At 35.2% G+C, this 69,430-nt stretch overlaps 3 protein-coding genes across 3 annotated transcripts; 2 read left to right on the top strand and 1 right to left on the bottom strand.

The window, feature by feature from the left end:
* The first annotated feature begins 26,407 nt into the window (after nt 1-26,407).
* Nucleotides 26,408-29,638, top strand: LOC148873607 (putative small nuclear ribonucleoprotein G). The gene is made up of 4 exons (XM_088978354.1): nt 26,408-26,552; nt 26,644-26,666; nt 29,142-29,263; nt 29,368-29,638. The coding sequence occupies exons 1-4, from the start codon at nt 26,518-26,520 to the stop codon at nt 29,428-29,430; spliced, it is 243 nt and encodes an 80-aa protein (XP_088834480.1). The 5' UTR covers nt 26,408-26,517; the 3' UTR covers nt 29,431-29,638.
* A 2,388-nt stretch (nt 29,639-32,026) lies between these two features.
* Nucleotides 32,027-35,578, top strand: LOC148873608 (Tetratricopeptide repeat (TPR)-like superfamily protein). Its single transcript, XM_088942323.1, has one exon. It carries the CDS (start codon nt 32,115-32,117, stop codon nt 34,719-34,721), a length of 2,607 nt encoding a protein of 868 aa, XP_088798449.1. The 5' UTR covers nt 32,027-32,114; the 3' UTR covers nt 34,722-35,578.
* Nucleotides 35,579-47,231: 11,653 nt separating this feature from the next.
* LOC148873609 (structural molecule) lies at nt 47,232-49,327 on the bottom strand. Its single transcript, XM_088970072.1, is given in 3 exon segments — nt 47,232-47,750; nt 48,858-48,945; nt 49,043-49,327. A coding segment is annotated over 1 exon segment (315 nt). The 5' UTR covers nt 47,749-47,750; nt 48,858-48,945; nt 49,043-49,327; the 3' UTR covers nt 47,232-47,433.
* Nucleotides 49,328-69,430: the final 20,103 nt, after the last annotated feature.

A 69,430-nucleotide genomic window follows, 5' to 3' on the forward strand; every position in this document is an offset into this window, starting at 1 on the left:
GGAGAGCAACTATGCTTTCAAGCAGGAGGATTTCAGAAGCTTAAGATATTAGTGTTGGACCAGTTAGAAAGATTAAGGGTCTGTTTGGTTTGTTGGAATAGGGGTTTGGAACCGGGCGGAATCCGAATCTCATTCTCATTCCTGCTGGGATGACATTCTCCCATTTGAGGGAATGGTCATTCCCTGCCCTTTGGAAATAAAATCACATTCTTACTGATTTTAATTCTCATCTCTATTTCTATCTGAACCAAATAAACTATAGGAATGGACCATTCCGATTCCAATTCAAAAAAAATATCAATTGCAACTCCCACTACAAACCAAATAAACCTTAAATTTGGTTAGAGTGGAGGACGAAGGAGCAATAGCTCTCCTCGAGTATTGCTTGTACATTCAACACTGTGATTTTGAAGAAAGTGCATTTCGGCATCGAACATCTAACCAACCTCAAGCGAATCCAGTTCTTTGAGATGCCCAATGAACTTGAAACAACTCTGTTACTAGACAACGGTGACGATCATTGAAAGGTCAATCATGTTCCAGATATTCAATTCATCCGTTGGACGGAAGATGGAGTACAGACTTCAAGCATGTTCCAGATCATTGGAAGTGACAGATTTGTTCCATCGTCAGGAAGTGAATCTTTGGCCTGCCAACCATGGTTGATCGGTGAGTGACATTTTTTTTTTCTCATAACGTCTCCTTTTTTCTTTTTACTTTTTTGTTTTTTGCCTTCATGCATAATGATTAACTAGGTAGAACCGGGAATAATAGATGTCTATTGTTCGGTAAGTATATTGAACTGAGCCATATTAAAAACTAAGGGCCCGTTTAGCAAATCTTTGTATATGGTCTTTGGTTGTTTATAAGTCGAGAAGACCGAAAATTGATTTATTTCTGTTTGGTATGTGGAAGATCTAATTACCAAAAGACAGGATACCAAAAAAACGCAGGAAGTCCATTTTGGGCTGATTTTAGGAAGCTCCAAATGAAGTTTCCCGTGTCTTTCACATTTTAATCTTGTGCGAAAAGACCCAAAATGACACACATCTGCCAAACGGTCTTCGGAATGCCCAAATCTTATGCCAAAAGCTCAATACACCTTTTGACTGTCAGAACTAAAAGAAGATCTTCTCAGAAAAAAATTGTCAAACGAGCCCTAAATGTCAAATAGGTAACTGATCGATGAACCTGATTGTTAAAGCAAGAAAGTTATTGAGCTGCAATGATATAACATTCACTCAATTTTTTAATTAATGAGTCATATGAGCTTCTTCAATTGACTTTAGACGGATAATGGTATATGTTGGGAGGAAAAAATACAACCTTAGGTTCGTTTGATGGCTTATACAATAGGGCAGAAACGGTCCTCCACTAAGGTTTCTGACAATAATAAAATCCTTCCTTGATGTTTCATTTTTACAAAAACATCCCCTATAATATTGAAAAAACTTGCAGTTACCTCCCTTTTCTTATTCTCATGATGGAAAATGTCGGCCCAATCATTAGTTTTTTCATAAGTACTCATTTTACTCTTATATCTATTAATGTAGATGAAATTTTATTAAAATACCCCCAAAAAATCACTTTTAATTAAAAAGTCTTTCGTTAAATTGAAAAGAATAAAGTAATTTGTTTGTCTATAAAAAAGTTATGTCTAGTGAATTATATTGAAAGATGCCCTAATAAATTGTAAGGGTAGTTTCAGAGACTTGAGGTCTTCTTTAATTGAGAGATTTCTATGATTGTCAGAAACATCAGTGAAGGTAAACCCGATGTTTTATTGTTTATAGTCAGTGTTGTTCATTGAGAAGGTAACCCAATGTTTTATTGTTTATAGTTGTGTAGTCAGGATCTTTGCAACTATTGGTTTATAAACCGATGTTTGTTTTAAGGACTTTTTCTTTGAAGTCAAAGCAAAATTAGTATTGTTTAACAGATCTAACATTTGTTCTGGTAGAATAGAGCCTCGAGGCTATTAGATGTTGGTGCTTTCAAGCCAGTTTGAACAAATACCACCATCTTGATTTCCTCCTTACCCAAAACATTTCATGGAGTATTATTCTCTTCCTTTGTAATTTCATAGTATGAGAGCAAGTAATCTAAGCATGGAAAAACAGGCATGGAACACGTAATTGGAAGTGGCTTGTTGGTGTTTATTGAATCCCTTTTGGCTTTGTAATCTATCTCCCCTATTAATTTTTATCCAATCAATTCTGGTAAAACGTATGCAATTTATCACTGAAAAGTGGAAGTAGCTAGTTTTCCTTTCTCCTTTCTCCCAGATTCTTTGGCTCTTTTGGACCCAATAGAGTTGCTCCATCTCTGCCCACTGTTCGTGCTCCTCTATTAGCTTGTGCTCCCTGTTGCTAATATTGTTTATTGCCGGCACCTCCTATACAAGCATGATTATCTGTTGTAGCTCCACTTTTTCTTTTTTGAATCTTTTTATTGTATATTACCAATTCCCCTCTGCCCCATTTCGGTTGTTCTAACTTTGCTTCTCATTTTACCATGAACTCTCAATTGGTTTAGTTGCTCCAAACCTGACCCATTTTCTCCTTGAAGCCTTTTATTCTGGTCCAAGTCGTTTCATATTTTGTACTTAGCTTGTATACAAGTTCTACACATCCTTTTTTTTCTGTTAGAAAATGGGATGTTATATACAAGTTTGAATGTCGTACATTTGTTTTCCATTTCTATACATGTTACTCACCTTGGTGCCTTCACTGTGCAATCTCAGAAGTTGAGGCATTTTTTAGCTCAAGATCCTCAATAATGTTGATACATTTCCTTAATGATGACTTGGTCTACTCATTCCTTTCAATCTCATATAAGGAAACAAGATCACTCTTAAGCCCTGTATATTTTCACTGTACAGGTGCAGTGGCTTTATAAAGTTGGGTTATTTCAAGTAGGCAATCTGATGCACTGATATAAACCTGAATTTCATTTATAACATCCAAGGAATTAAAATAAATATAGGAAATGTATACAAAATGAGACCAATGAATCCTAATCAACTAAAGTCATAACCTTCTCAAGAAAGTTGATATAAAGGATAACTCATGTATACATAAATCTTGAGCAAAAACCTCTATTAGAAATATGCCTAGTTTCCAATTTTGTTTTTGATAAGTTGTATGGCAAGAAGGCTGTATATGAGGGAATAAACAAAAGTAAACGCATATTTATTTTCCCTTTTACAAATAATATCCCTTGCATTTTCTTAATAGTTGATTTCTTGAACTCTTTATTTAAATAAGCAAAGGGAAAAAGAAGTTTTATTTGGTTAGGCTAAAATTTGCTTTACTGGAATGGGTTAATATGGTGTACCAAGTGGAGCCTTTATAGGTTGCCATCTCAGACACACATGGAGAAAGGATACTTTACCTGTTTTGCTAAACATACCTTCAAATAATAAGATAGAAAGAATGTTCATGAGATTGCAAGATTTAAGAAGTTGATTGTTTTTTGTTTTAACTGTTTTCGAGTGGAATATTCAATGGGGAGGAAGGAAGAATACCTGAGCAATCTTTACTGCCTTCATGCATTCAGTTAGTTTAAGTGGGCACAAAGTAAAACATCTGAAGAAAGTACAACTGAAAAAGTGAGATGGACAAGAATACACGATAACCATAAACAGAAAATCAAGATTTGTCATTACCTCATGAATCAAAGAAGTTGCATTAGCATATAGAGGGGCATCCAGAGAGTTGACAATGTTCTGGAGCTTTGAAAACAATTCTTTCATTGATGAAAAAGTTGCCATTTTGACTGGCCTCAGGAGACCCATGGTAGCAATAGTTACCAAAATGAAGACAGTTAAGAGAAGTAGAAAAGGCAAACAATTACCCAAGAGATTATGTTCAATTTACAATGGATAAAAAGGACACCTATCCTGACAAGTGACGTGAACGCCCCTTTTACCTGGACAAGGACTACAAATGGGATGGCCAACACTTTACCTTAGCAAGGGGTCTATAGCCAACAACAGTTTTGGGCTTTATTATAATTATGTTCTTGGGCTTTGTTTTTTCAGGATTCTGTAATTTTGGGTGACTGGATATCCATTCTCCTATAAGTTGTTTTTCACATATTAATATAATTAACCTTTTTCCTGCTGATCAAAAAAAAAAGAAAAAGAAAAACTTACGACATTGTATCTAAATAGAAACCTGACCTATACAGATTCAACTTGAGTTGTGCTTGGGTTGAGGAAATAGCACTTTGGGTGGGCTACATGTTAAAGATGAGGTTAGATTGGCCTTGGGCTGGTCCTCAAATGGACCCAACCTTTTACACCCATTGGTGACCCCTTATACATGGTTTGTTGTGCTTAGTGTTTTCCTAAACTACTTAGAGCCTTAGAGGAGGAAATAAATATCAGAACTAAGACAAATTTTATGGCAAATATAGAAGTTAAATTGTGGTATTCTGAAGGATCTTGTTTGTGACTCAAATGTTCCTGTTCGGTGTGGAAAGATAACAAGAACAGATCTGAATGTAAGTTGCAACTAATTAATGTTTTGACAACCAGTTTGAATCTGTTAAACCGTGGATAATAAATCATATGCCAAAAAGCTTTATATTTATTCCTGCAATGTTTTTTTTTTTTTGGATAAAAAGGAAATTTCATTAATCAAACCAAACCACCACCATCCCCATATGGAAACATGAACAAATCCAAGCCAGAAAAATGATCAGCATAGAACAATGGATACACACTTTCCTACAACCAATATTCTTTATGAACTTGATACCCATGAAAATGTCATATGCTTCAAAGAAAACAGGTAACCCTGCTACATATGCTTGCCCATCTAAAAGGGTACCCTTGGAGTTTGTCACCACCACAGCATGCCCAAATTGATTTTCCCGCACAAAAGTTGTATGAACATGGATTATGTCAAAACATTCGTATATGATTCGCCTAAAAAGAGTGGACTCCTTGATATTGATCTTCAAGACTTTGGTGGAGGCTGTGCAAAGCTATTGCCTCCTCTTGCCATGCCCTGTTAACATGGTAAATTACATCATGTGGGGGTGAGAGACTGCCCATAAAAATTGTACTATTTTTATTTTTTGTTACAACACAAGTCCCTTGACATAGTTGAACAAGGAACTTCAGCTTTCTCTTTCAAACCTCTTCTTTGAATAGATTTGCTTATAGAGTAGTCTATTAACTTTATGACTTTTGCTCTACTTTCAACTCCATAGATCAACAAACTGTTTAGAACCAGCCAAGGTAAAGTCATTTGTTATTTTAGTCATCACTTTTTTCTTTTTGTTTTTTTGAAAAGCATATGAATTAAAGTTTTTTTTTTTTTTTGCTTATGGAACACTCTTTTAGCTTTATAACTTTTGTTCTTCTATTCTCAGGTTCACAAATCAACAAAGTGTCTAGAAGCATCCAAGTTAAGAGGTGAGTGAGTCATTTTCTATTTCAATCCTCGCTTTGTTTTTGTTGTTGTTTTGGAAAAGCACATGAACTATTGTAAGAATTCCTGGGTTTTTTGCTTTGATATCTGAAACAAAGCTTATTAATGTATATTTTTCCTTTGTTGAATTTTACTTAAGTAACCATAGAGAAAAGTTTCCTAGTTTGTTCTAATACTAATAGGAGGGAATGGTAAGAGGAAAGTGGAGTTGAGGTTTTTATTTGGTTAGTCTTCTTCCAAATAGTCCAAGTGGATAGGATAGATGAGAAATGTCTATAAATAAGTTAAAAAATTATATTGAACCTAGTAAATTGCATTCTATACTAAATTTTATCACAAAATAACCCACAACAATAATGCCAAAAATCATGTGAGTAATGAAGAAATTTAAAAAAGAACATTTATATGTATTTTAGCTTGGCACTCAAAGGATAAGTATGAAATCTAAATATTTTGTAGGGGAACGGCCAAATGTGAGTAAGATCAAAGACTATAATGATTGAAAAATAATATGTATTTAAATAGGACAGAAAAATTTTAAGAGAACATGAAGTTAAATTTGCCAACTCTTTCTAAAACGTATTTTCTTCTTCCTGTTCACCGTCATTCATCTTTAATGATACCAATTAACTAGAAGGATATTTATAAAAACCTGTAAGGATTTATATTGCCGACCTTGCTCTTGTTATATAGACAACCTCTCCACCAAAGAAAACCTAGAACCAAGAAGATAAAGCCTACTATGGAGACCACAACTCCAACCACAACCCCTGTAGACATTTTCTTTCTATCATCTAGAGGAGGTAGCAGATCAAGGGGTGAATAGGGAAGACCATTTGGAGTTTGGTACCAGTAGCTATCCTTGGATTTTGGTATGAAAGAAACTACAAAATTTTTAAGAACAAAGTCAGATCAGAAGAAGGCATCCTTAGGGTGGTTAGCTGCAAGGCATTTTCCAACTGGTTGATTGATGCTAAGGCATAGGCTGGGTAAAACTCCAATCCGTCCCGATTCTTTGCTAGGGTTGATTTGCCATTTGCCAATGGATAGCACGCCTTGACCACTCAAATTCTTCCCACTCACTAGTTTGACCATCGTAGTGGAATAGCAGGATGGTGAAGTTCTCTGAAAAATGCAGTAGCACACAATAAGTGACCAAGACAAACACACACATCACATGAGTCAAAACATGCTCACACAGAGACTCCTCACTGACCTTTTTAACTACTACATCAATATTATTCTTTTGTTCGTAACCAATAGTAAAGGTTACAAGATAATTTTGTCTGATGGTTAGGTCCTGTAAGTGTAAAAAATTATCAAAACCAATTGAAAAGAAACATGCTTCAAGGCATACAGATCACATAGAACAAAGAGCTTTTCTATCAACAAAAAAATCTTCAAAATATCATTTTCCTTTATTCTTCAATTAATTTACATGCAATGGATCTTTTATTTTCCCAATTGTATAGACCTAACATTTTGCCTCATCTTCATCATTAAATATGTTTTAAAGGTGAATGAGGCATAATAGTTATGGTTGATTATCTGAGTCTTTAATTCTATTGTTCCTAAGGCTCACAGAGAAGTCTTATTTTGTAGGGTGCACCAACCAGGTTTGTTGCTATATGTTTTTTATGGTATCTTTGTAGAAACTCTTTCTACACTACACTAGATAAGCTGATCTCATTCTTGAATTTTCCTTGTAAACCTGGATTTCTTGCAAGAAAAAATTCAGTACATCCAGTTGCACATCAGGAATATCTCCTGTACATGTATGTTAAATTCATAGGGAGATGTTCCCATGTGTGGTTGAATGGCCCAGCTGACTGCGTTCAGAGTTTTTGCTTTCTGGAGATCCATCCAAATCATTTATGTCATTCTTGAAATCCATCATAAATTTTCACAGTTTTAGAACAACCCCCTACATTTGGCAAAAAATTAAAGGAAAGGCAAAACCATGAATAAAAGAGTCAAGATTCACCAAAAGGAGAAAGAATGAAGTATTTTCATACTCTTTTTGGTATTTAATTATGAGCTCTTGTTGTAACTCATGTACAAATATTTTCAAACATTCATACAAGTTTGACCATTGTTTCAAAAATTGAACCTGTCATCAACCCAGAAAGCTAGCCAGGCAGCAGGCTTGGCCACTTGTGCAGTATTGTTGATGATGTAGACCTAATACACCCAAAGAAGGGCTGCTTGATTACTTGGGAGATAGTGAGTAGGAAAGTAGTGTCCATTTCTGGAATTTTGATGGGTATTTTATGATTAGACAACATTACCAGGAAGAAGTAGTTTTCCCATCTTGTTTAATTTTTAATTCCTTTGTCAAGATTCAACTTTCACCATTTTGTAAGTTTAAAATAAGCCTCGATGGCTTATTTATAAGTGATATTTAGTTTCTCTTTTCTCAGGTTCAGTTGGAGTTGGTGACTCCCTTAGGGCTGAGATCCTAGTAGCCTTGGAAGGTGTTCAAATTAACAAGGAGATGAACATTAAGTATAAAGTGACATAGGACTCAGTGCTAAGATTTTAGATTGTCCAAGAACACTGAAGGCAGAACAAAGGAATAAAATACAACACTTGTTGGAAGCTAGCACACTTGTTGGCTGAAGCCAGAGATGTCTTGGACTCAATGAATGTAAAGCTTGTTTGGATTCCTAAGGAGTTGAACACTGCTGCTGATAGCCTAGCAAAGTTGGGGGGCTTTTAGAGAAAATTTGTTTAGTGATAGTTATTTGGTCTGCTTCTACCTTTTCAGGCTATTGTACATCATCTCATGTACCATTTTTTTCTCCTTTTAATGAAAATTAACTTTGCTAAAAAAATCATACTACAACCTCGTAATGGTGGAAGCTGTGAATCTTGTTCATTGGCAGTGAATCTAGGAAGTCCATATCTCTTTGAAAATTATATTTTTCTTGTGGTCTGCAATATTAGATAGAATCTTGACATGGACCAACTTAACCAAAGGGGTTTGGCTCTAGTCAATATGTGTACCCTCTGTGCTGAAACAGAGGAAATGGGTCCACATCTGTTGATTTGTTACAGGTACTTCTTCCATTTGTGGACCCATTTTGTGAGGCTTTTTGAATTGCATTGGATGAGCCCACCTGAGATTCAGGGATTAATCTCAGAATTGGATAGTGGATGGTGCTGCAAGAATATAATGATTTTGGTTCATATAATATTGTCATAATTATTAGGTTAGCTCGTCATAATGTTATATTTTTTGTATTTAGCAGTGGAAACTATATTAATTTTATGTTGTGCTAAATGTGTTATAAGAAATTGTTAATACTGTTAGTTATTTTCATGATGTGAGAATATTTTATGATTAACAACAACCAAAGCATTCTTTTAATATACAGAAGGGAAACAACTTCTATGGGGCCTCTGGTACTGAGTTGGCCTTTTATATCAGCAATGCAATGCCGGCGCCATACATTCCCTATAGTAAAACAACAAAATGTTAACTAGCACCTAAAGTTATAAATGGCGCTTCAGCCTTGAGGCTGAACACATAGGCATGGAGCCCTCTCTAACAGATTTTGTCTCCCTACCACATCCTTGGTCAAAAAATCAGCCAAGGCATTAGTTGATTGTGGAACCTAGATGAACAGCTATTTTGAGCAATGCCTTAAACTTCTCTACATAGAAATCTGAGAGCCCATTGCCCTTCTTGTTCTTCTTTATGAAAAAAGGTAAAGTAAATTGTGTTTACTGAAAAAAATATATACAATATGGTCCCTTGTACAAAGAGTTTTTGTACATTAACCTAACCTTTAAGGAGCCTCCAAAAATTCTATATTCAAAAAAGGGTGTGATAAATCAGTTCCACTAGAACAAGTATGAGTAGATAACAAAAATTTTATCATGCCCACAACACAGGTAATAAACCTCCTCCTCTGGGCTGCACTTCTGTTCAAAAACTCTACTATTCCTTTCATTCTAGATTGCCTATGAAACTCCAAGGGCACCACTGCCCCGCTTGCTTTGCATTTATTTTGATCAATAAGAATAGATTTTATTAAAATCAACTTGAAGAGATATTAAGTTTGCATTTAATATTTACTGGCATTGTGTAGATTCCTATCATGGTGGTCATGAAGGCTATGGGAATGGAAAGCGATCAAGAGGTGGTGCAGATGGTTGGAAGAGATCCAAAATATGGTGCCCTCCTGCCTTCCATTCAGGTATCCATGATCTATAGGAAATATATTCTAGTTTGCTAATCTGTCCTGGCATTAATCAATTTCTCTTTTGAAGTTAATAAAGGTGGAATGTCCAATTGCAATTTCATTTGCAAAGACTAAAATTCCATGGCAAACCCAAAATGCCAATAGTGTTCTAATAAGGGCTAAATGCTGAACCTTGGTGAAGACCCATCATAACTGTAAAATTTGAAGCCTCTCCCAATAGTGTTCTAGCATTGGTTGTTTCCCCCTCATACATATCTTTAATTACGTCTATATACCTATTTTGAACCCCTTTCTTTTCCAAGACCCACCATATTATCTCTTTAGGAACTCTATTATAAGTCTTTTCTGGATCAATAAACACCATATAAAGTATTGAAAAAAATTTAGCTTGAAAAGTAAGAGATAATATGGTATCAACATATTGGGCAGTGGTTAAACACTTAAACTGAAAGATCTTCATTGCCACTGGAAGAGTGCATTCCAGTTTCCCATGGCAACATCTGGCCCCATGGCTGAATTTGTTTGACTGTTCAATATCTGCCCCATTTCAGTGGTCAAACTGTTTACGACTGTTCAGGCAGAAACACGCCCTAACCCTACACTGTTCAATTACAGGTTCAAGTAGTCGATCAAGACTACAATCAGTCTTGAATTCGAAAGTCGAGGAAAAGATTTCAGAAGAAGAAAAGAGGAAGAAAAGAAGAAGAATAGAGGGAGAAAAGCAGGAGCACACAAAGGGTTTTAGAAGAGAGAGAGAGTCAATCTTAATGATCTGCCGACCCACTCTTAATATTTATATATGTTGACTAATTGTAAAAGGGCAGAATTGCCCTTATTGCTTACATGGCAAATAAACTAGTAATAAAGCTGAAATCGCAAGTTGTAACAATAAACTGAAATAACTACCAATTAACACTGACATAACTAACAAAAAATATATGCTATGCTATCATACAAACACAGTGGGGACCACAACAGTGTTCTCTACACTCCCGCTCAAGTTGGGAGTAGATATTTTTCATTCCCAACTTGCATAGGTCTGCCTCTAATTTCTTCCTTGGAACAGCCTTGGTGAGAAGATATGCAAGTTACATGCTGGAGGTGATATACGGGAGACACTTCTTGAGACGAAACCCTTTCTTTGACAAAATGTCGGTCGACTTCGATGTGCTTAGTTCTGTCATGTTGTACCAGATTATGAGCTATATTAATAGCAGCATGATTATCACAATACAACATTAAGGGCTTCTCATAATCAATACCCAACTCTTCAAATAATGACTTCAACCATAGGATTTCAGCCACACCATTAGTCATAGATCTATATTCAACTTCAGCACTAGAACAAGAAACAATACTTTGTTTCTTACTCCTCCAGGAAACAAGGTTACCTCCTACAAAGGCACAATATCCAGAGGTAGACCTTCTGTCATCAGCACTCCCAGCCCAATCAATATCTGTATAGACATCTATCTTTATGTGATCATTATTCTTGAATGATATACCTCTACCTAGACATCTCTTCAAGTATGCTAATATTCTCTTAACTGTAAGGAGGTGAGTAGTTCTAGGAGAGTGCATATATTGATTGACAATGCTGACTGCATAACTGGTGTCCGGTTGCGTAAGACAAAGATAGAGGAGTTTTTCAACCAACTGTTGGAACATAGATTTGTCTTCAAGAGGCTCTCCACCCTCTGCACTGATTTTGTGATTCTGTTCAATAGGTGTATCTGCAGGCTTAACAGCCAACTTTTCAGTTTCTACTAATAGGTCTAGAACATACTTCCTTTGAGAAATAAAGATCCCAGGTTTAGATCTAGCAACCTCAATACCCAAGAAGTATCATAGCTCTCCCAAATCTTTCACCACAAACTCTTGATGAAAGAGTTGTTTAAGAGACTCAATCTCACTGTTATCATTCCCTATCACCACAATATCATTCGCATATACAGCAAGCAAGGTCAAGGAAGAGTCCACTCTTTTAATGAACAATGTATGGTCTGACTGGGCCTGTACATAGCCAAATTTTTCAATGGCTTGTTTGAATCTATCAAACCAAGCTCTTGGGGACTGCTTTAGTCCATACAAGGCTTTATTCAGCCGGAAAACTTTCTTACCTGTCTCTACATCATAAAGTCCAGGAGGTAACTGGATGTAGACTTCTTCCTGTAAGTCTCCATTGAGGAAGGCATTTTAACATCCATCTGAAACAAGGGCCAAGAATAACTGACTGCAAGGGATAGCAGAACTCGAATAGTGGTCATCTTTGCCATTGGAGCAAAAGTCTCCAAATAGTATATACCATAAGTCTGAGTAAATCCCTTTGTAACTAACCGGGCCTTATACCTTTCAATGGAACCATCAGCATTATGTTTCACAGTAAATACCCATCTACATCCAACTGGTTTCTTTCCTTTAGGAATATCAGCAATGGATGTGAGAAAGGACCTGTAAGAGAGAGACAGGCAATCATAGGACAGAAAACTAAGAAATGTAGTGAGTTGTGGATGTGGTTCAACACCGTTTTCCTTTACGGACTGCAATAGGAAGGTCAAGGTCATTAATAGCAACAGTGGAAGGTATCTCAGGGGAACCTGGATTTGATAAAGGGACTGTGGTACCTGGATCTGGATCCGTACAAGGAACTGGGGCTGGCCTGGACTGCTGATGACCGAAATCAACCTGCCTCCACCGCTTGTGATAAACTCTCAAATCCTGACACCTCTGACAACCCTCCCCATTACATCCCTCATCACTCAATGGAATAGGTAAAGGAACTTCTGATGAGTTAACCCCACTCTCACTACTCTACCCCTGAGGAGAAACCCTAGGGTAATAGGGTACCTCCTCAAAGAAAGTAACATCCATCGAGACGAATGTCCTCTTGGAAGTAGGTTCATAGCAGCAATAACCCTTTTGAGTTTGTGCATAACCGAGAAAAATGCATTTGGAGGCCTTAGGATCAAATTTGGAACGATGAGGTCCAAGAATCTGAACAAAGCAAATGCAACCAAAGGTTTTAAGGGGAACAATAAATAATTCTTTATCGGAGTATAGAAGGGTAAAGGGAGGCTTCATGTCAAGAACCCGTAAAGGAACTCGATTAATGAGATACACTACTGTAAGAATAGCATTGCCCCAGAAACGGATAGGCACATTGGAGTTAAACATAATGCTTCTAGCCACCTCCAATATGTGCCTATTCTTCCTCTCGGCAACCCCATTCTACTGTGGTGTATAAGGACAAGTACTCTGGTGAATAATCCCATGATCAAGTAGATAAGAGGACAGTGGCTTGGTAAAGTATTCTTTCGCATTATTGGATCTGAAGATTTTGATTTTGACCCCAAACTGGGTTAAAATCATCTGATGAAAGATCTGGGTCAGAGCAGCAACCTCATCTCGAGAACGCATAAGGTAAACCCAAGAAAAATGGGTATAGTCATCAACAAACAACAAGAAATATCTATACCCCCCCATAGAAGGGATGTGATACGGGCCCCAAACATCGGTGTGAACAACATCAAAAGAATTACTACTTCTTTTATTACTCAAGGAATAACATGTTCTACAATGCTTTGCAATCTCACAACTCTCACATCTCAAATTTGACATCTGAACAGACTCAAACAAATTAGGAAATAAACTCTTCAAAGACCGAAAGGATAAATGACCTAACCGATTATGCCAAAGCATAACCGAACTAACAAACTGAGAAACAAAAGACTTCCTATCTTCATGATCTTTCCAATGAGAACTCTCTCCAAGCAGATAGATCTCATTCGTCTCACGGCCAGTCCCAATCACCTTTCTTGTCTTCAAGTCCTGAAAAATACATCGGTCAGGGAAGAAGGTTACTGAACAGTTCTGATGTTTTGTAATACTACTGACTGAAAGCAAGTTAGTATCAAGCTTAGGAATAGTCATATAGTCAAATGCACCTGAGTCTATTATCCAACAATGTTCAGTATTACCTGGAGCTGAAGCATGGTAAGCTGAGGCCCGATTACCTGAATGAGCAAAGGCTGATGTGGAAGGAGCTGATGATAACTGAGATGATTGAGCTGAATTCCCAACTTCTTTTTCCAACTATGTTAGGGCAACCCGAACAGCAGCTAAGGTGTCTAGAGGCATGCTTTTGTGCCCGATGAGGAGTAGAATCGGTATTAACAGTCATATGGGCATTACCCCTTTTGTTGGGACTAGATGAGGGTGCAGCTTCCAACATGTATCTTTAGTATGCTTAGGTTTCTTGCAATGTTCACACACTAGATCCCACTTATCTTCCTTCTTTATATCCCTTTTCTGTATCACCCCTGAACTTAGTTTTAACTGCTGCCAAGGCTGGTGGGAAGGGTTGATGATGCATCATCACCTTTCTCCTAGTCTCTTCACTATGCACCAATGCGTAGGCTTGAGATAAGGTCACACTATCCCTTGTTAGTGGTTGTTGTCTCACAATATCATAGTTAGGATTTAGACCAGCTAGGAATTCAAAAACCCTATTAGTTTCAACTTGCTTTCTATGAGTCTGCACATCCTTCTGACTTTCCCACTCAAGTGTTTCTAGGTTGTCAATTTCATGCCACAAAGATTTCAAAGTAGAGAAGTAAACGGAGACTGGTTTCTCTCCTTGCTTAAGGTTATTAACCTCACACTTCAATTCATAGGCCCTAGCAACATTAAGGAGTTGGGAGTAGGTCTCTTTCATGACATCCCAGATTTCCTTGGTTGTTTTTGCCCACAAATAGTTTCGGCTGATATGTGGCTGCATGGAGTTGCATAGCCATGTCATAACCAAATAGTTCTCCGAAACCCATTTGGTATACATTTGGTCCTCCTTAGATGGTTCTTTCACATCTCCCAACAGGTAGCTAAGTTTTCCTCTACCCCCAATAGCCATCATGGCCAATTGGGCCCATTCTAAGTAGTCGGATCCATCAAACTTCACAGTTGTAATCTGAAATGCATTCTCAGACATATCACCAGAATTGCTAATCCCCAAAAGCACCTTCCCCCTGATTCTTGAACTCCATTCTTGGTTAAGAATTAGCAATAAAAATTTTTGAAGCTAATGTAATAGAAAACAACACCTAAACAACTGATAACAGCCAGCCTAGGTCTTCCACAAACAAGGGAAAAACAGAATTTTGTATGAACCCAGTTCATATGTAATCTGAAGCCAACGACAGTTCTGAAATTTAGGGTTTTCTCTCAAAACCCTGGAGAGAAAAAATGGTTCTCTAGCTGCACCTCTCAGAATAGACCAAGATGGTTCTTTCAAAGTTATTCTCAAGCAAAAACCTACTTTATGAAAGAAAATCTTTGGCCGCCACCTTCTGTCTGATGCAGAACCCTAATCTTGGCGATCCGAAGCCTTTTCTAATTCTTACTGACTACTGGAACTCTCCCAGCCTTCTACAATCTTCTTAGTAGTAGTCGCACACTACCAGTAGCCTCCAAGAATCAACCGATCCTCCTTAGTCTTCCAGCCCTAGGCAACTCTCATATGGTTGGCTAGATCAGACTCACCTGAGAAACCCTAATCCTTGCTCTGATACCAAGTAGTTGATCAAGACTACAATCAGTCTTGAATTCGAAAGTCAAGGAAAGGATTTCAGAAGAAGAAAAGATGAAGAAAACCAGAAGCACACGAAGGATTTTAGAAAAGAGAGAGAGGGTCACTCTTAATGATCTGCCGACCCACTCTTAATATTTATATATGTTGACTAATTGTAAAAGGGCTGAATTGCCCTTATTGCTTACATGGCAAATAAACTAATAATAAAGCTGAAATAGCAAGCTGTAACAATAAACTGAAATAACTATCAACTAACACCGACATAACTAACAAAAAATATATGCTATGTTGTCATACGAACACAGTGGGGACCACAGCAGTGGGGTCCACATCAGTGTTCTCTACAGTCACACCCAAATATGAAAATCCTTGATTTCTAAGAGTTATCTCAAGACAGTATCACCATTATAGACCCTAATAGATCCATGCATGTCAGCTGTCTTGACCACCTTTGCCATAACTATCCCATGCAGTAATGTGCATTTCTTCTGAACCACAAAATAAATGCTACCTCATCTGCTCAATTTTCAAAAATAGCAGAACAATGGCAATAGTTCATTGGTTTCCAGATTGAACAGCTTGCCCAAATGGGCCCCTAGATCTTCAAACTCTTTGGTTAATGGATCAGCAAACTCTTTGTTTTATCTGTAGTAGAACAAACTTGTATTTGGAAGAAGAAAACCCAGGCTAGCTGTATATACTTTTGAAATTCTGTTTTTGTTTTGCGATGCATAGTTGGTAGTTGGGTTAAACTAATCCCAAATAGTTAATATTAAAGCTGAGTTGAGTTACAGTTGTTGGTTGTCAACATATTCACTTCATTCATCTTATGTTTGGATATAGGGAACCGACTTATTTTATCTTTCATTTCATTTAGTAACAATTATCTATTGATCTGGTTGCTGATGAAACTAAATAATGATGCCACATTGACTTCTTCAATTAGGGGCTGTTAGTTGGTACAATGGTTAAAAATTGGGTTGGCAAGCATGAGAGAATATGGGTTAGAGTCTGAGAGCAGCCAGACGTGAAGGGATGCTCCCAACTCGCATTTCCTAATAATTAACAGTATAGATATTATATTGTTTACTTATAATAAATTAATATTTACAACCATACATTTACCTCATGTGGGGTTACAACAACATTTATAGCTATTGGCAGAGTAAAGTATCATTATCACATATAGTCAATCCAATTGGTATATGTATAATTATTTAGGTATTGTAAGAAACAATACTTATTTATCTACCTAGCACAAAGTTCATTGATTCAGAAAAATTTGTAGCCATATTCTTCATTTTGCCCTCTAAGTCATTGATTTTATCTTTTAATTGTTGATTTTCAATCTCCAATTAAATATTTGAGACATATCTCCTTAGTTCAGGTCCCCATAAATCTGTTGGAGTTGGACCTAATCCCATCAAGCACACTCGATCATGCCTTTCTGGTTTACCGATGACTTGAGAAAAAATATCACATTGGACAATAATACTTCTCTCTAAGGATCCTTCATTATTTTGTTGAGATGATGCAAGTTCATCGATCTTTGACTACAATATATTAATTAAACAATTTAATTTATAAAATTATATGCAGAGTTAGAAAACACCACAAATAAAAAATCCAAGTATATACCATAATCTTTGCAAATGCATCATCCACATTTGGAGCAAATTTACCCACTGTTCTTTAACAACACGATCCGTTGGAGGAGTAAGTTCTTCTGCTATTGGAACTTCAGGCTTATAAAAATCTCAATATAGAATACATTTCTATTGCTTCCATTTTGCATTTAGGTCCTTTAAACACCATTCTTTACGATCATTTGAAACACCAAACTTATCCTGCATTGCATATGTAAGAATGAGATTTTACATATCATAATTCATCACACATATTTGATTATTTGAAAAATATTCAAATCCAAAGTACAAATAGTGAATAAATTGAAAGAATGCCTTGATAAACTGAGACATCGACAGGTACAATATTTCCATTACGTGCTATTATGCCAATAAACTGAGACAATTTTTCACCTTCTGGTTGACCATACTTGTTAAAAGATACAGAAATACGCTCATTATCATTCATTGTATACACATCTTTACAAAAAAGTGGGGCCTCTTGTTTTCTTGTGCTGTGAGGACTCTATTTGTGGAGGTAATTGGTCTTCAGTTTCCTCCCGAGAATGATGAGAGAGCAAAGGGTCTAATTGGGGTTGAGAAGCTTGAGGGTGTTGTGTTTCAGTCTCTTGTTCTTCAACTTCCCTATTTAATTGAGAATTGGGACTTGCTACACTCGATTTATTTGAGATCGTTTTCTTTTTGATGCCCTAGAAAAAAAAAAAAAAAAAAAAAAATCTAAGGGAATCAAAATCAGATGGTAACAAAGAAAGCCCATCTATGGTGTGGCCCTCAATATTCGGTCTTTCTTGAGGTAAGTATAATTGTTCACTACACTAAATAAACTGATATGATTCTGTTTATAAGTATAATTCTTCACTCAAATATGAATCATTAAATGAAATGTAATTAAACTATGATAAGATGAATCAAATTCAGAATTGAAGCAAATCTTTTTGTACACATTCATGACACAGAAAGCAGTTCCCCATTCTATTTTCATTCTTTATTTCACTGTGAAACGTATTTATTTGGACTTTATTGGTTTACTTGGTGATACTATCTTAACTTACAGTCCATGTGAAAAGCAAGGTGATATCTACAGCAGTATCTACTGAATTGAATAACTAGAAAGATAAAAGAAAGTGTAAAGCAAACAGGTATGCAGGACTAGTTGAGGTGTTGGCTCTGCTGTGGCTAATTAATTATGTATAGGGGTGTCAATGGACCAGTTTTGGGCTGGGCTCCGTCCAAATCAAAATCCATTTGGACGAATTGGATGGACCGATAAGATATATTGAATTTGGACAGACTGAACAGATATTGGATTGGACTTGGTTTGTCCATAATGAATTTATATTGGATGGAGCCAATATCTGGTCCATTGGTAGAAGATAAGAACATAGATGTCAATGAATCAGGTTTGAGTTGAAACTAATATAAATTAACAGGAATTTGAACAGATTGGACAGTCTCTGGACCAGTCTAAAATGGTCCAGAATATTCATTGGACTGGATTGGACCAGGTCCATTTGTAATGGACTCACATTGGATTGGACCAGATTGTACCAAATCCAGTCGAATTGACACCCTTGATTATGTAAACCAAACCAATTCAGGTAAGGTATTTGACCTGAGTTCCCTTAAGAATATGTATCTGCCCCCAAAATATCTATTATGAAATGGGTTTCGTTTGTTTCCCAAACCATCTTCAAGTGGAATATTCTTGGGTCCCTCAGATTTTTCTGATTGACCCAACTAGCAGGCCCCTTTCCTATAATGCAGAAATTATGAACCTCAAATGGAGTCAGGAGATCTGTTAGAAACAAAATGTATAACATGGGATAGAAGACCACATCAGACTTGAATCACTGACATGTTTTGGTGTACCAGCTCGTGTTATATATATATCTTGTTTCTAAGAAAAGCTAACTGGACTCCCTGAAACCAGTGGTCTGGACTTACTTATCCTATTAAAGTGATAATTTGATGGGAAACTTATCAGAGAGTAACCCTTCAATTACATGTTTCTTTTCTCTATCAATGACTGAACTTTTTTTCTTCCCGATTTTTGGAATTGTGAACGCCGGAAAAACCGGCAGTTCACTTCCTGGCTGATTGTTTAGAGTTGCTACCCATCAGAAATTCATAATGGAGAGTTATGGGTCTCCCGGAATTAAAATTGGTAAAAATGTTTCGGAATTGGTAGTGAACCCATACTTCTCGTCCGAGACAAGGCTATTCTGGATAAATTGAGAAAGAAAGGGAAGACTATGAAATAAAATTTTATCTTGAAAAGATGCGAAATGAAGCTCAACTTATTGAAGTTAAACGAACAAATTAAAGATTTCAACACACACTAACAACAGATGCTTTACCAATAAAACATATTGGGAAGGAAGCCATCCTTTCACACAACTGACCTACTGTTTTACTTATTCAACATAAGGCAATATCAGTCACCAAAGGAGTTTTCAAGCGACCAAACTTCAGCAACTTAGAAGGGTCCAAGGAGGCTACTTCCTATCCAGGTCTGAATTGATATGACTAAGAGTACCCAACTCCCTTTTCCCTTCATTTTGCCCAAACCAAAAGCCAACATCTAAGAGTAAGGATCCACACTTTATTTCAGACCCAAAGAGCATTTATTTCAAACAGGGGGAATTCAGACTTTTACCTTTACAATAAATTAAACAAACCCGGACTGAAATTAAATATAGAGACCTAGCTAAGGCAATCCAGCTCCGAACCTAAATCTCTTTAGCCGTTAACTGCGCAGGTATTTTATCAATTAAACCTACGGCTGTACCTGAAGTCAAAGTTTCGGTCCCAAAGTCAAAGTTTCGGTCCTGTGACTTTACAGAGACTGCACAATAATGTCCAGAAATTGAGGTAGCCTGGTATCAGGCTTCCTGCATGACTTCCAAATCCATAAACGCCCATCTAGTTTAATCTTCCCTAAGGCTAGACCCAGGCAGCTGACGTCTGAGGAATTGGACAAGTTATAAAACAATGATGAATCTACCCTTGGGATTATATTCACATCAGAAATCAACTTATAGACAAGACTGAAACCGCTGGACTTAAGAATGCCAAATACTTCTTTTCATCATGCCCCAAGTCTGAGTTCCTAATAGATATGCCTGGTCTGTGAGCCAATTCTGAAATCCAGCAATACTGATTCCCTCAAAGCCGTTGCTAAAGATGCCATACAAGAAGCGGTTATATTATGTGACGACCATTTTACAACATCAGTTTTTTACCCTAATCATTGTTGTAAGAATTTTATAGCAACCATTAGTGTAAAAAATTATGGCAATACAAATGTATCGTTTATACTTTTAGCAACGGTTTTACTTAAAATCGTTGTTATTTCTACTTATTCATCAATAGCTCATATTCTATAGCCACGGATAAAACTGTTATAGTAATTTATAGCAACGATACAAAATAAATTCGTCGCAATAATTTTTTTTATTAGCAACAGTTAAAACTGTTGTCATACGTATATTTGTAGCCACGGTGTATAATATCCATGGCTATAGGTTTTAGTCACGCCAATATCCGCCACCGACAAAAAACCATGGCTAAACCGTTGCTATATCCTTTAGCAACACTTTTTGAATAGGAATTTGTCCGTTGCTAAAGCCGATTTTTATTATATTGAAAGTATAGGATAGGAATTTGTAATTTACCCAAAAGTCCCATTAATGGAAGCCAAAGCAAGTATTTCTCTAGATTCTACACCTTAAAAGCCACATTGAACGTGCAATTAACTCTCTCTCTCTCTCTCTTCTAACCTCTCGAGATGCTGGAATAAAAATACATGCACATGAAAAAAAAAGGAAAACTTGGGGAGGGTAGGGATGTTATTTGGCCTTTGTAATTGGGATAAGCCCAATAAAATCACAGAAAGGCCCAAACTATATTATAAACCTCTCCAAACTACAATAAAGCGGTTTGGTTTGTCTTGGTTTCCATGCCAAAATGGTTTGCTTTGGTCTAGAAATTTCTCAAACTATAATTTATTGGTTTGATCTAATATCATTTTCAAATGACACCAAACTGGACCATGAACACCCTTAATTTTATCCAAAAATATCCCATTAATGGGAGACAGCTAATTATCTCTTTAGATAATTAGGTGCAATTTACACCTTAAAAGTCACGCTTAGGGCGAAGTAAGGAAATTTATGTTTCTTTTTTAGGGGCGCCGGTGTAAGTTATATAGATTTTTTTTTTTGGCTTATGGTAATGAAAAATTATAATAAGGATGATTATTTTTTGGTTAAAACCAAAAAATTGAAGCAAAACTTTTAGTTTGGGTTTTTTTAATAAAAAAAAAAAAACAATTCAATTGATTCAGTTTTTGTGTATTTTGTTTTTTTTTTCAAATTTGAAAATTCAGTTAATACAAAAAATGAATTAACAAAACTTTGTTATATATACAATATAATATAATAATAATTTCATATTAATATATGTGTGTGCGTGTGTGCATAAATATATGAGGGGTGAAAGACTCAAAGGACTGCCATTAATAATAATAGCATATTATTAGTATAATATATATAATGTTATAATGACATTCGACTTTAACTGAAATAATTGAAATCGAACCCAAAATTTTGGTTTAGCCAATGTTTTAACTCATTGTTGATTCGGCCGATCAAATTGTTTGAACCATCACCCAGTCAGGATTCCAAGTCCGGTTCAATCAAGACCCGTCAAACGGTAAAAATCATTGACTTGGTCAAGAACCCGTCTGGTTCGATCATTGACACGTTCGACCTTGTCATCGGATCACAGGTTGTACACTCAATGTATGCAAACTTTTGGAGGCCATAACTTTACACTCAGATGTCCAATTGGGGTATTTTTTTTTGGTAACTTTTTGAGATCTATGTGTTCCAAGCAGCCATAGGCACCTTGCTTTGCTATTTTCACAAAAAAAAAAACCATTTTTTGGCCTCAAATTGCAATTTGTAATACTTTTATAAATAAAAGAAATTTAAAAATAAATTATAAAAACATAATTAAATATAAAAATACATAGAATATATCTAACACATATTTATACATTATTTATTGATAAAATATATATTTATACACATATATGTACACACACATATATATGATGGCATGACACGGTCAGAACCGTTCGACCCAACTGGTCAAACCGATGACCTGTGACTTAGAGACAAAAATGGTTTGACCTCTGAGTTGATTTTTAAAACATTGGGTTTAGCTTCTTAGTTTGACTCCGGATCTCCTCCCATGAGAATTTTACCCATGTCTACCCACAACACACTACCCCCATTGAATTGGGAACATCCCCCCTGAATAATACTATGCAGGAGGATGAGATGTTCTCCATGTGTGACTGATGTTATGTGGGTAGACATGGGCAGAGTTTGTATAGATAGGAGATCCAGACTCCTTAGTTTTAGCTATTTCAGTTTATTCAGTTTGGTTTTTTAGTCAAATAAAGCGATGACCTCTAATATTAAGTCAATTACAACATAAACAACACAAATATTGTTATAGAAAGTTAGAAATGCATAAGATATGAGGGGTAAGAAGATTGCCATATCTTTGGACTTTCGGTTATAAAGAAGGTAGAGTTTGGAGGGAAATTATAAGGAGGGAGAGTTCGGGTCAATTATGATTGTTTTTGTTTTATAGAAAAAATAAACTTTTTTTTTTTTTTTTTTGGGGAGTTAAGTGGAGGGGTGTGTTAGACTTTCATGTTTTACGGGGGCCAAGGACCAACTTTGTTACATGTCAACCCTTGCTTCCATTCACTAACTATGGTTTTAGCAAAGTTTGGAGAGCCAAGGACCCCAGCTTTATGCTTGGCTCCGCCCCTTGTGTCGCTTGAATGGGTTGGTCGCTCTCCACTATCAATAGAAAAAAAAAAAAAAAAAAAAACCTTTACTTAAAACTTAAAAGCTTAGTTACCTTGGTTGTGTTGAGCAATTATCACCTTAGTTACAACTTCACTTAAAAAAACTTAAAAGCTTTCCTTCAAAAGAAAAAGAAAAAAGAAAAACCTTAAATGATACAAGGGATGACTATTCAACCAGGCTAGGCCTAGGATGATTTTAGCACCTATAATAAGAGAGATAGCCCTGGCCCAAGCCTGGACCCTAGGCCTGAAATATAAGCTTGGGGTCAGGCCAGTTATTGGGTCTATGTCAACATGTATAATGTTTTATATTATAATACACACATATATATATATAATATGTATATAATGTATGGCATAATGTGTATAAATACAAAATTTTATATATAATATAGACAAAATCTAACTGCATCACAAAGCAAAAGTGAGTTAATATTAAAATCTTGATGATAAGTATGCTTTGTGAAACATGAGAGCACATTCTGTAAAACTAGAGTGAATGAAAATTAAGTAGAGTATGTGATGTCTTTAACATAATTGGTTGAAGTTTTATTTAATTTGCAAATATGGGAAGAGCCAAGATTTTTTTTCTTAGAGGGGGCCAAAAGCTAATATGATTATTTGAACATGGAACCTAATTTTCATAGTAAAAATGCTAACCATTAAAATAAAATCTAACACATTATTCTAAATACAAAAAGTGCTAATATTTTTATTTAATTTTTCGCTTGATGTTTTATATATTTTTCTTCTATAAAACAATGGTTTGCTTGGTTCTTCCTTGTTAATTACAAGGAGGGAGGGAAGTTAGACCAAGGCCAGCGGGCTAGGCAAGGGGGTGGGCTGGGTAGAGTGTAGGGGTGATCATAGGTGAAGCTGGGCTTTGCACTTAAGATAAGAGCTCTAGCCTAGACCGAGACCCAGGCCAGCTTGAGTTCTAGGTTTGATTTTAGGCTTATATCCATTATATATATAATATTTTATAATAAATGAATGTGCATAAAAATTTATTTTATACATTATATAATTTAAAATATTACATATAATATATATTGTAAATATCAAATTATAATATGTATACATAAAATATATAATATATCATAAAATAACATATCATATATACATATTATACATTATATATAAAATACATACACTTAAATATATGTGAGTGGAAATCGGCTTGAAGTACTAGGCCTATGCCTCGTCCCTAAAATTTGCGGTATGCAAACTTTGACTACGACTGGGCCTGAACACAAAACGTAGGACCAAGCCTGAAAGTTTTGGGTTGGGTTGAAATGATCATCCCTAGTAGAGTGCCAAGGCAGGTGAGTACTAGGTAGCAAGAAAGGGGCAGGTGCACATTCTGCCAAGTGGGTGGATTAGGCAATGGATAGGGGTTCGTCGTTCATGTGCTAGTGTCTGTGCACGCTAGGCAAGGCATGGAGCCCATTCACTGAAACCCCTACCTTTTTCGAAAATGCCTTCCCCTCCATTCCCATTCATTCACCTTTAGGCTATCATGAAAAGGAGAAATAATGAAGAAAAAAAGGCAACCATAAATGAAAAAGGATGAAAAAAATAAAAAATCCAAAAATTTTAAAGTTGTAGACTTGAAACTAAAATGTAAAACATTTTTCCTTTTGGTGTTCTAACTTCAAATATATTGGAGCACTTAATAGGTCCAATGTTTGATCATTGACAATATATATAGGGGACCAAAACCCATACTAATCTCCCCCCCCCCCCCCTCTCAAATTTTCCTACCACAAAGGGTATATTAATGACATTTTCAAATCATAAAGGGAGCCATGGTCCCCAATTCCCCTGTCCCCCTAGCTCTGCCTCTAGCTCTCTCCCCCCAGGTTTCTGGGTGAAGCTAAGAGTGATCATCTTTAGACCAAGGCCTTAATGGTAAACCTATTCACAAGCCAAATCAAAGCTGAGCCCAACCCTTATATAAAGCCTCAAGCCCAATTTGAGTAGGAATAAGCAAATTTTATTGTATATTATTAATATTTTTTATTTTATATAAAGATTTTTTGCTCAGACAACCTTTGAACTTTGCCAAAAAATCACTTTAGATCCTATATAATTAAAAGGGCCATTTTTTCCCTCAAACTATGATGGAAAAGACCACTTCAAGGCAAAAACAAATGATGTTAAAGACATCGTTGACAAATTTGTTAGGTAATGAATAAAATAATAAAAGCATGTTGATGTGGCACCACTCAAGTTTAAAAGGACCACTTTAATAAAGTTAATTAAGAAAATTATTTCAGGGTCTATAATGGTATAAGGTTATTAAACAAATTACACTAATTAAGATAATTAAGTAAATTAAGCCAACCATGTAAAGTAAGCAATTGAATAAGTAAATTAAATTAATTAAGGAAACTAAATTAATTAAGTAAATTAGATAAATAAAGCTAATCAATCTAAATAAGTAAATTGAACCAATTAAACAAGGTTTTAAAACCTACCCAAAAAAGGAACCTCTTTGGTCATTAGTTTTTGGGTCAATTGTTCGATCATCTAGTCAAAACAAATTAGCCTGTCATTTAAAAATTAAAAAAATCCTCTGGACCATTCATCAGGAATTTAGCGGTTCAATTGTCTAGGTCATTGGTTTACTAGCCAAGTCAACATATTTTTTTTTTTGGGAAATTTTCAAGCTAAATATAAAATGGAGTCAAATAGTTAACCAATTCCTGGGTCAAATAATAACCGCTTTGGTAAATGATGATTTTAAAACCATGTAATTAAGTTAACTAATTGAGTAAGTAAATTGAGTAAATTAAGCTAAGTTCGTAGAGTAATTAAATAATAAAATCTAATTAAGGTAAATAATTAAGTTAAGTTACTATTAATTAAGTAAGTTACATAAATAAAGTAATTAAAGAAATTAAGTAAATTAATGTAATTAAGCAAATTGAGTTACTAAGTTAATGAAGTTAACTAAGTTAATTAAGTAAATTTAAGTGATTGTTAGTTTAATTACTATTAGTTAAGCTAATTAAGTTAGTGTTTAATAATAATTTACACTTAATTATTGTTAATCATATACTATTAAATTAATTATTGGTAATTTAATTATTCTAATTTGATAAAATCTTTAAAGTAATTTATTCAAAGCTAATAAAATTTATTTTTTTAACTAATAAATTTTTTAAATTCTAAAATGGCCATTTCAAACTTTATGGTGTAAAGTGGCCTTTTCAAAATTGAGCAATGTCACATAAACATTCTTTTATTATTTTATTCATTGTCTACTGGATCTATCTACAATGTCTTTAGCATTATATATATTTGTCTTAAAATGGCCTTTCAATCATAATTTGAGGGAAAAATGTCCCTTTTATAATTTTTCATAGTGTAAAGTGAATTTTTTTGGGCAAAATTAAGAGTTGTGGGAGCCGGAAAAAAAATTCCTTATGTAAAATATTATTGGGTCGGTACAAAAACCCGAATCCGCGGCCAAGCCTTTTGGGCTTCTCCGCCCATGAACAGGACTAATTTGTGGGGCCTGTCGGCTTGGCCCAGTCAGTCCTAAAGGGCTTCGAGCCATCTCAGAACCCGGTCGACTCTCCGGTGCAATTGCTTTGTTTCGAGTCTTTTGACTACTGAGCCCTTTCTCCGTAAGTGAGTGGGAACTTTTTTGCTAGGGTTTTGAGCGCTGCTTGCGAGTTAGGCCTTCGAGGGTTTTAGAGATCGCGGAGACTGGTAAAGACTCTATCTCTCTCCTGGATTCACGATGAGCAGATCAGGCCAGCCTCCGGATTTGAAGAAGTATGTAATGGATATTCTCTCCTCCTCTTCTTTTCTCTTATATTTTTCCAACGATTAATTTGTTTTTTTCTCTTTTTCTGTAATGGAACAGGTACATGGACAAGAAGCTTCAGAGTAAGTTTTTGATTTCAGTGTAGTCTTTATTTGTAGTTTCACCTGCCTTTGAACAATCTGTTGTTCTTTGTCTTTTCAAATTTGTAAGGTTAAGGATTTTTTTCCACCAAAAAAATAAAATAAAAATAAAATTGTAAGGTTAGGGATTTTCGTTATGTTGTTGATACTTGGATGAATTGCTTTGAACTGAAAGCTGAAAATTTGCATTTTTTTCTCTTTTTTTGTTGTAGTATGAACAAGAGGTGAGATGTCTGGGTTGTTTTCTCACTTAACACGGAACACCCATTTGCATCTGTTGAAGCTTTTCAAGTGGCATTTTAGCCATGATTAACATTGTGTAATGTGGTTCTGATGAAGATCCGTGGAATTATATGTGTTCTTTATGTGTTAGTCGTGACTCCCTGACTTACTGATTAACATGAGTGTTTTCTCCGATGAAATCCAAACTGCTTAGTCAATTCTCCCAGTTACTATTGCCCTTTTTTGTGTTTTCCGGGGGGCGGGGGGACTGGGGAAGGGAGGGTTGCTAAATGCTGCACTTCTCCCAACCCCTCTCTGAAAATTCTTTATTTAGGAATCTTCGCATGTACATGCATATGATTTCAAAGGTAGATTGGAAGTATGAACTTGTCCAGATTAGCAACTACTTTGATATTAAACCTGCTAAATGAAGTTGAATTAAATAAATGCTGTTTGATGTTATTTATCAAAAAAATAATGTTTTTTGATGTTTCTAGGACGACTTTTTAAGGCATAAAGGGGGCTGGCCTGGGTTTTGTCCTCTTAGTGTTGTCTATGGCCCGGATATCCATATTTTTGTTTTCTAAACAAAAGCATAATGATTTTCACCAAGGTTCCATTTATTTCAATGTAGAGTAGGTAGGAATAGTATTCAACTTGTAAAAATGTCATTTTTATCGTTGCCTGTTTTATTCAAAACTTTGCTTCCAATCCCACCTTTACATGGAAACAAATGCAGCCTAAATAACAAAATCGGAGTGGAAGAGATACAAAACATTCCATTACAAGTCGGTAATCACTATGCTGAAGAGCCAATAACTAATATCAAATAGAATTGTTTTCTACTTTTCTATGCATACAGTGAATCACACTGAAGGTAAGACGAGTGATTTATGTCTCTGAATTATGTGTTGTCATTGGGAAGTAAGCCATGCTGATTGTCCATAACAGCACCCTGTTATCCAAAATATGGCAAGGGGGAGATGCTGCAGTAGGCTTTCCTATGCTTACTGAGTCCTTTCAACTGCCAGCATTCACATAGTACTGGGAAAGCACCAATGAACCCCATAAATTTTCAAAGTATGAGGCCAAGGAAACTGAAGTTATATCATTGTCATGGGTAAATGGTTTGTTGTTGTAGTGAGTAATGACTTGCAAGACACAATATGCGAAACATCCATTTCCCTTCCAACAAGGCTATTCATGATGAGGTATTTCCCAACAAAACAGTACAGACAACAAAAGCAACTGCCACTGCAGGATGTCCATATATGTCTGATAGGAAAAGGGATCTAAAAGGTTCACTGAGCCAAACTGTCAAATCATCAATCGAACAGCTCTGAACTTTTGAAAAAAAACAACTATAGAATCTGGTTTACAATGTTTAAGGGTTAAATCGACCCAGGGGGGCAGTTTGAAAATCATCTTTAAAGCAGTTTGATCCAAGGTGGATCAACTTCTGGTTAAGACTTAGTAATTTGAAGTGCAATTTCAAAGTTATGGATGACTAGGCTAAGTTACACCCACTGTTAGGTAGGGCATCCAGATGAGCGCTGTATCATGTCAGGCCTTAAAAGAATTAAGTAACATCATATTACACCTTATGAGTAAGCGATATAATCTAAAGTTAGAGTTGTTGTTCTTACTTGTGTTGGATGCTTGTTTTGACTTATCTAAGCTAATTCTGTAGACAGTGTTAAGTATTCTTAAGCACTGCTGCTTTTTATCAAGGCACCAAGGATAGTATATTGAAGTGCAATGTCAAGACTGTTTTGACTGTTACATGTTTATCTATGTATGTAGTCAAACGAACATTGCATTATGATGAAGGTCAAAAGAGTCATGCAATGTCATGTTAGAACTTGTGATTTTGTTCTCCTGTTAGATCATTTAATCTAACATTGGAGTTGTGCCTTTTTTGTGTTTGATGCTTGCAGTGGTTTACCATGTGTTTATTGTTTGTCACTATTGTTTCCTCAACTGGACAAATGGACAAGTCTATACAGGGTTAAATGGCCATTTGATATGAATAGATTTTTTGCTGCCCACAAACCTGTCTTGTTTGTCTGAAACTCTGAATTGCACAATTTTGAGACTAGATTCATTTTCAGAGGGCTTGTGATGGCATATTATCATCTTTATTCATGCATTTTTGTGGCAGTAGACAGTTATTGATTTTGATGATAGTTCTAGGACTGTAGATACCAGACCTGCACTAATTCTTCTTTCTTGCAGTCAAGCTGAATGCAAATAGAGTTGTGGTTGGGACTCTCCGTGGATTTGATCAGTTTATGAATCTGGTGGTTGACAACACAGTAGAAGCAAATGGAAATGAGAAAAACGATATAGGGATGGTGGTGGGTTCTGGATGTTTCATCTTTTTGTAGGATTTTTCCCCACTACGACTACTTAACATTGTTTAACTTAGCCCAGCTAATTGGCATGATTTTTTTCTCTGCAGGTCATCAGGGGAAATAGTGTGGTGATGATTGAAGCTCTTGAGCCTGTTAACAAAACGCAGTAGTGTAATTCACCATGGCTACTGCTACAGTAGCATATCAATTGAGAACATTTTCTATTGCATGGAGCTGGTGGCATCTGGTTTAACATATTTTGTAATGAAGGATTAAATGGAAGCTTTATGACTTTAATGTGATGGAGATAATTTCTTTGTGGGTACAGTATGTATATCCTTCAACGTAGATATTATAGATGAATGTTGTACTGGAAAATAGAAATCTGGAATTACCCATATGCAGACGTGAGAGAGCAAGAAGCAGTTATAGTGGCTAAGCAATATCAACCAAGGAACCGAACTAGACCCAATAGGATCTGTCAATGGGTCGGGTCCGACCCGATAGACCCAAACGGTTTGAGCTGGTTGTTCCAGGAACTGGTATTGATGGGTTGGTTCTGGTTTCTGATATTGTCTCAATTATTATTGGTTGGAAACTGGTTTTATCAAGCTTAAATTTATAATATTTTTCCAATCAGATGAATAATTGGGACGATGGTTTCCAACTTCTTACTAGCAATATTTATTAGATATGAATTTTCTAGCATTTGACTCCTTGCATTTAGTCGTACACTTGAAAGATAACCCAAAAAATCGAGGGAATGATTGGATAATTGGTTTATATCGATCCTGCCAGGTTGAGACCACGAATGACATTGCCAGAAATTTACAAGGTGATATTTCCATTTATTCATCAAAAGAGGACTCCCTTTTGAAGCCAGTATGGATTTTGTTTATTTTAATTGGGTCCATTGAGTCAGATCCAAATGTCCCAATAACCAATTGGCAAGGTTCAAAATGTATATTAGCCTATATTAGGCTCATTTCTTTTTTTCTTAGTTTCTTTTTTTAAACCTGGTTTAGAAGGGTTGGTTTAAGGCCTGTTTACCCCCTGAACCAGGTTAAACCCCAAAATACCCCTGTAGGGGCGTATCAGGAAGCCCTCAATACATGTCGAAAATTTAAACCTTGCCAATGGGTTTTATTTTGTGTCTAAAATTACAGATCCTATTGGGTTTAGTTTGGTTTTGGTTCCTTAATTTTTCTTGTTGAGCCACTACTGATTCCAGCCAGGCACAACCCATTGACAGCCCTAGAGAACATCTCCATACCTGTATGTTTTCATTCATGTGGGCCGCAGGTGCCCCACATGCATGTATCAGTGTGCATTGGGGGACATCTCCCATGCTTGTCATTGGTCCGGGAGTTGTTCCTAATACACAATTGGGATGTATTGTGGGGCACATGTGGGGGCGCATATGTGAATTTTTTGGGGGAAAATTGCCAATACTTGGGTGGGACAAAATTAATGACATGACTAAAACGGTCATCATCTTATTTAATTCAGAAATAAAAAAAAAATACAGGTAAATGCATTGCATAGTTACCGGATAAATAACTTACCAAAAAAACGAATGGGGACTAAGTGTAAAATCTTGAGAGAAATATTAAAAATTCCTCTGGGATTTTGAATATAATATAAAAAATGCCTTGCTTACCTGGTTTTTTAACATAACATAGAAGATTTCTTCAGAGCAAGCACTGACTTTCTCTAATTTTATTAAGTAACCAGAAATTCATGTGACTATCTGTTTTAATTATTTTAGTTATCATATTTTACATCATCTATGGGTTTTCCCAAATCATAAAAGGCTATATCTATAATCTACAAGAAAACAGAGTCTGTGCTAATTTAAGTCTCAAATTGTATTAATTGTAAGTCCATAAATATCATAAAATTAAATCTTTCTTTCTCTTCAATGAGCCATATTGCATGGTTTAGTTCATGGTTTGACAGAAGAAAAAAAGAAAGAGTATCTGACCTGTCATGGAAGAATGTTAATACAATTATTTTATTTTATTTTATTATCTATACTATATTTTAAAAAGCAGTTGTCTACATCAGATTTCCTGTATTGCTTCTCAGTTCCCAACCCTTTTAGAAATTTTTTTTTTTATTTTGAATTAAAAAATTAAATATGAAACTATTTAAGTTCACTGAGAACCAATTCAGTTAAGAACATATTTTTAACACTAGCCTATGCATCGCACGGGTCTCTTCTTGTTAATCTAATTTCTAAGTTGCTTAATATGATCTTAAAAATTAAAACTCTTTTATAAACATGGGAAGCGGATTAGTAAACAAAATAAATTGACACCCACTGTTAGAAAAACACTACCTTTGACTTGTCTGACAAAAAACACTTTCCTTTTGATTGAAAAATAAAAAATGCTGTTCAAAATCACATACACTTCAAACAGCATGTAGGGTCTCAACCCTCATGCGGGGTCTTAAATTTTATCCATCCGGCTTACATTAGGGAAGATTGAGACCTGCACAAGTTAACCAAAAAAATTGGTTCAGGATGAATCCTCGGCCCAACACAGACAAATCAGGTCAAATTCTCATCTATGAGCATCGAGGCACAGCCTAAATCTCAAGCCCATGGACGAATTTTACCCAAAAAAAAGTCTATGGACATATCCTAGCCCAATTACCCATAGCTCATAACCATAAGACTGGGCCCTGGACCCTGGGCCCCTACTTTTCTTGCCCTCACAAGTTGGCATTTCAGAGATAAGAAGGAAATTGTGAGGACAAGAAGTGAAAAAATGGGAAGAAACCAGATACACGATTGCACGTAGAGATATGGGAAGAAGAAACTCAAGGAGGCCAACCAGAACCATCAGCCATGGCCTCAACCGTGCCTCTCCCCATCCCAAGCTCTCCTCCGAGTCCGAGCTCTAGCAAATTCCATCACAACCAGAGCCAATTATCTTCAAGCTCAACAATCTCAGCACTTCCCACCAAAACCCAACCACAAGAGCAACAAGTGCTGCCTTCCAATCTCAATGGAAACTCTCAGCTTCTTCTACAGCACCAAAGCTCTTTAAACCCAAAACAGAAAACCCCCACACTTCGGTTCCGTCTCAGCCAATTATGCCAGGAAGGCCGACTGGAGCTCGCTCGCCGCCTCTTCGACACAGTTCCCCGACCCACCACCGTTCTTTGGAACACAATCATAATTGGGTTCATCTGCAATGGCATGCCGGAGGAAGCCCTCCGGTTCTATGTCCGGATGAAGAACACACGCGCCACAAGGTCTGATTCTTATACGTATTCTTCCGCTCTTAAAGCGTGTGCCGAAACCAAGCAATTGAAGTTCGGTAGAGCTGTACATTGTCAGATTCTTCGCTCTCATTCTAATCCCAGTGTAATTGTTAATAATTCGCTTTTGAATATGTACGCTAATTGTTTGAGCCCACCTATTGATAACTCGGCGGAACATATGGGTCAGGGGATCGTGGAATTTTACAAGCTCGACTTAGTACAGAAGTTGTTTGATAGAATGCGTAAGAGAAACGTAGTGGCGTGGAATACAATCATTGCATGGTATGTTAAAACGGGACGGTATGTTGAAGCTATAAGGCAATTTAAGCTGATGTTGAAAATGGGAATAAAACCAACTGTTGTTAGTTTCATTAATGTCTTCCCTGCAGTAGCAGGGATTGGAGATAAAAAGAACTCTGATGTTCTCTATGGTTCACTTGTTAAAATGGGTAATGGGTATGTTGATGATCTGTTTGCTGTTAGTTCAGCAATTTTCATGTATTCAGAGCTTGCTGACATGAATTCTGCAAGGCGGGTTTTTGGTTTGTCTATAGAGAAAAACACAGAAGTTTGGAACACTATGATTGACGGGTATGTTCAGAATGATCATCCCCTTGAAGGCCTCAATCTTTTCCTTCAGGTTTTAGAGATGGATCAGATTGTGCCTGATAGTGTAACTTTTCTCTCTGCTCTTACAGCAGCATCGCAATTGCAACGGCTTGATTTTGGGCAACAGATTCATGCTTTTGTGATTAAGAATTCAATGGCACATTCTATTATTACTTCAAATGCATTAATCGTTATGTATTCAAGGTGTGATTCCATTGAATCTGCCTTCAAAGTCTTTGAGAAGATGTCAGAGAAGAGAGATCTTGTTTCGTGGAATACCATGGTTTCTTCTTTTGTACAGAATGGGTTTGATGATGAAGGATTGATACTGGTATATGAGATGCAGAAGCAAGGGTTCCTGATTGATTATATAACTGCAACAGCTTTGCTTTCAGCAGCATCAAATGTCAAGAATGGGGAAATTGGAAAGCAGACTCATGCTTACCTCTTCAGACATGGGATTCAATTGGAAGGAATGGACAGCTACCTGATAGATATGTATGCCAAGTCGGGTCTGATCAACAATGCAAAACGTCTTTTTGAGTATAATGATGACACTAGAAATAGGGATCAAGTCACATGGAATGCCATGATCTCAGGTTATGTACAGAATGGGTACATTGAGCTTGGTATTACTGTGCTCCGGCAGATGCTCAAGCAAAATGAGATACCTAATGCTGTTACAATTGCATCAATCCTTCCTGCTTGTAATTTAATAGGAGGAATCAGTCTGGGAAGGCAGCTCCATGGATTTGCCTTCCGCCACTTAGTGGACCAAAATGTATTTGTTGGCACTGCTCTTATAGACATGTATTCAAAATGTGGCGCCATTGATTATGCTGAAAAAGTGTTTGCTAGCCTACATGAGAAAAATTCAGTCACATACACTACCATGATATTAGGCTATGGCCAACATGGACTGGGTTCAAAAGCTCTTTCTCTGTTTCAGTCAATGTGTCACTCTGGCATGAAACCTGATGCAATCACTTTTGTTGCAATTTTGTCAGCATGCAGTTATGCAGGCTTTGTTGATGAAGGTCTCCAGATATTTGAATCAATGGAGAGGGAGCATATGATTCAGCCTACAACTGAACACTATTGTTGTTTTGTTGACATGTTAGGGAGGGCAGGAAGAGTGGAGGAAGCTTACGAGTTTGTCAAGGAACTAGGAAATGAGGGTAACGTGGTCGGAATCTGGGGGTCACTTCTAGGAGCTTGTAGGATTCATGGAAATTTTGAATTGGGCAAAGTAATTGCTACAAAGCTGCTTGAAATGGAGAAAGAGAATGGCATGGCTGGCTATCATGTTTTGTTGTCAAATATATATGCTGAGGAGGGGAAGTGGGAGGATGTTGATGAAGTGCGGAAGAGTATGAAAGAGAAGGGTTTGAGGAAGGAGGCTGGTTGCAGTTGGATTGAGGTTGGTGGTGTTGTGAACAGGTTCATGTCTGGGGATCAAAATCACTCTCAGTCTGGTGCTATATATGCAAAGTTGGAAGAATTGTCCGAGGAGATGAAGATTGCTGGTTATAGACCTCTCATTTGTAATATGGGCAGTATTTCTGAATCTGATGACTGAACCAAGGGCGTATTGGTAAATTTTGATGGCAATTGCAATAACAGATGGGAATAATTAAATTCTTGGTTTAATGAGCTGCAGGATGATGACCTCTACCGGATGGATTGGTAATGGATAGTATGAGTTTTGAGCATCGGGTTTGAGCTGGTATCGTATGTTGGCTGTCATACATGCAGGATGGTTGATCCAACTCAGGTTTCTGCAGGCTAATGGCTATATCAATGGCTATCGTTTTTTATAAGGGGAAGTTAGACAAATCCGTTTCCACAATTCACTTAGTGACCGAACATTGCAGGTTGTTGTACATGATAGATGGTTGATCAAACATGGAAGGGGAGGAAATGGACTTATTGTTGAAGCCAGTCCATGTGGATGGTCTACTCTGCAATAAGTTATCTAACATTGGACAGCAATATCTGAATGCTTCTTAGCAGTGAGGTGGGGTCTGCAACTATTGACACTTAACTGGCAATGCTATGACATAAAGCACTATTTTGTTTAGCTATGTTGTCATCACACAGTCCAGTTTTTGTATTGTGATAATGTGCAAGTACCAATTTGAGGGTAACCATTGCCCAATGCTACAAATGTGATTAATTATTTACAACGGTTGGGTTGCTTCATTGTGACCTGGGTGATCAGGGTACAAATCATGGAAACAGCCTCTGTGTATCTATAGGGGTAAGGCTGCTTACATCTGTCCCTCCCCAGACTCCGCCTGCATTGACGAGAGCATTGTACACACTGGGTTGCCCTTGTATGCTAGATAACTTCATCAAATTGTAAAGCTGTAATTTTGCTAAAGTGCTTCTCCCTTTTGGTCGAAAGTCATTTTATTTATGGATACCATATAGAAAGGAGCTTTTAGGCTTTTTTAGTTTTTAATGATCACGCCTAAAAATTGGGTCGATTCCTAATTTCCAGATTTTTCATAGTTCAGTGTAGGCACTTGGGGAAATGTCCCCTCACGACCAGGGATCAACTCCTCCCTCAACCAAGAAAATTTAACCAACTTTTCTTGGCCAACACCAATCTAAATTGAACCAAAGACTTTCTTATCCCATTCCAAAGATTACCAATGGTTAGTCAGCCTATTCTAAGGTTCAATATGATTAGATTTGTGCCCATAGCTAATGCACATGATCTATTTACATTTCATGAAAATAAAAAAACTATAGTAGACATTCGAATGACTTTCTTGTGCATATGCCTTGTTCTTTTTCAGAAATACTAAACAAATCATGAATGTTTTTGAGTAGCTTTAATCATGTTCTCTTGCAAACCAACTGAATGATACATACTAACATGAAAATGCTTAAGCTCGAGCTTTGACTATAAGAACTTAAACACATAATTAGCTTTAATATTCCAGGTGTGTTTGTAATCAATAAAACACATTTGACATTGACCCATAGTCGACATGGTTGGGTTTAAAAGAATTTATGTATGTATTTTTATATATTCATCTCTTATTGGGTTTTATAGTTCAAATTAAGAGTATAATTTATTGAAAATATGTACAACTTTCATTTACAACTCTAAAAGTACATATTTTATACATGCACACATGTATATATAATTAGAAAAAAGAATATATTTTATATAAATATAAATATATATACATAAGGTCTCAACCCAAGTTTAAGTCAGGCATGATTTTCTTTTTTTTTTTTTTTTTGACCCAGGCCCAACCTGCAACCCTAAAATTCAAGCCCAACTTGGGGTAAAACTTAGGTTGGGTTGGGTCATACTTGGGTTAGGTCTGCCCAAGTTCCACCCCTGCTTGATCATGGAAGGTCAACTAATTAAAGCATTTGCAAATTATAGGGATGTTTTAATTTGCAAACTAAAGGGTAGTCTTAGTACATAAGTAAAATCCTTAGGGACATTTAGGTAAATGACCCTAATTTTATTTTGAGATAATCTGGATTTTGGTGAATTTTCATTGGTTAGTGACTTAGTGTAGCATAAGGCAAGAGCGCAAGTGATCTACATGGAAGAAACAAGGGAAACTGCATATATGGACAACTTTTAGGTGTTAGTATCAATTGCAGATATGGGGAAATGGGAATAATATGAGGTGGGCAAATTTTACAAGAAAATAGAAAAAAAAAAAGGCGGGCACTAGGGCCCATTCCCCACATATTGTATTAAATGGAGATCGTATAACGCCTTGCAATACCAAAAATTGCCCCTATCTCATGTGCTTTTAATTCTAATATACAGTACACCATCTCCCTCTCTCTCTCTCTCTCTCCCTGTCTATAGAGAGTGGTTCTCAATCCCTAAATACAGAGGACGTTCTAAGAATAAGGGAACCTGGAACTGCTCTTCATTCCAACAAATTTCAGCACACAATAATTTGATGATTCTTTTGAGGTTTATTTCATCTGGTTGGTATGATATTTTCCTTATCTTGTTATATCTGATTTCTATTTTCCATTAAATTCTTTATATTATTTCTTTGTTTTCTTTTCTAGGTTAGCATATATTTTCAGTACTTTGGCTCACAAAGTTGAAGGGAAGCAGGGGAAAAAATGAAGTATTTATTTTCCTTCTCTTGTGTGCTTGCATGTGATTTTGCTCTTGATTCTCATCCACTTCTTCTATTTCTTGGATAATGAGTAATGCAGAAAGTATGGAGTGATATGTTTCCCATTTTCCAATCTTCGTAGACATTTCATTCATTTCTCTCTTTTAATCTTTGATTACAGCAACTATAGCTGCTTCATTCTAGTTGTCCTCATCTCAAGCCCCAACCAAAGATAACTCTTTTCTTTATTGAAAAGGTAATTATAGAACACATTCTTTGCATTAACTAGTTGTATGTTCCCATAATGAGACAACAATTTGGTAAAAGGTTTTGTAGATGTAACCATTCCCTGACATTTAAGTTATGTTCCTGATATTAGAAAATTAAATGTATATATCACAATGCAATAGCTTGCTTTTTTTATTGCTCAGCTTTCCTATGACGAATATGAATAAAATATAATCTAGGTTTCCTCTTTCCTCTAATTGTAATTTAATTTTTATTTATTTATTCAAGCTTTTCATTTTTAAATTAGAACCACCATGAATATACAAAGCCAATGAAGCTACATGCAAATGGATCTTCTATATGTTTGTTTTAGTCCTATAGGTTGGGGAGCTCCTACAAAGCTGAACTTCATTTCATAATACAAGAACTTAAAGTGGCTAGAAATGTCATATTTGAGAGGATGTAAATAGAAGGGGATTCACATGCATAATTCTAAAATGAATATTACCAAAATACCACTATACCATCATAAGTCTTATCATAGCCAAAATTCTTTATTGGCTACCATAATTTTATGAAGCTATTTGATTGGTCAAATCCCCATACTAGTTAATTGAATTAACTAGTTGCAACTAATAAAAAAATACTAAAGATAACATAAAGGTTGCAAGCTAACAATATTTTGAGAAGAAGAAAGTGGGATATCAAAGATTGAAATGGCTGCACATTCTGTAATTTACAATAGAAAGGATGTTTTAACAAAGGGTCATAAGGCTAAAACTTGCTAAAATTTACATCAATAAATGTACTCCAACATTCAAGATCACTAGGGTAAAAATCCTACTATTAGTTTACCTATAAAAAAAATTTGTTATAAGTTATAATAGAATACAAATACATCTTAGAAAAGCCTTTAAGACAAACCTTTGTTATGGCATATGGTAGAAAACATAAACAACTAAAATAAATAATGGATACTTATAAAAAAAAAAAAAAACAGAATAAATATTGGAGTTGATGATATTCAAGTAAGATTTTTAGTAAGAATCTAAGGTCATCTAATGACAAAGCAAAGTGACAACAGGGGGTAAGTTATGGGGTTGAAATGTGTTGGAAACTTACCAATCAATATTGAAATGGACTCAAAGAGAAGTGCTCAATGTGTTAATTTCCAATTTATCTCTAAATTCAAAAAATTGGACTAATATAATGGAAGAGACAATAAACTGCCAAAACATACATTAGTCCAAATTCTTGAAGGTAGGAATTATTTGATCCAACACTTCAGCTTTGTAAAGATTTGAGAGGAAAAATCTAAAAACTAAAACTATCAATAAAAAAAAGAAGAAAATCTACCATATAAACTCAATGATTTGGCCTAAGTATTAATCCCAGTCTAATAGGAAACTTATGTTGCAAATCATATGTGGTAGATTATTCACCTCTAGAACCCAGACTCGAAAATCATCCTTGGAAAACACCAGGTGAGGTTGAAATTCTTATAGAAATATGAGTAAAGCTCTCTCATTACTTTGTAGTGCAAGAATAGGTCGGTTGTCGTTTCCCTATCACACCTACATAATACATAGTTTTTATATTGTAAGGGTACACCTCTTTTAAGCAAGTATCTTTGGTCAAACATTTGCCTAGAATAGTAGTCCATAATAGAAATGCAGCTTACCTGAGGTAATCACATTGCTAATTAAGGGAGACTTGAGTTCTGAACATTACAAATCTTGTAAAAAGATGTAACAAATCCACTTTACAAATCAGTCCCTCTATACCACTCTTTATTCTTGAATCAATTGGTTCATTAGTAATTAATACTCTATCTAATATTTGTCTTTTGTGGACAAAAGTCCCTTGGGAAGATGAGAAAATCGTTCCAATTGGACAACAAATTTGCAAGTATTTTGCAAAAGCTTCCAACTAAGAATAGCACCACCTCTTTCAATTTTCTCCATTCATATATTTGACTTTTTTTTTTTTTTCTTTTTCTTTTTTGCTTCATGGGACTACACAATAAGGGGTAGCCCATCCCTATCCCCGATTTTCTTTAAATACATGTGTAATAAAGTAATACTAGTAGAAAGGCCCATGCTAAGCACAGGCAAAGAAGATAAAGAGAAAACTAAACAAGAATTATGGGCAGTACCTTCTTCATATAAGTGAAAGTTCGGTGCTTAGCACAAGACAACAAAGAGTATTGAAATAAACTAAGAAAACAAATTTATAAGAGTATTACATTTCAACCACATAGAAAAAATATAATAAAAAGGATTGTTATGTCTTTTTCATTAAGAGTATAGAAAGTTAAAGAAAGTGTAGGTAGGGTAAGGCTTACGGAGGAGTGGTTTCTTTGAAAAACAAAGAAAGGCTATAAATTAGGGCGAGAGTGGATTTCAAACTAGGGTGTTGGGTTTGAGGGGTAGAGTTGGGAGTCTAAGGCTAAGGGTGCTCGAGTGCTGAATGAATTTCAATACGAAGAAGATCTCTACTTATGGAGGAGATCTTGAGATCCTAAAAGGTAGGAGATGAAGATGCTCATCTCTTATTAGGAAAGGGGATATTGTGTTTACTATCAATCATTAAGTGCACCACTGGGGTTTTGCCACGTGTCTTGTGGGGATCTTTCTGAGGGAAGTCTTTTCTTTCACTTAGGAGCCCTTATTACTCACGTGTGCTATCACATCTTGTCTGCCTTATTTGATCGATGTGGCGCTAGTGACGTCACCACCCAGTGGGCAATGTCTTGTTAGTCCTATGTGGCGTTTTGCCGCGTTCCATAACGAGTCATGGGTTTATCGCAGGTCTGAGCATGTCCAAGCCTCACTGCGGGTTCGGCCCAGGTTTCCCTTGGCTCAGGCTACGAATGGGCTCGTCGAGGGCGTGCGATAAACTACGGGTTTATCGTGGTTCTACAATGCATGCTATGAGTTCATCGCAGTCTTGTGGTGCATCGCAGGTTCATCACAGCAAGAAGGCTGGTTGTAGGCTGTTCGTATGCAACCACGTGGTATCAATTCAGTCTTTAATGTTCTCTGAGGGTCTGAGTGGGCACTATATACCTATAGAGAGTATCATTGTTCCTGAAAAACGAAAGAGTATCATTGGACTTGAAAGAAATAGTGGTCATTGTAGTGGAAATCATCATTAATTCCACTTTTGAGAGTGACTACCCTCTCCAAAAATTGTTTTTCTTTTTCCACCCGAAATATAAGAAATAATTAATGAGAAATTGCATTTATGTTGCAATGATAACGTTTTCTGAAAGGGTGATTGAATGTTGAATGACTTTTCACCTGGGTACCAAGCGAGAAAACTACAGGGTGCACTAGCGCACATAGGCAAACAAGCAACGGACTGAGCGCTAATGCGCGAAAGCCGTTGCGCTAACATTAAGAAAACGGATGCGCATTAGTGTAACTCCATGAGCGTTGACGCGCGAAAGCCGTTGCGCTAACACACATCCAGCAAGCAATGGCGCTGCTCGATCTAGCGCGCTAGCGCGCGCATCTGTTTTTCAGCTAGGTGGGACTACCTTATGATTTTTGTGTGTTTGTTTCAATTATAGGAATTGGCTCCCTAATGGTAAGCGTAGTTGAAATAAAAAATATTAATAAATATTTGATTTGTAAAAAATAGCAAGAAGCAAAGTAAAATGAGGAGAGAATAGGAAGAATAAAGAAATGATACTTGGCTCTCTAATGTAGATAGGCATTCCAAGTGTAGAATTTGATGAAGCAATAAGACTTTTAAGCACAAAAAATAGGAAATAAGTATAAACATGCACTTAAATATATTTAAATGTACTACCTTGTTGGTGTGCTTACTTAGAGGAGTTTGAATCTTGTTAATTTCTTGAAAAAGTTGTAAACTTTCTTCGGCCCAATCAACATTAATTATAAAACTAATAACAAAAGAGCTTTGTCTTGGTGGTTAAACAATGAAAGTGTAGGGTTTCCAAAGGCATTCATGAGTCAATTGATTTAAGGCTTCAACTGGGTTTTCTTGTGAAAAATATATTAATAAAATAAATTACTTATCATAAGGAATTAGCTTTAAGAAAAAACACAAAAAAAGCAAGTGTAATTTTCTTAACTTGAGAAAGTAATTCTTTAACATGTGAAATGGGTTTCCCAAATATAAACTCAACTTGCTTGTCGAAGATAATGAACGGTTTCTTGCCACTATAGTCTTGTAGATGAATGCATACCTTATACCTACAAATTGATTGTACTTTTATGTTACATTATATCAAAAAATTGAATAGGATAATGTGATTATAATTACCTTGGCAAAGTACTTGCAGGGGATAAGTTACAATGATGGCAATTATAAACTTCATTAATGGGATAACTTTTCGCTTGCAAGTAAGGCACGATGCATATCAGAAGCCTTGTTCTATGTCAATGTAGGCAATATATACGGGTATCCGATATCTAATGCCATAATTCTAAATAATAAAGTGTTTAGTTATAGATATAATCATATATAAAATTGTAATGTGCATAAATATGTTATTAGTGTTTTTATCATACTTCAAGAGGATTGGTACCTGTGTCACTTAATTGTGAGAGAGTTGAATTGAGACAAATTTATTGGTTGTGCAAAGGCAACTTAATGAGAGAATGTACCAATGTTTTGATAATATCTAAGCATTCTCTAAGCATTATCATCAACTATAATCCTATATAATTAGAACTATTGAATATGCAATGGTATGTATTTAAAAGAATATTATAGATATTATAAATGCATTGCAGTTGTTTTATTTACTATGGAATGTTGTTACTTTTATAGATGAGGCAACAAGTACAACGAAACACTCATCAATTTGTGGTAGTTGATTTTCCTCAATTTGTGCATAAGAGTCCCAAAGTGTGACTGTGATTGGCAGCATGCTATATTATATATAAAAAAATAATTTGCAAATTAATGTTTAGAATTATATATTAATAATTTTAGAGAACTAGAGATGTACAACTTGTCGAATAGAAGAATGTCTCTTCATCGAACTTGGGGAAAGGGTTGTTAATGTGCTTGAATGAATGGCTAATCCAATAACATCTTGTTATAAAAAATGAAAACACAAATTAATTTATCATACGTGCCTTTAAATACAAATGTAAATAAAACCGAAATAGAGGAAACTTTATAATCATACCAATGAAAATTTTATTACACTGATAGATGTGCAGATTTTGAAAATAAATGAAACTGTACTTATAAAGAGATATCTCAGGTGCAGATTCTGATACTTCCACTAAAGATGACTTGCTTGTAAATTGCATAGGGAGGTCACCCCTAATTATTGTATACTCAGAATTTACTTGTTTCACATGCAAGTTAGTGATCGAATAAACATTGCCTTCAATAATTTTCTCTAAAAATTTCTCTAATTCTTCGATGTACATTTTGATCTCTATATCATCACCCTACAAAAATGTTCATATAAACACGAAAATTAAAATAAAATTGAAAAGGTGTAGTTAGTTTGAAAAAATAATGCAATGTTCAAAAAGCAAATCCTAGGACATTATAAGACGTGCATTGCAATCAATAAGGATCATCCTACAAATTTTTGTTGTTTTGTTTCACCTTTGGAATGTATGTATCCTAAGATTTCTGATAAGCCTACTTCTAAAGTCCCAATAAGGCCTTTGAGTGTAAAGGTATCGTACTGGAGTTGACTTGAATGACATTCTATTACACCAGAAATAAACAAGATTAGTATGTTGCTACATAAGAAAAAAAAATGAAATAAGAACAATAATTAAAGGGAAAAGCAATAAATCAACATTTATGTTATTATGATTGCCTTGGAAGCAGTTCATTTAAAACTTCTTTGTAAACAACATTCTTGGTATAACCTTGCAACTGCAGCTCTTTATTTATTACTAAAATTTTGAGCTCTAACTTTGATGACACTCTAGATATTGCAACATATAGTTGCCCATGGTAGAAGACTAGATTTTATAAGTAAATCCCAACATGTTTCAAGGTTTGCCCCTGACTTTTCACTACAAGAAAATAGGCTTATAGCTACGAACAAAACCGTAGCTATAAAGGTAGAAAACTGTAGCTATAGGTCTATAGCTACGGACTAACTACAGTCAAGAAACGGTAGCTACAGTCACGGTGGCTATAGGCAATAGCTATGACGGACTGCATCCGTAGCTATAATTAACCTATAGCTACGGTTTGTTCCTATAGCTAAAGCCTAACTTAAATAATTACATACACATTTGTACCTACGGTTTTGAAGTTATCCATAACTACAGATTTGACTTTTTAGCTACAAAATTTGCATTTATAGCTACTGAGCCAAATTGTCCGTAGCAAAAGGCATCAATCTATAGCTACGGATATTAACCGGCCATAGCTAGAAAAAAAAAAATTACCTATAGCTACGGTTGATGCTATTAGTAGCAAAAGAACAACAATCTAAGTAAAAAACCTTTAGCAACGGTTTTCTTTGACTGTAGCTAAAACACCTTCATCAACAAAAACATACTAAATTTTTACTTTATTTATTTGAAACCTACTTTAATGCAAGCACAACTAATTGACAATATAAGATGGAACTTGAATTTAAAATTTCATTAAAAGGTTCTTGAATACATGAACTATATCTCAAAGTGCTTTAACATCCATGTGTTTGCTACAAATTCAATGTTCTTAAATACATGAAACTCAATCCAAAAAAAATGGCATGTAAAATTTGATCAAATGTCTCCATCCACACGTGGAGTATCCTCCTTTACCATGTTCAACCCATAAGAAAATAATAGAAAATAATAGAAAATAAGTTAGAAATCACATTTTTGGAGATATAAAATCATATATGAAAATTTAATTAAGTATATATGGAATATAAACTCTTGCCTACTTTCCAAGCCTAATGTTAAACAAATGACAAATGTAAGGATTGAGATCAAACACATCTTTTATGAATTTCAGATTTTCGCTAAACACAACAATGTTTATGAATTCAATGTGGGGCCCAGCTATGTTGAAGTAAATCCTTGAACTTGAAATTTTTTAGGTCATTGAACTTGAAAACTGCTATTTAATCTTGGTAGGCTGAGGCATTTGGGTCCAAATTCTATAATGATTTAATGCAAAATTAAAGAAATCTTCTTCGTTTCACATGATGTAATATTACATTCTTGGTGTGCATACAAGTTCAACATCAATGTTTTCTTCTTCTTTTTTCTTTATCAATGACAAAGTCCATAGGATTTTTATTGATATAGAAAGATGAAAGCTCCTGTTATTTTAAGATTAACTGAAAAACATCTAGTAGCAAGAACAATTCAAGAACTATGTGAAACATGGCAGGCAACACCTTTAGCAGAATTCTTAACTTGTTTATTGATCTCAACTCTCATACAGACTCCAGTCTGTTAATCCCATCTTTAGAAGGGGATTCTGAAGTGAACAATGGAACTTCACAATCATTCATACACACAAAAAAAGAGGTAAGATACTTTAGCATTGTAGAACTACAGCAAAGACATGGAGTATTTGATGGGGGAATAAATGCTAGAGCTTTTAAGAATAACATACAACAGGTGGAAGATATATTTGACCTCATAGGGTGGTTCATTAGGTTGAATAGGGAGGAAACCAAGGGAATTCCTATGGACTCAATCTTGAAAGGAGGGCCCGTTGTAGCTGATTGTTCTCAAAGAAGAGAACATACTCATCATCTTTGGGTACCAGTGGGAGAATTATGATGGCTGTTGCTATTGTAATCCAGGACTAGTGGGAGAATCCAACTCATTGAGAGCATAAATGCTTGCCATTTTGCAAGGTTTGAGGCTAGGCCACTCTTCCAATTACAACAATCTGGTATCTGGTTGTAGAAGTCAACTAACATGTGGTAATTTCTTAGTTCATTTCTGTAACATTTTATCAGCAAAGGTAATTTTATTAAGAAAAATGAGATGAGAAATAGTACAGAAATTGAGTAGCCTCGGATACCCCACTAAGACTTCATGGTGACACCAAGCTTTTGATCATTCAAGCAGGTACTGATAATTTTCTTGATAGGTTCATAACAAAACCACATTTGCGGGTAGGAGAATCAGTGTTCTTGTTAGTCCACTTCCTGGTAGCAGGGTCAAAGTAGTTCACACCTCAGAGCCTCTCCTTCATCTTTGCCTCATCTACGCCAAACTTGGAAGTATATATCTTAGCAAAATTGGTAAGGGTGAAAGCCCATCCATGCAGACTAACAGAGAAGGCAACTGTCCCTTTCTCTGGGTAAACCTGGACGTCACCACTACCAAGGAGAGGGTCTTCATATGTAATGTAGCCATAATCACATTAGCATTCTCAATGACTCTTTGGAAAAGTTTGATAAGCCTTAAGGAAGCACCTGTCCATCTTGTTTACAGTCAAGACAGGCCTAATCCTCTCACCAAGACGGAGGATAGTTTCAGTTTGAACACATACACCCTCAACACAATCAACCACCACCAATGCACCATCAGTAATGCGGAGAGCAGCAATGACCTCAGAAGAGAAGTCAACATGCCCAGGAAAATCAATAAGGTTAATGAGATACTCATTCCCTTGCCTTTCTCCCTTCAAGTGCTTCCGAGAATCATCAGACCCAAATGTCTTCAACCTTCTCTATAGCCATTGCTTTGTATTGGTGGGTTTAGAGCTTGTATAGGCTTCAATACAGCCCAACACTGTATAGGAGCAAAATCTCTACCTTACTTCTGCTTGTTTAATGCATTGCATTACCTTTTTTCAAAAGAAAAATAAAATAAAATAAAGTTTAGAGTGTTCTACTTGACTGTTGAATTTTAGTCTTTGCACAATATTTCTGTACATGTAATTGAAAATATGTTGACTTTTTTGGGTCATATAAATAATCAGAAAGTAAGCATGTAAATTTTCACTTTAAGAGTTTTAGTTTGCATGACATATATGTTGATTTATCCTCTATAAGAAAAAGGGCAAAGCCAACCCTTGTTTGGTGTAAATCTATGATGTTGGAATGGTATGATACCTACTTAGAGATTTCTAGACTACTTAGAGATTGTTATCAAAGTCTTCCATTTGTCACGAAACACTAATTTGAATGGTTAGGTATTTCATTTGTCACAAAACAATAATTTGAATGGTTACATATTTCATTATTCGAAGGTATCTGTGTGCATGTGTTCTATAGTGTGTGTGTGTGTGTGTCTGAGGGAGAGAGAGAGAATGTGCTGTACTACCATAATATTTTAAGAAATAGAAAACTGGATCATTGGCCACCTCTTTTATTCTCCATCCTCCTTCCATTTCCTAGTTTCATAGAAGATCCAGTAGTACCAAGATAGCAAAAAAATGGTATATGGTTTGTCCTACTCCTATACTTAGTGTCAGCAAAAAACCAATCAGAAAGGTAAGAATTCACATTTTTGTCCTACTTTAGATATTGATATTGGTGTCTGTTGGGTTTTCAAAGGCTTGTGATACAAATTAAAGTCATTGGTGATTTTTCACTTTTCAGTAAAGCATTTAGAAGGTAAGAATTATGATGATTTACTTGTTCTCCATTAATTCATGCATGGACCAAATTAAGAAAGAAAGAAGGAAAGTAAGACTCACATCACGTCAAGCAAGTCCAAGGCGATTCTGTAACACCGACAGAACAAGCTTAGTTTATTTACTCTTTTGTGCAGGTTCCTAAATTTTCTACACATAGAAGCACAATAATAGACATGAAAATTAACTCCATCAAATAGAAAGGCTCAAATAACTAACAAATTACTCTATTTAAATTACAAGATCCAAGAGGACAATTCTGCTAACCCTTTAATTCTAGAGAGGTAAGAGTGTGTTAACAAGTGTGGAGAGGTAGACAAGAAGTAGAAATCAAGTCTCACTTAACCAAGGAGTAGAAAAAGGTGAAAATCAAGTCCAACAATATGAAAGCTGCTACCATCAGCCGCTGGCAATGATCTCATGGATGGCATCACTGACTGTTTGATCTTCAAACCTAACAGCCAGCTTCATGGCAACCTACTTGGGCCCATCAATTCCAAATGGCAACTGGACAAGCACCTTGGCATTGCCTATAAATACACCAGACAACAGGCATGTGTGTGACCTCGAATTGCTTGGTACAACTTCAGTGCCCTCACAGGGCTGCATGCCAAGAATGTCAATGACAGCACCAACAGCCTCTACCAAGCTCTCCCTTACACCAAGGCCATACTCATCAACGCTCACAATCTGGTCCCATGATTTCCCATGCATTTCTGAAATTAGAGACCCCCACTTTCAACATATAATCTGCAGCAACAACATCAAGGCCCTCCAGCTGATTTTTTTTAAGCCATGTCACTTTTTATTTTTTATCGACAACGGATCAAGGCAAGTTACAGAGAATGAGAGTATCAATATAATCATCCCCATTTCAGATAGAATGAGAACTAGCCCCTGGTGCAACTCTCCAATACCATACATCTAAGGCAATCTTCAGTTCCGGAGGGGTTAGTCCACCAATTCAATTTTTATCTATTAAATCCCTCTCAAGCAAGTGAAGCACGTCCCAGGCTTGCTGATCTTCACAACCAAATAAGCAAGGTGTTCAAAACTTCAAATTACTTGCCAGAGGTCTTGCTTCTAAGATATGATGTTGCAGCTACCAAGGAGCAAGGGAACCCTCCCAATATTTTCCTATGATTACTTGTGGATTTCTTTCCAATTGGAAGGTTTTGTATCCTAAAGAGCAGCCCGACTTTAACCCATGCAATATGGAAGTTCATTCTGAATTATCATTACCTATTACTTGAAAATACCATCAAGCATATAAGCCACCACCTTTTACTTTAACAATTTTCAAATGTTTCTTAGACATTAAACAATGTATAAGCTTTGTATTTCATCTCATTTCATTACAAGGAAGTAGTTTAATTTTGAATGGGCAGTCATGCCAATCAAAATTTTACAATTTAGAATATGATTCATGATTTGAATTGTAAATGCCAAGGGTACCGTATCTAATTTTTTTTTCCCTTGAATCCTTTAATGAGAAAACTAGCTGTTATTAGGGGATTTTGTTTTAATACCTTCAAAGAGTAGAAGTCAAAACCCCAAACCAAAACCCCAAACCCAGAAACTCAAATAAATCTCACCATTAAAGAAATACCCATCGACCATCTTTCTTTTGGAAGAAGAAAGACGGAACAACCTCACTTGACACCCCCATCCCACTGGTTTCTTCAATGTTTTCCTTTTCCTGTAATAACTTCTAATTTTAATCTTTTGAAAATAAATATACCTAATTAACAATCGGTCCATGAAAGAAATTGGAAAATTGATGAACTGATTAAGTTGATGAGAAATAGGGCATTTAAAACAACCTGCGTAACGGAGAAGCACACCTTTGCCGTCCGAATAGGTTCTGTATCCTAACGAAGTTGCACAACTTTACCAAGCCAGTCCTTGCGTCTAGAGAAAGATAAATGATTCTTTTTGGTGAGAGAAGTAAAGAATGAGTGAGAGAGAGAGAGAGAGAGTGATAGAATCAGAGAATTGAAATTCTTACCGTCGATGGATTCTTCCTACAGCAACACCCAAACCAGTTGATGATTTGTGATAAAATAAGAAACGAAAGAACTGAGGGTTTTATAAGAAACAAAAGAATAGAGGGTTTTATGAGTGAAAGCATGATTAAAGAATAGAAGATTACAGAAGATTAAAGAAAGGAGGAGTGGTTTCGAAACTAACGAAGAGAATTTTGAAACTAAAGAAGAGTGATAAGATAATAAACGAGGAGAAGTTGAGAACATTAAAGAATAACAAAGAGTTTCGAAAATAAAGAGAAAGAGCAAAGTAGTTTTGGGGGGTGGGAGGAAAAGAAAAAAAAAATACCGTGGGTACCAAAACAATGTCTTTAACCACGGGTCGACCGTTCGACCCTGTAACTGGAACCCTGACCGGTTTGGTCCTTGGGTCGGTTAACGGTTTTGACCGTTTTTATTTTTAAAATTTTTTAAATATTTCTATTTTTTTGTTAGAATGGGCCAACCGTTCAGTTTGAATGGTCGAACGGTTCAACCCTATAATCGGACCCCTAACCGGTTCAGTCACCAAGTTGGTTTTAAAAACCATGATGTTATGTAATTCGAGCATGTGACTCATATGACCCAAAAATGGAACCATTCTGGCCACCAGTTTTCGGGTTGATGGTTCGACTATCTGGTCCAAACGGATGGCCCGTTCTGATAACAAAAATTAAAATAAATACCGACGGTCAGATCGTTCGACCCGGTAACTGGACCCCTGACCGGTTCGGTCTCTAAGTCGGTTTTAAAAACCATGATGTTATGTCATTCGAGCATGTAACTCATACGACCCAAAAATGGAACCGTTATGGCCATCGGTTTTTGAGTTGATGGTTCGACCATCTAGTTCGAACGGACGGCCCGTTTTAACAACAAAAATTAAAAAAATAAAAAAACAGCCAAAAAACATTAAACGGGCCAACGAGTTGACGGTTCGATCACTCGGGTCAATAGGTCATTGACCGATTCAATGGTTTTTTGCCAGGGACCGGGATTTGGGTAAAATGGAACCGGCTGAACGGTTCCCAATTAAAAAAATAAAAAAACCGGAGACCCATTCTGACAACAAAAATTACAAGCAAAAAATTGAGTGTGTGAAGTCCATTAAGCAATACTATATGTGTTATGTCATTCAAGCGTGTGACTCATACGACCTGAAAATGGAATCATTCTGGCCATCGGTTTTCAGGTCGACGGTTTGGCTGTTCAGTTTGAACAGATGCCCGTTCTAACAACAAAAATAAAAAAAATGAACAAAAACCATTGAACGGGTCAATGGTTTGACTACCCAGGTCAATGGGTCATTGACCGATTCAATGATTTTAGCCAAGGACCGAGATTAGGATAAAACGGAACTGGTTGCCTAGATGGTTCCCAATTAAATAAAAAATAAAAAATGGTCAAAAATCATTTTATGGGTCAACAGGATCGTTGGAACAGTTTTGATTGTTTTCTATTTTTTTAATTTTTTTTGTCAGAACGGGTCGACCGTTCGACCCAATAACCAGTCTCTTGACCGATTCAGTCTTCGGGTTGGTTAACGGTTTTGAACGTTTTTTATTTTTTTAATTTTCTAAATATTTTTATTTTTTTGTTAGAATGAGTCGACCATTCGACCGAGTAACTGGACCCTTGACCGACTCGGTCTCCAGTCATTTTTAAAAACCATGATGTTATTTCATTCGAGCATGTGACTCTTACGACCCGAAAATGGAACGGTTTTGGCCACCGATTTTCAGGCGGATGGTTCGACCGTCCGGTTCGAACGGATGGCCCAATCTAACAACAAAAATTACAAAAAAATAAAAAACAGCCAAAAACCATTGAACAAGTCAATGGGTTAACGATTCAACCACTCGTGTCAATGGGTCGTTGACCGATTCAATGGTTTTTTGCTAGGATTGGGATTGGGGTAAAGCGGAATTGGTTACCTGGATGGTTCCCAATTAGAAAAAAAAAATGGGTAACCCGTTTTGAAAACAAAAATTACAAACAAAAAATTGTGTAAGGTCCATTAAGCGGTACCATACGTGTTATGCAATTCGAACGTGTGACTTATACGACATGAAAATGGAATCGTTCTAGCCATCGATTTTTGGGTCGATGGTTCGACTGTTCAGTTTGAATAGATGGCCCATTGAATGGGCCAATGTTTTCACTGCCCAGGTTAAAGGGTCATTGACCGATATAATGATCTTTAGCTAGGGATCGAGATTACAATAAAATGGAACTCGTTGCTTTGATGATTCCCAATTAAAAAAATAAAAAAAAAATGGCCAAAACCATTTTAAGGGTCAATGGGTCAATGGTTTAACCGCTCATATCAATGGTTCAACTCATTGCTTGTTGGTAACTTCTGCTTCCTGGTGTATTGACTCTAGGTCTTCTATTCATGCATGTAATACATTGCAGAGGTACAGGACAAGCAGAAGACGGAGTGGCGGAGAGGTGATTCTTTACTTGGGGACCTTTGCAAGTGTTGCAGCTACAGCCATAGGAACTGTAGAATTGTATTTCAGAGAATGAACAATTACATTAAAAGATTGTCTTTATGTACCCAATTTGAGAAGAAATTTGATTTCTATTTCAAAACCGTATGCGGATGGATATTCTGTTCTCTTTATTATATGATTACTATCAAAAGAAATAACAAATTCCTCGCATATGGAGAACTTGAGAATGGTCTCTATGTTCTCCATCATTCTCTAGAAACAAATATAACCGAAACTATGTCGGATAATAACCCCAAGAAAAGAACCCGTGATACTGTTAATCCCATATGCCTATGGCATTATTGACTTTGCCACATTAACATAGATCGTATCACAAGGTTGGTAAATGATGGTCCTTTACATTTTCTAACTGTAGAAGATCTTCCAACCTATGAACCTTGCCCTCAGGGTAAGATGAAATGACCATTTAACTGTAATCCTGAAAGATTGGCAGGCACACTTGACAACCTTGTGATGGTATGGTCACGTGTACCAAATGAGACATAAGTCAGAAGCTTTTGAAAAATTCAAAGAATTCAGACATGAAGTCAAGAAACAGTTAGGGAGAAAAATTAAGACCCTTCGATCAGATCAAGGTGGCGAGTATCTCTTTGACGAATTTAGGGACTACTTAAAGGACAATGGGATAATATCACAACTAGCTTCTTCTGCTACACCACAGTTAAACGGTGTGTCAGAAAGGAGGAACCAGACTTCATTGGATATGGTCCGATCATTTCTCATACACTCAGAGCTACCCACATCTTTTTGGAGTTACGCATTAGAGACAGTGATATGCGTGTTGAACCGGGTTCCTACCAAATCCGTTCCAAATACTCCCTATGAGCTTTGGACCAATATGAAACCAAGTGTAAGACACTTAAAGGTTTGGGGTTGTCCGACACATGTTAAAAGAACAAGTGCTAACAAATTGGAATCCAACCGTTGCCTATTTATAGGTTACCCAAAAGGCTCTGTAGGGTATTTATTCTATGACTCAAGAGAATAGAAGGTGTTCCGTAGTCGAAATGCTCATTTCTTGGAAAATGATTACATCCTGAATAATCATCGCCAAGAATTTGTTCTTGATGATGAGAGCTCAGGGGTAATGGGAGATGTCCCACAAGCTCTAATTAATAACCAACCTAGGAGATCTACCCAGGATTCTAGGCCTCCAATTCGTTACAGCTATGACCAAAGAAAGTTACTTGGTAGAAGCCATGACCAGTGAGGAGGACCCCATGACTTATACGGAAGCTATGTTGGACATAGATTCCTTGAAGTGGGTAGATGCCATGAGAGCAGATATGGACTCAATGGAGACCAATGGAATCTGGACTCTAGTAGATCCGCCCCTGGGGTAAAAGCAATTGGTTGCAAATGGATCTATAAGAGGAAGAAGGGCTCCGATGGTAAGGTTGAGATCTATAAGGCTCGTCTTGTGGTGAAATGGTACACTCAGAAAGAAGGAATCGATTATAAAGAAACATTTTCGCCCGTGGCTATGCTTAAATTCATTAGGATCCTGATAGCTGTAGCAGCATAGCATGATTACGAGATTTGACAAATGGATGTCAAAACTGCATTCCTGAATGGAAATCTTATTGAAGACATTTATATGCAGCAACCGCAAAGTTTCATAGTTGCAGGTCAAGAACACATGGTATGTAAACTAAAACGATCCATATATGAACTTAAGCAATCTTCTAGGAGTTTGAACATCCGGTTTGACTCTACCGTCAAACAGTTTGACTTTGAGCAAAATCCGGGTGAGCCCTGTGTTTATAGGAAAATCAGTGGGGATAAGGTTACGTTATTGGTTTTGTATGTAGATGACATTCTACTCATTGGTAATGATGTAGAAATGTTAACTATGGTGAAAGTGTGGCTTTCACAGCAATTCTCCATGAAAGATCTTGGAGAAACCTCCTACATACTGGGTCTTCAACTCTATAAAAATATATCGAAGAGATAATAGGATTATCCCAATCTACTTACATTGACAAAATAGTCAAGAGATACAGCATGGAGAACTCCAAGAAAATGAAGTGTTCCTTTCAGGCATGGAGTCACTCTCTCTAGGGGTATGTCTCCCAAGACTCCCGAAGAGGTTAAGGGCATGAAAGAGGTTCCCTATGCCTCAACCGTAAGGAGCATCATGTATGCCATGTTGTGCACTCGTCTTGGCATTCCTTAAGCAATGAGTGTGGTAAGCAGATATCAATCTAACCCATGGCATAAGCATTGGACCGCTATGAAAAACATACTAAAATACCTTAGAATGCCAAAAGAGTTTTGTCTGGTATTCTATGGTAGTTCACTACAGATTCAAGGGTATACTGATGCTGATTTCTATTCATATCTAGATGATAGAAAGTCTACATCTGGTTATTTCTATTCAAAATTTTTTCTCTCCCTTCAACGAGGAATCGCATTCCCTATTTAAAAAATCATATTTTCAAGAATCATTCTTGAACCATAAACTGAACCAAAAGGAGTAGGAAGGGATTATACCTGATACGGAGAAACAGTATCCCAATGGAGGTGTTCACGCCCAAGAAAGGATCCAAAATCTGCTCCCACTGAAAATGGCGCAGTGCAGGATGGAGCAGAATCAGTAGTGTTCTTCCAAAAGAACTTGACATTTCGCAAGAATCAACAAGATGGCTTGTGAATACAGCTCCAATCAATCTTTTCTCCAAAAGATTGTTATCAAGATCAAATTTTGATTACTCCTATAGAGAGTAGGAGATCGAACTGCTGGACGCGGCGGCTGCAGGAAGGAGGCGGCAAGAGAATATTCACAGGGTGCAGAATTCTCTCTTCTTGTGATTTCAGTTCTGAAGACAAGAATGTGTTGGTTGCTTGTCTAAAGGCTACCGCACCCTCCTCCTTTTATAATCTTAAAGGGATCAGCTCCTAATCCCATTAGGAGTTGGTGATCCAAATCATATTTGGATTAGAAGTCCCTTTAAGTGATAAGGTATAACCCTTATCTTATCTGTAGATCAAATCAGCCATCTCCTAATCTAATTAGGAGGTTTCCAGATCTAAATCTTATTTAGATCTTGGACTCTCTAAGTGGATAGGGTCTGGGCCCAATCCTATCAGTTGATCCATCTCAGAATTCGCCCCTTTAAATGACTAACCAGATTAGCCCAGTTCGAAATGGGCTTAAGGCCCATTTAAGGTTATGTATTCACTTAACCTTCCAAACTGCTGCCCAGTTGGGCTTCCTTGTATGGCGTGGGACCCAAACATTAATCTACACATCAGCCACATGGGTTCAGCCCAGCCTATGTTACAAAGCCTGGCCGAATACACTGTTATGGACAGTGCACCCCCTGAAACCCATCTCATGGGCTCTATGGGCCCAACACTTACCCTAAGTGGTCCCTGGGCCAAGCCACCTTGTAACACCTAGGGACTGTGGGTAGATGCAAGATTAGTCCATTAGGTATTATCCTCGATGATCTTACACTTAACCTCTCAGCCTATAATGATCATACACTGCCCGACAAGAGATGACCTCTCCCTCGGCTGCAATGAATAGTGTTGCACTCTCTGCTTATATGGATCCCGGAAATTAAAACTTTTTGCAAATCATTACGAAACCATAATATATATACTTTTATATCTCATATAAAATATATTTTGCAAAACAAATCTCAATGATTGAAATCGGCTGCCGGCAGTCTTGGTTTCCATTAGTGAGAGTGCATCCCCAATCATTACATTTGTCCGACAAAGGGGTTGATCATGTCACTATAATCACCCATTCAAATGAATTCTCAGACTGTCCCAACATACCCAAGTTTTGACCCCCGCTAAGGATCTCCCTGATTGGTATATCAAAGACAGCCCAATCTGACACCTAGTGCAGTATCATAATCGAGTCTAAGGGTCAGGTGTAACTTTCCAATTTTTCCCATCAATCTCCAAGGTCCAGGGCAATACTGGAAATCTGGTCCAGTTCATAGATTCAATTAATCCTACACTGTATGTGCCTAGGGTCTCACCCTGGTAGTTAAGACAGGCCACCCCAACCGACTTGGTGGCACCACAGTGTCAGCCTTATCAGGATAGGTCTCCCTAGACCGATCCACTGGCTGTGAACATTCTAAACTAACACGAGTCTCATTAAGTGTCCAGTTTAAGGGTATTACACAGAAATATACCAAGGGAACATGAATCAAATATGCACTTTTTTTCATTTACAATAAACTTATAAAGTACATTATTTTGATTGAAGCTAAGGGCATACAAAACTGTCTAACAGAGTGAATGCTCCTAAATCCACATCTTAGCATAACATTTAGGACAAATTGTTGTAGGGCCACCAAAGTCCCATCTTTCAGTGAAGGTAACTCTTGATCTTTGAAAGTGACGAAGAACACTACCTAAAAAGTAGATTTCCTATAAATTCATATAATTATGAATAACAATTGAAAAAGTAAATGATTTCATAAGCAATCATATGGAAAAAGAGTAATGACAAAAAATTCAGAGGCTTATTGTCCATGGGATCCAGAGTTTGTATAGTAGGTGATGGAGTATTATTTGAGCTAGGTTGTCTAATGGTATTTTTAGAACTTTTTATCTTGGAGCTCTAATCTTCGACTTGCCAAATTAGCATACTGAAGAAGAGGATTGAGCTTTCTGAAATCGATGACAATTTTTATCAAATCTGGTGATGTTCTATCCAAAGTAGAATAGATAGGGTATAAGATAGTAAAATAGAAGCCTATCCAAAGATGTGGATTTTACCACTACATGGTGTTTGCGTGGTGCTAGTAACTACACCATTATCATGGGCATGTTCACTAATATAGGAATTAAACCTAGTTTGATGCAAACGTGACATTTTTTCTCATAAGATGGCAGCCCTAAGGCACCGACTCTGCCTTATAGAATCTGATAATACCATCAAAACAATTAGTAAGAAGAAATTTACTATACAAGAGATCGTTGTTAAATGAAAAAATTGGTAGATAAGTATCTTACCATGTGGGATTTCAAATGATGGTTGTGTATCAGCAACATACAACCGTCTATGTTGTAATATGCAATATCTAGCTTCTCTTGCAAGGTGCTACAAATGTTGAATCATTAGTTGTCCTATTCATAATCTCTATACTTAGAATAAGTCCAAGAAAGAAGCTATTTATAGGTGATAGGCATGGAGGGATAACAATGAAAGAATAAAATTCTTTTTGACACCCATACTTAATAAATTATTATAAGGGCTATCACTCTAAATGATTATGGGAAGTGCAGAGGCACTTGTTGACTCCCTAAGTTGACAACTTTGCATTTCTTGAGGTGTTGATGGAGGAGTAGAAGATGAAAAAGGAAATCCATATTCCTCCATATAAGACTTCGGAATAGATTTATCAAGGATAAGACTATCCACAAAAATAGTCTATATATTAGGAGAGTCTATCAATCATTAGAGGCTATTAGTATAAAGATTAATACATATAAATAAGAAATAAGATTTTTGGTTATTCTATAAACTTAGAATTTTGTAAAGACTCAAGATAAAATTACTTAATGGAGCTACTGTGCTTGAGTATCGCTTATAAAGATTGAATGGTTGATTTTTTTTATTTTATAAGTAAGAGTAGCAAAAAATGATTAGTAAGCATTAAAGTATAAAGTAAGCAATGGATACAAATAGAAAACAAAAAGACATTGATAAATTAATTGGGTAATGCCATACATGATACACCTTGCAAATACAAAAAAAAAATACTTGAAAAATTATGGGTTTAGTTGTATTTTCTTGATTTCTTCATTGCAATGTGGGCTAATCCATCCCTCAACCCTAAAGGTAGCATGATTTAATTAGGCCAGGTCTCTACTACAAGAAGTTAGAGTTCTTATCGACCAACTGAGCCAAATCCACAAAGTTCTTGATTTTGAAGAAAGTTGGTTCCATCAAAGCTTAGACTCTAAGGATGGGTCTCACGGTTACTAATTAATTGGGTGAGTTTAATGGTTAAATTTTTGGCCTATCAGGAGGATGATGACCCTCTCCCATCTTTGTTCTATTCTATCCTTCACGTGTTAGACCCTGATTCTCTGCATGCAACTACAGTACTATTCATCTTCAAGAAGAAGGCAAGGAGTGGCTTTCTCTCTTCTTTCAAGAAGACGGTAAGCCAAATGGACTATTTATCATTGAAGAGACACCTGGATTAAATTTTGATGGCTTCTACCTTAGGAAGAGTACTCAAGAGTTCTTTATTTCTAGACAAATAAATAAGTCTCTATTTCCAGTATTATGTTTCCAATGTCCTGTATTTTTTTTATTTGTAGAATTGTTGTTTTTGATGTTCTGCATAATTTACTAAACTATAGTGTAATTGATGGTAATATCAACATCCTCCCAATTAAACTTGGAAAGAAATAATATTTTTGGTTATGTTATAAACCTAGAATTTTATAAAGAATCAATAAAAAAAGTACATAATGGAACTACTATGCTTGAGTGTTGCTTACAAGGATTGAATGCTTGATTCTTTTATTCTATCAGTAAGAGAAGCAAAAATAAAAAAGATTAATGTTCATTAAAATAAGCAATGGATAGAACATTTCAAACTTTCAAAAAGTAGGTGTTCAATCCATACATAACATCCCACCTCAAAGAAACATCTCAGACATAGCATCCTACCTCAAAAAAACATTTCAGACTTTCAAAAATCTATTCATACAAAAAGCATTTATGACATAAGAAGCACTCCTTCGTGTAACACGACACACACCAACCAACAAAAGGTATCAATCTGGAAAAAAAATAACTATCATGATATATTAGGGTTAGTAACATAAAAAAAAGATCCAATAGTGACACCTCAAAAAACAAAATATCTAGATCTCAGCTCTAATACAGATCTTATTTTATCTTAGATTCAATGGCGAATGGAGTAACAAGAAACTACTCCTTAAGATCTTTCAACTGGTCCTCTAAGTTGTGGACCTATTCTTCTGTTAAACGATTAGCTAGATCCTCTTCTAGCATCATCAATGTATATGTCAAAGGAATCTCTGATCTTGTATACTACATTTCTTGCAGCCCTTTCTCTTGCCTTTCGCTCAGAATGAATGACCTGATACACTCACAAATTCTCAATCCTCACCATATTGATCAAAGGAAACCTCAGCACATACGCCTCTATTGTCCCTATAAAATATCCATTCTGGGGTTACCAAATGTGTATTGGAAATTAAACATTCTAACAACTTTCTGAAATTAATTGAGTATGATGGCTTGTTAGGCAATTCCATGCCTGTAGAGTTAAAAACCAATTTTTTTAGTATGCTAAACCTTAATGACACCATTCATTGAGGTTTCTAATTATTAGAAAAGGAAAAGTGGTAAAAGGTAAAATAAGCATAAAATATACCATAACTGACACAAAATGCTCCAAAGACAATCTATGTTCTAGGCTAGTTTGTTATTAGTGGTTTTCTTCTCATGGGCCTTTCCCTCTACCCACAACTTCTTATTGTACAACATTTCTACCAGAATTTGCATTTCACCCAATGAGGGGTGTAGATATAGCATTTGATGACTCAGTTCGACCAATGATATGATACATATTTCTACCAGTATTTGCATCTTAGGGACTTAATCTCTTCCTAATATCCAAGTAGGCCACACATACATGTGGTATGTCACCTGTGCACGGCTGTGTATGTCGGGATATCATGCATGCATAGCCATACGAGGATGTGGAATTGTCATTTTCTCATTTAATGTTCACTTTAGATTTCATTCATTCTCTGTCTTTACTTTGTAATATCAACTCGCATTCATGCATATATGTTTTTATAAAACAACCGAATTCATCATATTGATTAATCGTTTAGTTATATAAAAAAAGGAAAGAGGTAATGAGATTTAAACTTGAATCTGGTACATCTAATATATTTCCCCATTAAGGTTGATTTAAACTGATCTATTAATTTCACGATTTTTGTTCATTTGCACGAGTGGGGTGTTCTAAACTCTATGAAAATTAAACCTATTAATCTAAACTCTATAATACTTTGACTTATTTATTCTATAATTTTTGTTCAGTTCTTCCCCATATCATAGGAAGTATGTGTTTTTTTAGTTCACTTACTAGTTAACCGGTGGTGTGGTCTGGGAATATCAGACTGAAAACAACATTCGTTGTAGAGGATATGAGTTCTAAAAATATTCTTTCAAGGTCACCGGTCTGATATGTTCGAGCTTCTAAAATTTGTAGACAAATTTTGCTACAACTGTATTTCTTAGTATGTTGCATCAATATTATAATAGCCCAACCCTCTAAAAACATTAATCTGTCCTCCATCCAATCCATTAGAATCTGAGCATCACCTACCATTATGAGACTCTTAGAACCCATAAAAACTACTGGTTTGAGCCTCTCAAGAAGTAAGAGTAGCCAAGGTCGCACTTATCACTCAGTATGGCTGATACTTTAGCATAACAAGAGGTGGGGAAAGATCAAATTTTCTGGGTACAATTGTAAGAAAAGAATGAGCTGAGAGATAAGACTTTTTATCTCTCCAAAGTCCAAAGGGTAAAAATGGCTGACTATTGACAAAAAAACACTATGTCTGGTTGCAAATAAAGTAGAAGAAAGGAAAGAAACTTTCATTTTTCGCTACTATGATTTGGATGCTAGCTTTTAACTATGTGTGGTCCAAAATTCCAATTGGTAAGTTGCATGTTGCATTTATGGGGAAACCAAATGTTCAGATGGTACCACAACTGAGGGTAAAAAATTGTGTGTTGGGCCTGGGGTTTCATAAATCAATGAGTTATTGGACCATTTCCATTCCTACTTAATTTTTTGTTGTTTAATAGTGGTTGTTCAAAGAACAAATGTGTCTAAATGGCATTCACACATATATTTGATTACATATCAAGTAAGCACACAAGGTTTATATCAAATGTATACCAAGCCAAATCAAATGGGATATATGCAACAATCGTCATAGAACAGAAGTTCACTTCTCCATCCTCATTGCAAGAACATGTATGCATACTTAGAAGTGGGGAAAAAAGTACATAAAAAATGGTACTAATGGAAACGTGTAGGCATGATTTAAGAGCAAGAACTTTTCCTCTAGTTTCAACCACTTGTAATAAAGAAAATAAAACGATAATCAACTTACCAAGGTTGATAGATCCTCATTTATTTCTTTTGAACAAACAACTACCTGAATGCCCACAACTCAAATTTAATAGTCAAAATAAATAACTATAACCATCTTATATGGTCAAAATGTATTATCAGAATAGGAATGTCATAACCACAATACAAAGTTATAGCTTCAATGATAACAATAACTATGACACCATATTACATCTCAGCTTCAATGATGAGAATAACTATAACCATCTACTTGTCAAGAATACGACCTCCCTACCATCCCTAACCTTCTACATTATATATTAGCATCACCATATTTGATGCTACAACAGTCCTAGATTAACCCCTCTATCTAAGAAAGCATGCAGTTCACTTTGGAAGCCTCTGGTAGTTTTACTATGAAATCCTTAGCAAAATTTCCACAGCAAATGCAAATCATTGTTTCCTGTGCTAGAGAGAAGTTTAAGATGTATCTCATTTACTAGAATGGTGCCCAATATCTACAACTGTAAGTTGGGCCACCCAACTTAAAGAACTTCAACTACATTGGGCTTAGGTTAGGGTTCAGGTCCATTCAAAATTTAATAAATTTCCAACCTGACCCAACCTAAAATGCACCCTTACCAGTGGCACATCAAATATGGTGCCTTTCTTGCAATTATTCAGGGTGAAGATGGTGAGGTTGAGAGTTCTATTCTACCTTCTCTACCAACACTTTGGCTATCTCAGACATGCAGTAGAAGAGGCAAGGTACTGTGGAAGATGAACCCAGGGGCTTTGTGATGGCCACTTGGTCAGTATGGATAGAGCGCAACAAAAAAGGATTTGATCAAGAAAATATAGAGATAAAAAGCATATGGGGAATATCAAGAGATGTATACTTAGATGAGCGAACAGCTATTATAATCCATACTTGTATAGATCTTAAAGCATGTAATTTAGAACTCAAATTAATGACATTGTTTAAAGGGTACGTTGATGAAGAGATCTTATCATGCTTTATCAAGCTTCCATTTAACTCAAGATGAGATAACAACATGTAAGAATTAGCAATCCAAGTGGATAAACACAGGTTGGGATATTTTGTATAATCCATACTTGTATAGATCTTATCATGCTTTTGAGCCAGGAAACAATTTTGAATATCACTCCACCCCTGCAAAACCATGGGTGATTAGGGGGGTTGCAACTTGGATAGACACAGGTTGGGATATTTTGTCAAAATTTGAATAGGCCCAACCTATACGATAAAGGCAAACTCTTTGGTTATTAGCTACTTCTATATTTTTTTTATTCTTTTTCTTTTTGGTAGGGGTGAGGACCTAGTCAAAGTCATCTTATAGTAGGTAAAAACATTTCCATAGTTAATCAATATAAAAAAAAAAACATTTTCATAGTTGCTTGTTAATGTAAGCAGCTTACACAGTTTAGAATTTCTACTATATCTAGAAATATATTCATTTATAGACAAGTTTTTGATAACCTATTAAACTAGATCTATCCTTAAAACTGTTAGTTATTAATTTATCATATTTTCTTTCAAGGTATTTCCTATCATACTTCATCCATGACAGTTGAGTTTAGATGTTGGTTCACAAAGATGATGTAGGGAGCCAAACTAAATAGAGTTGAGATCTGCTGTAAACATTTAATATCATGGGAAGGGCACTTGGTAGACCATAATTTTGGGACACTTTAGCTACATCCTAAAGTAAAAATGGGCTGACATATGGATATTATTTGAAATATTGTCAAAATGGGGAAATTCACCACCTAGTAAAATGGGGAAATTTTGCCAAACCTCATCATTATTGCAAACCATGTTCCCAAGTACATACTATTAGCATTACAAGAAGTAAATACAGAAAAAATAACCTAGAGAAAGACCAATAATTTAATCTTGGGCCAGGGATGAAATTTCTAGAACTTGTTCTTTCTCTAGATAAATGCAAGAATAAAACTTGGGTTCTAGGCTGAAATTTTGGGAATTGCATATTTCCAAATATCACAATGTAACACTGCAGAACTCTACCAAAAAATTTGAGAAAGAGGCTCGTAAATAATTTTGGTAGAAACATGCATTCATTTCCCGATTAACCAGAAACAGTCTTCCTGCAAGCAAGTATTAAAATCACCCTACAAACATCCGCATTCTTGTGTACAAGGTTTCTGAACTTTCTTATAAACCTTAGGGTAGTTGTTCAATATGGAAGATATCTCTTATATAAAATAAAACAATAAATTGGAATTTTCACACTCATTCTCCTTTAAGCATGCTTATTAGGCATGTGATCCCTTCTGCATTTCAGCATGATAGGATGTTGTTATGAGTTCAAAATGAAGTAACAATGTTTGAGCTTCACCAAAAATAGTTTAGTCTTTGAGACTTCTGTTCTCTCTTTTTACAAGATGAATAATCATTTAGAATACACAGCTCATATCAAATTCAGACATGCTTTTAAATCTTAAATAGTTGGAAGAATACATAGTTCAACCAATGGTCGAATTTACAAAAGAACAATAAATCTAAAATAGCAAGTGGATTTAAAAAAAATAGAGAGGATAAAAAAGTTTAAGTTCTAACTTATAGTCCTAGTAAATAGAAGTATGGGAGCTCAGGCCAAATACAAAAGGACAATATTCAACAAATATCCAAAAAAATAAAATAATTGTAGAGGGGAAAAGAAACAAATGCAAACAAGAATAAAGTGGGGAAGGTAAAACCCCAAAAAATCATAAAAAAATTAAAAAGGAAATCATATGAAAATATTCTCCCTAAAATTAAAAAAAAAAAAAGAATCGTTGTTCCCAAAGCATGAGAAGATATGCAAAAAACCTTAGGAAGAAATGAAAAAAAAAAGGGAACTGAAACAAAGAAGTGCAAATATAGTTACATGAAGGAAAAGAAAACATGAAAACTGTAGAAAGATTATGAAAGGAGAATTAGTAGAAGGTAGTTTAAGTAAAAGAAAAAGAAAACATTTTGCAACATGTAACACAAGTTGGAAAAGAACACTTAAAGCTCAAAAGGAAAAAAAAAAGTTTTGCATCATTGCTCCCATGTAATAAAAAATAAAATAAAATAAAACACAACTAAAAAAATAAAATAAAGGATAATGAAAAAATAAGAACAACTAAAAGAAATAAATGCATTAACAACTACTAGCATTATATAGAAGACATTAAACACATGGAAGTAAAGGTTACTATAAGAGTAATAACAACAATAAGGGGAAACCTCTGTAGACCCGAAAACAATAATTCTACAAAGTATTAACACTACAAATAAGATCAGGAAATAAATGCATTAACAACAACCGAAAGTCAGAGTTCAGACATTAAACGTTGAAGCAAAGGTTATTGTAAGAATAATAAAAACACCAAGGGAAAACCTGTATATACCAATGACCAAGAGTAAATGCTATTAGGAAATACCTGCAACAAAGAAGAAAGTTGAAAAAGTAGAAGGAGAAGGAACATAGATGAGAGCTGAAGAAGAGCATCGAAGGAGATATAAATAGAGGTAAATGGCATATCAAGACAAGCATTCATTAAATGAATCTAGTGCAATGTGAAGAAATATATTATTATAATAGTCTTTACTTCCATAGTAACCATTAAACATCCCCAAAACGTAGATATTGTTTATCGTAAAATAGAAACATGTTAAATGTTAGTAGGAAAAAACTTAAAGAAAACTTAAAATAGAAAAAAGATTAAGGAAGAAGGTGAAAAAATGGAGAGATGTTACTTATTGGCATTTAATAGCCAAGATGTTACCTGTGATAGTGTAGGTCGGATGCCATCAAATAGTGTAGGATAAACAACCACTGGAAGAAACATAAAAAGTGAGGGAAGAGAGAGAAAATAGAAAGGGGGAAGAGAGAGCGTCGGAAGGAGAAAACGAAAATGGTGAGAAAGGGGAAAGAGAGAATGCAAGAGATAGAGCCTAGGTGGTTGGTGAAATTGAGACTGGAAGAGACTGAGAGGTTTGCAAGAGAGAGGGGGGAGAGTCGATACTGGAAGAAACTGAGAAAGGGGGAAAGAAGGAAGAGACTGAGGGACTCACGTCTCTTGTGATTGTAGACACAACGCAAAATCAGGTCTTGCGGGAGAAAGAATGAACGATGTTGTGTTTGTCTTTGTCGTAACTTCTAAGAAAATGGAAAAATGGGGTAAATGGATAGATAGTGCGAGAGTTTTGCAAGTTATGCAGATTGGGAGGAGAAAGAGGAAAGACAGAGAGACTGTGACATTGTTTTCTAGACTGCCAAAAAAGAAGTTACACAGAATGGGAGGAAAAAGATGGAAGACAGAGAGAGTGCGAGAAATTACACGCAGTGATGTAGACATAGGGAGCGGAACAAGAGTCATTACATGTAGAATGATACATGTGTCGAGCATTTGGGGGCGACCATACACCCCCCAAATGCTTTAAGTATATAGTAGATGCACAATAAAGAATCATTAATTAATATAAATTAATAGGTGGATTAATGATAATTAAACAATATATGAAAATAAAAAAGTCATAGGTTTGAATTTTATTAAACACTTTTTAAACTTTTTATTAGTTAAAAGCCTATGCAATTTTATAAAATCACGATTGTTTTATTAATTTTTAACTAAAGCAATTATTGGGGTTTGATCGAATTGACCAAGATCTCGAGCCATGGTTCAACTAATCGATTCGGTCCGATTTCTTAAACACTAATTATAATGCAATTTTTTCATATATTCTAATTAATCTCATAGATTTATTTTTTTAACATACAATAGTTTTTTAAGACCAAATAGTTGATACATTGTCTTGTCTAGAAAAGTGGATAAATGCAGTTCTTCATTATAAAAAAAACACATGATTTAATTATTTTAAACTTGTTCAATACAAGAGTAAATTGAGTAAGTATATAACTCATAACCCTTATAGTAATATTTAGATATATATAAAAATATAAAATATTTATTTTATTATTATTTTTTATTTAAAGTATCTCTTCTTTCATTTTAGATTATTGATGAATTAGGATCTTATATTGATGAAAAATGACTTATTTGATGAAAGAAATAAATCACAATATAAGAATCTTTTAATGTGTAGATTTATAAGATCAATATTTATCAAATTTGAGGCAAAGAACTCATATTTCATAAAAAAAAATTAAAAACCTTTAAAACGTATAGGTGCACAGTTATGCAATGTTGATTCATATCAATTTATACAATATAATATAGATCAATATACAATCACTCCCCTTTAACAAATTCGTTGACTACTGTCAGATTGTAAAACCATTTTAAACACTCTCTCAAATTGTCTAATGAGCTTTGTGCCAAGACCAACCAATAAGGTAGAACACATTACAACTCGTTATGGTTTATCTTATTCTAAAATTATTACTTTGCATGTTAATCATGTTTTTTTAGATAAATATATGTATTCTATTAACTCACTAAGCATTTCGTAATTAATTGGCCTTATCAAGGTTTAAAGAAATGTTAAATTGACAAAATATACCACCAATTATTACATATGTAATCTCTTGATGCTTTATGTTTTATGCTAATTTTTTTCTATATCTAGATACATTGTTAATTAAGTATAAGTGGTATATATTTTTTAAGATAATTGAATAATTAAAAAAATCATAATATATATAAAGAGTTGGTTAAAAGTTTTAATAACCTAACATACAAATTGATTATAAAAATGAATGGTGTATTGATAATTTATAGTATTACCAATAACACTATTTTTACTATAAATAATATATTATATATAAATATTTAATTATAACACACAATTTTAATACATATTCTAATTGATTTTACAGGTTTGGTTTTTTGAATATATGATCGTTTTTCAAACCAAATGAATAATGCATTTTTTCATTTAAAAATGTGGATAATATTGTTGGGTCCAACCCATTATGAGGCATTGACCCATGTTACAGCAATATTCATTCGGCCCATTGTTTTTGTCTTCAAAACTAGGGTTATATCTGATTTTGGTAATGAGTTGAAAATAAAGAGCAAAAAGAGAGAAATCAGAAAAACTGTGTTGTAGATTTTTAGTGCGTAGCGTTTACCAAATGGTCGGAACTTTTTGATCCACCGTCCGATCAATTTGAAACTTGGACAACAGGTGGATGACTCATTGTTCCTCATTCTGAATGATTGGATCTTTGATCGGAGTTCTGAATCATCGGTTATTTGAGGTTGAACAGAAGCAACTCGCAGTTGGTTAGGAAAAGAAAACAGTTCGCGATAGTCTTCATCAATCACTCTGATCAAGGGTCATTTATGGTCCGATTCGGCTGAAATTTGGTGGGCTTGTTCGAAACTCACGGATATCGAAATGAAAGATCAAGATCTAATTTGGAGCACTAAAAGTCTTCATTTTGTGGCCTGAATAGTAGTCACGTTTGTGAGATTTTTTAACTGTTTTTTTCATAGCTTTTGGTATTCTTGTGTATATGTTTGAGAATCTGTATTTGCTCTAAGTTTGTGAGCATATTGTGGTGTTTGAATTACTGTAATTGTTACCTCAAGTTATTAGTGGTGATTTTGGTTGGGTCTCCTTGGCCCCGTGATTTTTTACCCTTCACATTGGAGAGGTTTTCCACGTTAAATATCGTGTATCTCTCTTTGCTTCGGTTATGATTGTTTTTTGTTGATATTTTGCTTGGAATTGTGCTAGCTGAATATCTACAATTTTGGTTATTTGGTAGAGAAATAGTTTGTGGATAAAATTAGTTTTTACCTAACAAATATAATTCTTTATAAAAAAAAACAACAGTTTAATTATTTCAAAGTTATTCAATGCAAAAGTAAATTAATTTAAGTGCATAACCTATAACTTCTTATAATGATATTTAGTTATTTGAAAATATTAAATAGTTATTTTATTCTTTATTTTTTATTTAACGTATCCATTTTTTTATGTTAAATCATTAATGAATTAGTGCATTACATTGACGAGAAAAAATGTTTTATTAAATGAGATTAGTAATACATAGTATGTGGTCATTTTTTATATAAATTATAAGATTGATGCTTGTGAATCTTAAACAAATAATGAATATTTTGTTATTTCATTTTAAATATACTCTTAATACAGATAAATAACAAAATTTATTAATTGAAACACAAAATATAATATCCAATAAGAGAAATGAAAAGGTAAATTTTGATTTACTTAAACTTTATTTTTTAAATTAGATATAAATGTACTGTACATCTTAGTTTCTTGTTTAATATTATTATTAGTTATCAATGAAAAGTTTATTTGGTGTGATTTTTCTAATAAAAAGAGTATTAAAAAATATATATTAAATATTAAGCATTTTTGTCAAAGCCAATTATAGGCTTATTACTTTTTTTATAAGAATATTTATAAATAATTATTCTTAATTGATAGAGTGGTTGTTAATAATAATAATAAATTTTATAATAATGTGGTATAAACAAATGAGAATCATTATTTAGCTATTATGCATTTATATCATTTGAGACTAACTATAATACTAGAAAAACTTGCAATCAATCATCTAACATCGTAAAAGTGGCAATTAATCACATATATTTTTATCTAAATTCTTAGGGGTTATGATTTGTCAAAATCATTCTGATATTATATCTTTCTAACATCATAGATTTTCTCATATCCTTTATTAAGCAATGATTTTGCTCATGATAATATAAATAAAAATAAAAATATATTATTTATTTTAATATTTTATTTTAATAGTTGAGAATTAATTCATTAAGAATTTGTTTATTTATTTTTTTATATATGATTAATGCTTATAGTTATTTTATAATTGAACAAAAATGTCATCTTTTAAATGATAATACTTATACTTAACAAAATGTTTTAAAAGATGATCACCTTTATATAAATATATGAATGGTGTGTGATGTATGCAATGGGACTTCAATTTGACATTCATTTAGTAACATAGTATTTAATATGAAATTATTGTTTTTTTAACAAAAAATTATAATTAATCATTGTTAATATTCTACTAATTTTTTTTAATAAAGTGATATAAGTATTTTGCATTGAAAAATGATTGATGAAAATTTAAAATATAAGATTGAATAGTTATGTTAAATTTCAATATAACAATATAGTGGCCTCTTCTTTTTTATAGTATTATTTTAATGAAAATATAATAAAAAAAATTAATATTCTTGTATAAAATATACAATTGCCTAAGATCAAAATATAGAATACCATAAAGGCCTTTATATGTGATATAATTATATAAATTAATTAAATGCTTTACTCACTTAAGTGAATTTTTGATATTATGAAAAAAATAAATGATGATTCTTAAACAGTCATGAATTAGTCCAAATATGTCATTATGTGTTTGCAGAATGTTCATCACAATATTAAGGAAATTGGATCTTTAACATCCAAAATTAAAGTTTTATTCCCACACTTATTATTTCAAACTTATTTTTAAACTTGATAATTTTCATCATGTATTGAAATCTCCCTCTATATAAAATATAATCTTTATGTGAAAATTTTGTTAAGAGATTTTTTTTTATATTGTATTACATGTCTTATGCTTTTATAAGGGTCATAATTCATTGTTTTTTAACATAACACACATTTTTTATTTTTGCAACAATCTAAATACTCTTCTCCAAAGTCAGTGGAAGCACTAAATGGACTCAAATTTGCATATCTTTTGGAACAACCCACTTACAT

This window comes from Nelumbo lutea, chromosome 1 (genome assembly GCF_056320005.1).
Source record: "Nelumbo lutea isolate HS-2025 chromosome 1, American lotus-T2T, whole genome shotgun sequence".
Classification (NCBI taxonomy): domain Eukaryota; kingdom Viridiplantae; phylum Streptophyta; class Magnoliopsida; order Proteales; family Nelumbonaceae; genus Nelumbo; species Nelumbo lutea.

Excerpts from the sequence above, each read along its gene's own strand:
- LOC148873608 (XM_088942323.1), top strand. The coding sequence starts at position 32,115 with ATGGCCTCAACCGTGCCTCTCCCCATCCCAAGCTCTCCTCCGAGTCCG.
- LOC148873607 (XM_088978354.1), top strand. The coding sequence starts at position 26,518 with ATGAGCAGATCAGGCCAGCCTCCGGATTTGAAGAA. Across the intron at positions 26,667-29,141 it reads CATGGACAAGAAGCTTCAGA|TCAAGCTGAATGCAAATAGA; the intron begins GTAAGTTTTTGA and ends TCTTTCTTGCAG. Across the intron at positions 29,264-29,367 it reads AAAACGATATAGGGATGGTG|GTCATCAGGGGAAATAGTGT; the intron begins GTGGGTTCTGGA and ends TTTTCTCTGCAG.